The sequence below is a fragment of the Acanthochromis polyacanthus genome, chromosome 1 (genome assembly GCF_021347895.1).
Source record: "Acanthochromis polyacanthus isolate Apoly-LR-REF ecotype Palm Island chromosome 1, KAUST_Apoly_ChrSc, whole genome shotgun sequence".
NCBI classification, from domain to species: Eukaryota; Metazoa; Chordata; class Actinopteri; family Pomacentridae; genus Acanthochromis; species Acanthochromis polyacanthus.
Window position 1 is genome coordinate 21,213,946 of NC_067113.1, and position 58,808 is coordinate 21,272,753.

The 58,808-nt window shown below is 40.4% G+C and overlaps 3 protein-coding genes and 1 pseudogene across 5 annotated transcripts; 2 read left to right on the top strand and 2 right to left on the bottom strand.

The window, feature by feature from the left end:
• The first annotated feature begins 1,562 nt into the window (after positions 1-1,562).
• On the top strand, positions 1,563-11,407 carry LOC110952793 (peptidase M20 domain-containing protein 2-like; annotated as a pseudogene).
• A 1,954-nt stretch (positions 11,408-13,361) lies between these two features.
• Positions 13,362-29,533, bottom strand: LOC110953243 (gamma-aminobutyric acid receptor subunit rho-1-like). 3 transcript variants are annotated; one of them, XM_022197159.2, is made up of 11 exons: positions 29,312-29,533; positions 26,682-26,800; positions 21,874-21,924; positions 21,659-21,765; positions 21,365-21,432; positions 20,629-20,852; positions 19,779-19,861; positions 18,952-19,092; positions 18,343-18,495; positions 16,117-16,313; positions 13,362-15,000 (listed from the first exon to the last, which is right to left on the bottom strand). In XM_022197159.2, the coding sequence occupies exons 2-11, from the start codon at positions 26,786-26,788 to the stop codon at positions 14,698-14,700; spliced, it is 1,434 nt and encodes a 477-aa protein (XP_022052851.1). In that variant the 5' UTR covers positions 26,789-26,800; positions 29,312-29,533; the 3' UTR covers positions 13,362-14,697. The 3 variants fall into 3 exon arrangements, with proteins under 3 accessions (XP_022052851.1, XP_051804451.1, XP_022052842.2); XM_051948491.1 differs by having other exon boundaries at positions 26,682-28,036; XM_022197150.2 differs by having other exon boundaries at positions 26,682-29,533.
• Positions 29,534-29,688: 155 nt separating this feature from the next.
• Positions 29,689-45,469, top strand: tonsl (tonsoku-like, DNA repair protein). Its single transcript, XM_022197138.2, has 28 exons — positions 29,689-30,110; positions 30,198-30,293; positions 32,576-32,718; positions 32,870-33,053; positions 33,431-33,560; positions 33,689-33,860; positions 33,939-34,053; positions 34,167-34,318; positions 34,460-34,612; positions 35,281-35,406; positions 35,597-35,795; positions 35,897-35,952; positions 36,063-36,152; positions 36,361-36,433; positions 36,545-36,708; positions 38,989-39,112; positions 39,214-39,452; positions 39,593-40,079; positions 40,157-40,374; positions 40,983-41,062; positions 41,245-41,401; positions 41,510-41,588; positions 41,670-41,977; positions 42,742-42,913; positions 43,190-43,365; positions 43,455-43,528; positions 43,676-43,809; positions 44,928-45,469. Exons 1-28 carry the CDS (start codon positions 30,086-30,088, stop codon positions 45,125-45,127), a joined length of 4,326 nt encoding a protein of 1,441 aa, XP_022052830.1. The 5' UTR covers positions 29,689-30,085; the 3' UTR covers positions 45,128-45,469.
• A 2,148-nt stretch (positions 45,470-47,617) lies between these two features.
• Positions 47,618-50,386, bottom strand: nkl.4 (NK-lysin tandem duplicate 4). The gene is made up of 5 exons (XM_022196451.2): positions 50,281-50,386; positions 50,057-50,154; positions 48,924-49,001; positions 48,679-48,833; positions 47,618-48,401 (listed from the first exon to the last, which is right to left on the bottom strand). Exons 1-5 carry the CDS (start codon positions 50,327-50,329, stop codon positions 48,305-48,307), a joined length of 477 nt encoding a protein of 158 aa, XP_022052143.1. The 5' UTR covers positions 50,330-50,386; the 3' UTR covers positions 47,618-48,304.
• Positions 50,387-58,808: the final 8,422 nt, after the last annotated feature.

Below are 58,808 nucleotides of genomic sequence, written 5' to 3' on the forward strand. Positions count from 1 at the left end.
CAGTTACTTTTCACTTCCAGTTCAGGCAAAGGCATGGAGGTCATGGTGAGAAGCATTTCCTCTAAAACATGCTTCACACTGGTTGTGATCCAAATAGACAGCTGGTGTATGGGTTAAATTCAGTTATAATACACTGTCAGTGTAGGGAAACACTTTGCAGATAAGGAGAAATGATGCGACACACGAAGGGATGTCATTATTGCTCATAATTCAATTTTAAAGGCAAATGTCTGACACTGTTGAGATGGTGATTTTGAGCACATCTGCAGCCAGAGTTGTGCCTGGATATGATAACTGTCTGGCTTCAGCTGCTGAACAGTTCAATCTGTGGTGCCCTGGATATGTCAGTTTCTTCCTATTTCAAACTGTGGCTTCGATACAAATAGTAAAGCCATCACTGCACCCACTACTGTTGCATGTAGTGAGTATTACAGCCATTAAAATGCATTTGTCACAGCTGTAGTTGCGGCTGCAGCCACAGCTGAGGGTAACTCTGTCTGAAGTCACAACTATATGAACTGCACCATAACACAGTATCATGTAGACAGCTGCTGGTTATGACAACAGAGAGCATCAGTGCAACCTCAGCTATGACTGCTCATATACCAATCTGTACCGATGCATCAAGAAAGGAAGCTGGAGGAGCTGCAGCCCTTTTACTGACTGCTGCCGAAACAAACTGCATGACTGCAGCCTTATTTGGGAAATTATAGCTGCCACAGTGCATGTTACAACTATGGCTAAAATCCAAACACTGACTGTATATCCAGCCACAGCTTCACCATCACAACACAAACTGTTCATATGAAGCTGTAGGAATAAGGCACATATGAAACTAGAATACAGTTATGATTGGGAGGCCATTACCTAATGTAAGTCAATCCAAAAGTTTACAATAGAAATACTTTATTGATCCCCCACGGGAAAATTCTACCACCACCACAACAGAAAAATATAAAAGGAAAAATATGCTACGAAACAAAATGTGTACTTAATTGTAAAATATGCTATCAATGAAAAAAAATGTACTTGACTTAACTGAAATATACACTATAAAGTATCAAATGTGATAATAAAATATACAGTGAGTGAGGAAATCAAAGTCCTGTAATCAGCATTGAAACATGTACAAGTAATGCAATGAGTGCAATACTGTGTGGCAACTCAAAACTAGTCAAAAACTAAGTTAAGCCACAAAATCTAAACTTTTTGCATAGGTAAGTAATGAGAAGAAATGCATTGTGACCTGTGCAGGGCCTCATAGAAAGGAGAGATGATCTAACACCAGGCTAACAAGTCCAAAAAAACAAAACATCCACAGTCCCACAGGCAGGCAGGCCAGGCGGAGTGGGTGACTCCTGGGGCCGGGGCAAATGGTTCACACAATACTAGGGGGCCAAAAACATAATCAGCCTCTCCGCCAACCTATTGGTGAGCCTGCCAGCCCGTGCCAGCATGTCATGAGCCAACTCATAAATCTACCTGAGAAGCTCATCCTGGTGGCCTAACAGCGCCCCCTGGCTGGCAACAGGTGGGCTGCTCTGGCGGTTTATTTAAAGAATATGGCTGAACAGGTGAGTCAGGTGTGTCGATCTGCAGCTGTCCGGCATTCCAGCTAAAAATGGATGATTGGCTGCAGCTGGAAACAGTGCAGAGCATGGAGGAAACCAACAGCAGGAGGGGCAAGCAGGTACCCTGACAGTTTAGCCTTTGCGCTCCAGAACTTAATCTGCAACCAGGGCCACTTGGGGCCCGGTAGGAGTCGGTGGACAGGAGGGGGGACCCGTGTTGAACGTGGGGTTCCTGTGAGAGTACAGTGTGCCCTCAATTGAGTGGGGGTCTTCATGTAGAGGTCTAGTACAAGACTGAGGTGGAATGAGTCTGTGGAAACTAGCAGTTTTCCTGTAATATGAATCATAATTTTGCAATAATATACTATAGATATGAAGATTTTAAAGGCATTTTATTTTGAAATGGCACATCAGATTGACCCCAAATTGAGTGGGGGTCTTCCTGTGGAGGTCTAGTACAAGACTGAGGTGGAATGAGTCTGTGGAAACTAGCAGATTTCCTGTAATATTAATTATAATTTTGCAATAATATGCTATAGATATGTGGATTTTAGAGGGCTTTCATTTTGAAATGCCACATCAAATTGACCCCAAATTGAGTGGGGGTCTTCCTGGAGTGGTCTAGTACAAGACTGAGGTGGAATGAGTCTGTGGAAACTAGCAGATTTCCCGCAGTTCTATATTACCTTAATGTCAAGTATACACAGGCTCCCCTAAATACGAGCGCTTGCTCACTTCACGCCTTTCTCGGCGGTGCTGGATTGCTTCACACCAGTGCTCAAAGCTGCATTAGAAAACCAGACTGGTCTACCTGTACCAGTGAAAGCCCCATCACTTATTTATGGGTGAAACATGAAAAATCCTGCAGTGTGATAACCAAAACAAGCTGGTGAACTTTTTAAAAATCCCCTGTAAATGTGGCTCAAATTGTAGCTAGAATTATTCTTAATAATTTTATTTAAAATAAAGTGCTAAAATGACCTACACGTAATCTGAGTTAAAGCTGCTCCAAACAGTTGTAAGTTGGGAAAACGTGGTGCAGATATTGCAACATAAATTAGATTGGATTTGAGTTTATTTTTCCTGCTGTCTCAGAAACACTTGCATTCTCATAATTACACACGTGGACAAAATTGTTGGTACCCCTCAGTTAAAGAAGGAAAAACCCACAATTCTCACTGAAATCACTTGAAACTCACAAAAGTAACAATAAATAAAAATTTATTGAAAATTATATAATCAAAATCAGCCATCACTTTTGAATTGTTGATTAACATAATTATTTAAAAAAACAAACTAATGAAATAGGGCTGGACAAAAATGATGGTACCCATAACTTAATATTTTGTTGCACAACCTTTTGAGGCAATCACTGCTATTAAACGATTTCTGTATTTGTCAATGAGCGTTCTGCAGCTGTCAACAGGTATTTTGGCCCACTCCTCATGAGCAAACAGCTCCAGTTGTCTCAGGTTTGATGGGTGTCTTCTCCAAATGGCATGTTTCAGCTCCTTCCACATATGTTCAATGGGATTCAGATCTGGGCTCATAGAAGGCCACTTTAGAATAGTCCAACGCTTTTCTCTCAGCCATTCTTGGGTGTTTTTGGCTGTGTGTTTTGGATGGTTGTCCTGTTGGAAGACCCATGACCTGCGACTGAGACCAAGCTTTCTGACACTAGGCAGCACATTTCTCTCCAGAATGCCTTGATAGTCTTCAGATTTCATCGTACCTTGCACACTTTCAAGACACCCTGTGCCAGATGCAGCAAAGCAGCCCCAAAACATTACTGAGCCTCCTCCATGTTTCACCGTAGGGACAGTGTTCTTTTCTTCGTATGCTTGGTTTTTGAGTCTATGAACATAGAGTTGATGTGCCTTACCAAAAAGCTCCAGTTTGGTCTCATCTGTCCAAAGGACATTCTCCCAGAAGCTTTGTGGCTTGTCAACATGCATTTTTGCAAATTCCAGTCTGGCTTTTTTATGAGTTTTTTTCAGCAGTGGTGTCCTCCTTGGTCGTCTCCCATGAAGTCCACTTTGGCTCAAACAACGACGAATGGTGCGATCTGACACTGATGTACCTTGGCCTTGGAGTTCACCTTTAATTTCTTTGGAGGTTGCTCTGGGCTCTTTGGATACAATTCGAACGATCCGTCTCTTCAATTTGTCATCAATTTTCCTCTTGCGGCCACGTCCAGGGAGGTTGGCTACTGTCCCGTGGGTCTTGAACTTCTGAATAATATGAGCCACTGTTGTCACAGGAACTTCAAGCTGTTTAGAGATGGTCTTATAGCCTTTACCTTTAAGATGTTTGTCTATCATTTTTTCTCGGATGTCCTGGGACAATTCTCTCCTTCGCTTTCTGTTGTCCATGTTCAGTGTGGTACACACCTTTTCACCAAACAGCAGGGTGACTACTTGTCTCCCTTTAAATAGGCAGACTGACTGATTATGAGTTTGGAAACACCTGTGATGTCAATTAAATGACACACCTGAGTTAATCATGTCACTCTGGTCAAATAGTTTTCAATCTTTTATAGAGGTACCATCATTTTTGTCCAGGCCTGTTTCATTAGTTTGTTTTTTAAATAATTATGTTAATCAACAATTCAAAAGTAATGGCTGTTTTTGATTATTTAATTTTCAATAAATCTTAGTAAATATGTTTATCATCATAGTACTTTGAATTTGTGCTGAAATATGCTGATAATATTTTAAATCAGTGCAATATATTTTATTAGTTTACTTGCATATTAAAAATTAAAAGGAGAAAATGTGTGTTAAAGATTTTACAGATGAATGTGTATTATATATGTTAACCGGCATTTTTGCATTTTTATTTTTTCTATTTAACCAAGAAAAGAGGAGCAGGTCTTAATTCAAAATTGATTTCTGCAGCTTTTTACTGTATCTTGCCTTTTCTCTGTCAGTTGTCATGGAGATGGCTGAGTTGTTCCATACCTCAGTTCTGTGATGACAGGTGGTTAAATAGGAGTAAGAAATTTGTTCTTCTTATCTGCCTTGAAAAAAGGCTTTTACTGATTTTGCTTGTTCAAAACTCAATATATTAGAGAAGATACTGAAGCTGCAGCTAGTGGACCTTGTGCTGTGGTCATTATTGGCTGTCTTTCACTCACAGTCCATGATAAAGATTTGTTGCCAAAAATGTACTTTAACCTGTGATTATTACTTCTTTCAATAGTCAGGATGACTGAGATGATAATTATGTCAAAGGAATTCACTTTTCTTTTGTTTTCAACCAGATAACTGTTCTGGGAATTCCTGCAGAGGAGTCTTTTGGCGGAAAGGTCAAATTGATCAAGGCGGGGCTTTCGCTGACATCGATCTCGTCAGCAGGATGTGTTACTCCACCCCACTGTCACAGTCACTGTGTACGTTCCGTTTCATTGCTCATATGTATTCACAATTTCAGCCCCATGTCTTTTGTCGTTACTCTGTCTTAATGAAAACCTTCACAAATTAGCCTAGCAACGCTAGACCCATGTTTCTGAAGGCACAAGGGTCTAGGCACGCTCGACAGGGAGGGAGGCGGGCTAAAAGGTTGTCTTTCAAATCACTCTGCAGCAATTGGGTAGGTATACAACCAATCAGTGCAACGAATAGGCTCCTAGAGCGCCGGAAATCAGAGGATGCGGTAGTTCGGTGAAGCATTATTTATACAGTCAGTGGGTGAAGCTCAAGTATATTACAGACATGTTAACAGAAAGATTATTCAGAGTCGGTGCTAATGGAGCTCAACAACTGTTGTCGACCCTGGCAGAGAATTAAATTCGTTGCCGTGTGTTGTCTAACACGGCTCGGCTAGTTGTTTCCGGTTGTTTCTGTCAGAATAGTCGCGTCTCTGTCATCACTTAGTTACGCCCACCTTCTGACTCCACACTTCATGGTGATTGGTCCGGCCAGTTTTAGGAGAATCCAGCCTTGAGCCTTATGGAGGGTAACTAGACCCACCCTGGTAGAGAATTAAATTCGTTGCCGTGGGTTGTCTAGCACGGCTAGGCTATTCACAAATTGTATACCACCCCTAATGTACTGTGCTGATGTTGTACAGGGTTTCGGTGAAATACCATGGGAAAGCATCTCATCTCATGCGTCTGTGTACCCCTGAGAGGGAGTGAACGCCCTGGATCCTGCTGTGCTGGCCTACAACAACATCTCTGTACTCAGACAGCAGCTCAGACCAGAATGGAAGCTTCACAGTGAGGAACACAGAGAAGCAGAGATATCACAAGTTTGAGCTCAAAAGTTGTTGATCTTGGAAGAAACAGACAACAAAACAACCTCACTCAAGACATGTTTGTCTGTGTAGATTCTTCTGTTTCTGGCATTCAACTATCAGGTCTGCGTTCACTTTAATTTTTAAGTGTGTTTTACAGCTGCCTTTACAAAGTACGCACTGTTGCATGCCGTATGCACATAACTTGGACATACTACTTCATCATACACTGCATTGCATACATAATATTTGACCATTTTGCTCAAATTTTTATCATAGTTTGTATAAAATCACCTATCTACGTGTTCTCTGTAAGGTTACTTAAGAGAGACATACTGTATGTGACGCATCTTCTGCTGCACAAAGGATTGTGGGTCAGAATGGCCAGAGAAGCATGCTGGTTTATATACAAACTACATTTTATACACAATCTTTTTCTGGCATATTATACAGTATGATAGTATTGGCATGCACCCAAAACTTTCGCCCATGCTCGCTGCTCTGTGAGGCATTGCTTTGAGCTAAATGCTAAAATCAATATGCTGCGTTGTTGATGTTGAGTTTGTTTGCCAAATTATTAGGTTAGTTAAAGTCCACACAGGCAAGTATCACCAATCAGCAGCCATCTTGGTAACCCTGCTTCACTGCTAAATTGCTGTTTAAAGGTCTAAGAATTGTTTAAATAAACAAGAAGAGAGACATGCAGCTGCAGTGTTAATGGCCATTGTGATGTCAGAACTGCATGTTGAGAATCATCAGTGAAATCGGACAAAAATTTAAAAAAAAATTTCATGACTTTGCTCCAAAAATGTTTAAAAATATATATTTTTTTAAACCCTAGATACAGCTGGGGCTGTGAGCCTAGTGGGAATGTCAAACTATTTGGTCAAAAACCAGAGAACTGGATAATATAGTATAGTTTTGACAGGAATGAGACGCAAATGTCTGAAGATCGATGTTTCATGGTAATCCATCCAGTAGTTGTGACATTTAACTTGAATCCACAAATGGTGGCAAAAGAGGAAAAGGTCAGGAAAAGGTCTACAGTTTATGTTTATCTTCTGGGAGATATGAATGTCTGTGCAGAATTCCACGGCAGTTAATTCAGTTTGTATCAGACAAGTTCTACAAATATCTGTAGCAGTGTCAGTGTACTGAAAATGTGCTCAAATAGAATGATTAAATGATGATGCAGAACTATTACATAGCCTAACTTTACTGTTCAACTGCTGCAATTGTTGGGTGACATTATTGTAACACCAGTTCAGGTGATATTGAGGAGAATTTCAGAACTGACTTGAAGAACAAAGTTAATCATGACAAAGTTTAGTTTAGTAGCTTAGACTATTAATTGACCACCTACAGTAACTGAAATTTGAGGGTAATTGTGTACATGAGACTTTAATGGTTCTTAAATGTTAATCCAGTCAAGGAGAAATATAGAATTATGAACATTTCTTCAATTTAAACCCCCAAACCCTTATGAAGAGGCTATTTAGAGGAAGGCTGCTGTTAACAAACGTAACTAATAGGGTAACTTAACTATAAACGCTACTCGGTTAAGTTGACTATTAGAGTAGGAGGGATATGCGTCACTCTAGAAACCAGTAGCCCTGCTTCAAAGCATACCAGGGGAATTACTCCAGGTAGAAGGAATTTATAAATGTTAGGGCTCAAAATGTGAACAATGGCAGCTGAGGCAGAAGAGTTTTTTACACATTTGTCAATGAAAAATGAACAACAAAACAAAAACAACTAAGCGCACAAAGAAATCCACACACTGAAAAATGAAAGCAACACAAAAGAAACAATGCTGTAATAGTGGGTGAGAGTGACTGAAAGAAATAATCACGAGAAAACACAATATTCTTTGTCCTTTTTGTGATTGTTATCCTTGCAGCGGTTATGTGTGTATGTGTGTGTGTGTGTAACAATTGGTGTGTGTTTTACACTCTGAAAGGGGTCGCACATCTTTCACCCTGCCCAGACCAGATAACAGAGGTAAAAAAATGTCTGAAAAGGCTGATTAAGGAGCTGTAATGACATTTGCCTCTGTAGTCCAAGGTCTAAAAGAAATGAAGCAAATAAGCTGCTGACCCTTTTGTTTAAAGTTTGTCCTTACTTGTTGTTTACATGTTCAGTCCTCACTAAGCAACTTCCTTATCAAATGTTTCACAATGATGGCTGCTCTCCTTCTTGTCCTCCATCTTCCATGCTGTTTCCTTCACTACAAGCATGGAGGGCTGAAACCCAATATTATCCCTGACTACACTGAATTACTGTTCTATTTGCGCACCCCTCACGTTAAGGATATTTGTGACCTGAAGGCCAAAACTGAGGCCTGTCTCGGAGCTGCTGCTGTGGTGACCGGTTGCCTAGTAAGCTTGCTCTTTCTTTTGTTACCTTCGATGCTGGATGTAAAAAAAAAAAAAAAAAGCAGCAGTGGTCAAATCAAGCATTGCATATCTCTCCACCATGACATACAGAGCCTATAAAAGATATTCACTCCCCTTGGAAATGTTCTCCTTTAACTTATTGCTTTTCAACAAATTAACACGGTCATTTTAATTCAACTGTTTTGACAAGGATGTACAACACATACCATGTCAAAGTGAAAGCATATTTCTACAGAGTAATGCAAAGGAAAAAAGGTGATTGCATGAGTTTTCCCTCTCTTTAAAGTGACTCAGCTACTTTAACACAGGTGTAGCCAGTTGGTTCTGTAAGTCACACAATTAGTGAAATGGAGATCATCTGAATGCATCTCAAGTGGCTATAGTATAAAGACCCCTGCATCTGGCAGGTAAAGTCATTGATGAGCTCCTGGTTTTATCTGCAGCATGAAGATGAAAGAATACTCCAGGCAACTCTGTGCAAAGGTTGTTGAACAGCATAAGTCGGGGCATAGATATAAGAGAATTTCCAAGACACTGAGTATCCCTTGGAATACAATTAAATTCATCATTAAGGAATGGAAGGAGTATGACCCAAATCTGCCTTGAGCAGGCAATCCTCAAAAACTGAGGGACTATGCAAGAAAAAGACTAGTGAGGGAGGCCAACAAGACACCTATGATTCCTCTGTGGGAGTTACGAGCTTCAGTGTGCAGACAAAAACTGTTGCCCTGGCTCTTCACTAGTCAACCACTGTTGAAAAAAATATTTGATCTTGACTAGAGTTTGACAGCAGGCATGTGGGAAACTGAAGTCAACCAGACCAAGATTCCGTGTTCTGATAACCATCAGACTAGACGATATGTTTGGTAAACTTCATACTCTACACATTATCACAAACACATCATCCCCACTGTGAAGCACAGTGGTGGCAGCATCATGATTCATGGCAGCAGGCCTTAGGGAAGTGGTGTCAAACATAAGGCCCGTGGGCCAAAACCGACCCGTCAGAAGGTCCGTTTGCCCAGTGAGATGACTTTACAAAGTGTAAAAATTACAAAGGTGAAAATGAATATTTGCTTTGAAAATACTGAAAGACATTGAACACTGTGCAACATAATGTCAGTCAGCAGCTTTGGTATGACTGAGTTTGATTTGGCTGAACCCTATTGTTGATGCACTGCCATAACTTTAATGTATTTTTATGCATAAATTTTAAACATTTATGAGGCAGGGGGGCAACTTAATGAGGTGTGGTGTGTCAGGATTGTTACACAGATGTGTAAATGAATGGAAACTTTAAAGAATTTCTAGATCTTGACAAGTCTAAAATGCTATATTGTTCAGTTCCAGATAGCTGTGACTAAATGCTTTGTCTTTGTAGACGCTGTGATCTGTAAGTTCTTATACACAAATGATAAACTGAAGCATGATATTGTTGAAATTTCACTTAATTTGCTTAAATTTCAAGTTGTTCATACTGATTTGTAAAAAGATTGCTCATTAATTATGAACATTGTCAGAATGTACTTTTTTGCACTAAAGCAAAGGTAAGTATTTGGAGTTGCCATTAGTTTTAGGTTTTTATATTGTGGTGTTGTCCGGCCAACTTGAGACCATATTGGGCTGAATGTGGCCTCTGAACTAAAAGGAGTTTGACACCTCTGCCTTAGAGGGTTTGTAAAGGGAGAGGGTAAAATACTGCAGCAAAGCTTACGGAAATCACGGAAGACGATCTGATGCAGTCTGCCAGAGAACTGTGACTTGAAGGAAGATTTGTTTGACCCAAAGCACAGAGCTAAAACTACACAGAATAAGTGGTTGAATCACAGCCAAGGCCTTAATCTAGTTACAAATTGTGGCTGGACTTGAAAAGGGCTGTTCACTCACAATCCTGCAACATGATGGAGCTTTTCCAAAGAAGAGTGGGTTAAATTGCAGTGTCCAGAGGTACAGCGCTGACAGAGACCTATCGGCACAGACATGATACTGGAATTGTAGCCAAAGGTGCCTCAACTAAATCCTGATTTCAATACTTAAGCAGTCACTTATTTTCTGTTTTATATTTTCAGTTCCCTGACATAACGTTGTACAAATCTGTCGTCACTTTGTCATGAAAGGGTCTTTTTTTGTAAATTCTTGTCTAAAAAGCCAGATAAAGCTGACCATGAATTCATGTTAAAAAGCAATAAAAGGGGTGAACTTTCAAGAGGTTAATGCTTTTTATATGCACTATATGTAATGCAGCGGTGGATTTAACAACTGTTGCATAACATTGCCTTTTTTTTTTAACCTATTCCTGTAATTATGCTCCGAGTACTGTACTACTGTTACATAATTCATCGTTATCTTCGGGCTGCTTTTCTCCTTCGTCTGCACATGCCTCAAGTACTTTTAGCTCACGTTACAGAGCACGAGTGGCCGTGTGAACTGTTGCTACACGACATGTAACGCTGGCTATGCTGTGATCTTACTTGTACGTTTTATGAATGCAGGCATACTTGTGTTTCCTTTAGGTGGAGATAATCTACCCTTCCCCTCCCCGCTCTAACATTCTGCCCAATGCCACTGTACGAAAAAAACGGAGAAGCTTTGGGGATTCAGTTCGAAGAGGCCACAAACCACATCACCAGTGGGTAGAAACACGCATTTTATGAAAACAGACACCCCTGTCTGTCCCCGATCTGTGCAGAAGAAATGTATAAATTATGAAATGTGGAACAGCAGAACTGTGATCTATTTTTTGTTGTTGGTTGAGTCGACACAGAATTGTTATCACAGTGAATTTGTAATTATCTGGCAGCTTCTACAGATTTTGGCAACGTGTCATTCATAGTGCCTGGCATCCACCCTTTCTTCTACATCTGCACTGATGCATTCAGCCACACAAAGGAATACACCAAAGCAGCAGGTGTGGCAGCATGTGACTAATGGGAACAGATGTTTGTTGTAATGAAATTGAATTGCATGAGGATCGGATGATTTCAGCCATCATCTCTCTCCAGGTCACTTGGTTTCGCCTGTTTCCATTTACTCTGTGCTTTATTTCCCTCCACTGCTCTATTTCCTGTGCCAGGAGCTGAAAAGGCCCAGTTGTACACCCTGAGGGCAGCCAAGGCATTGGCTATGACAGCTGTGGATGTCGTGTGCAGCCCTGATCTGCTGAGGGAGGAATTCAGCCTGGCCAAACTGAAACAGGAGATGTGATTAGACGGCACTGATGCAGCTTTGAGAATCTTGCAAATACACTTTACTTGAACGATATTCCTATGACAACCGGTGTGAAAGATGTTTCGTATCTGACGAGTTTGTCAAGGTTGTGCTGAGTTTGAACTCTTTGTGAAAAGAAGTTCTTAGAGTTTTGATGGATAGATCTGAGAAACAACTCAGTACAGAACATAATATTCCATTTATAAGATCACCGTCACCATTTGTAGACTGTCACTGGCTCATGCTTGCCAAGGTTCACTACTGGCTTGGATACTTTTTCTTCTTTCTTGGTTTCTGTGGCCCTATTGAAACCTGTAACCTTGAAGCATTTATAGTCAGTGAATCTTTGATAAAAAACATATCAAATGATGCTATGAACACGTGAAAAGGGTTGCTTATAGAGGTGAACCAACAGAAGTTTTTTATGTCGATGCTTTGACAGTCTTGCCTTTTGAAACTGTCCGGCCAATGAAGCCTTTTTGAAGTGAAATGAATTACCTCCTTTGAGTTTTTCAGCTCTTTACGCTCTCATTCCATTGTTTTGATTCATTGCAGGCAATTATCAGGTAAAACAGACTGCATACTATCAGCTCGACACTGAACAGCATACAGATACAGTTCAGCAACTAAAGCGTCGCATATTTCCCTCAAAATTGGTAGACATCAAAAACAGAGCCACGTAAATCGGATGGCAGCCATTTGACCTCAAAAATGAATGATCGTGTTGTTCTCGTGGATGTAAATGGACTGTTTCTAAATTTGCTAGGTCACCTGATAAATGATAGTTAAAAGAATTAGATTTTAAGAAGCATTTATCATAGAACTGTGCCCAACTATGCCTGCAGCCTCACAGAGCTGCTACAGCCACTGTACTTTTCTTTTTAGATGTTTCACTGGAGTAAATTTCATTCTTTAAAAGCAACTGAATTATACCACGTATACAGAATATAATCTTCCCTCTAAGCTATATTTTCAATTCGGCCGTGAGTTGAGTTCTGCATTTTTTAACAGTCTCACTACTGCTCTCGCTTATTTAAATTTCAGAGTCTACTCTCAGCAGCACACAGGTTGATTTATAACCTTGGCTTCCCAAGAGTGTACACAGTTGTGAAGGAAATTCAGGATCTGGACATCTTTTTGATGCTTTATCCTTTTTCTGCTTCCCTTGATGCGCCAGTGCCTTTGACCCTGTTTTTTTTTTTCTTTTGTTAAAAAATGGTGCACAGAGTTTAAACTGACACCATACCCTTTGGGACATTGATTGGATAATAACAAAGAACAGGAACATTCTTCAATATAATCCGCATTTTTACCTATGAGAAATCAGAGAAATAGATTTTTAAGAAAGACTGTGCAATATATATATTACATTACATACATTACATTAAAAGACTTAATGTAGTACACACACACACACACACACACACACACACACACACACACACACACACACACACACACACACACACACACACACATATATATATATATAATATTTTTTCTTTTTTTACAGACATGTAAGCAGTTAATGGTATTAAAGAATATGCAGTTGATAGGATTCGTTATGAATGCTCATCAGCTTAGACCTGTGCCAAAGAAAAGACCTTAGAGCTGGTTGCAATCCAACGTCTAATAACTGTAAAAGCTTATCCTCTGGGCTTGTTTAAATACACTGTAGAAAAGAGCTGGAAAATGCAATAAAATATGGGACCAAGACTCGAAAGTACGTATGGAAAGATGTTGCCATCTGCTTCAACTGACATGAAATCTGTGGTCACGAATGCATCTGTTTTTGTTTGTGATTTTAATTAATGTCTCCAAAAAAAGCTATTTTCACCTAGGCATATTAATGTGTTCCTGTTTGCTTGATGCTTTCCATGTAGGAGTTTTAAATTATGCACTTCTGTAGATGTGTTGCTCAGCACCTGGGCACAGCTGGAATAATTTCACATTTTCATAAAACAGAACATTTATTCAACATTTTCCCACACATATGTTTTGTTTCATTTAATATCTGCATGTTCGGTGATGAAATTGTCATAAATCACTGACATATTTTTCAACATATCTTTTGCCTAACAAAGTATAAAGTTGTTTGAAGCTGAAAAAGACAAAAAAATATAAACAAACAAAAAAAAACTAGCAACTAACAGGTCACAATGAACCTCAAAGCCCCACAACACCAAACAGAGGAGATGAGCTTCAGTTGTATATAAAAAGAAGAAATAAGGACATTAAAAAAGTCAATATCATAATCTGTTTGAAACTTACTAAACATATTTTTTACATTTGTCACTTTAATATACTGCATTATTTTGCCTTGTTACTAAACTTTGTCAACTCACACAAATGCAACGCAGTAGCCTGACAGCAAAATAACTGCATTAATACAAAGTTCACAAGAATATGTACCATAAACTGAATCATACTAACATGCTGCAAAAGAAAAGTGCAACTTCCAGAACTAAAGAAGCCAAAGTAACATTTTTAAAGAAACAATTCCAATTCTTAATCTCATGAAGTTACTGATCCCAGGAGTTATATCATCCAGCACTCAACAAGCCTTTTAAACTAGTTTTTGTACAGATTAAATCAAAAGATTAAATAATTACTGAACAACAGGGGTGCTGGTATTTGAACTTTTAATCTGGACAAAGGCTGTTTTACTTTGTCTGTAAGCTAAGCTAACTAGCTGCTGGATGTAGCCTCATATTTAAATAAGTGGCAGCGACTTTCTCAGCTAACTCGACATCATGCAGTTAATAAACACATTTGTCAACTACTCCTCCTCTGAAGATTTTTACTTTGTGATTGTTTACCAGGTTTCGTTCTTATGCAGAGCAGTAGGATCTGTCCATACGCTGGCAGCGCTATCAGTGCAAACCTGTTTTCAGTTCACATTTTCAGCTTTGTGAATGTGCTTGGAGTCACTGCATTAAAAATGAGTCGCACTGCAGAGTTACAGAAGTTCATGTTTGGGCGTCTCTGTGTGCAGAGATGCGACGTTAAAGATACAACATGAAACCACGCTGATTCCAGAGTGAGACAAAAACAGTGACACTGACCGTCCTGCTTGTCAGTAGCTCATATTTAAACTCATCAGTTTTAAGTGGCTGGGTCAAGAAGGCAATGGTCACCCATCTATGGTCCCCATGCATCTAATGAGCAGTTTCTCTGTCTGAAAAGTTGCATCGAATGCAAAGTCATCTTTCCAGCTCTTGCACAAATGAGCCGAGCTCTTGCCATCCCATCGTGGATGGCTCTTCCAGCATTTCCTGTATCCCAGGTTATGAGTAGATGGACCAGTAGATAATGTTAAAAAGGATGTACGCTCCAGGAAAGACAACCCTCGAGTACTTGTCTATGGCGTGGGTGTCTATCCAGATGTTCACGTAGCCTCTGGATGGCTTCACCTGGCCTGTGATTTGTGGGTCATTCAGTGCCACCTGGGCCAAAATTCGCTCCTGGCGGCCGCCGTTTTCTGGCATCCCATAATTCCCTGTGGTGTTCACATCCATGGACCCGTAGCCAGTGATCTGGGGGTCGATCATCATCTCGTCCGGGTTTCCAATGCCACAAGTACACGGCAGCTGAGTGAAAACACAAAGAAGAAGACAAAAAAAACAAAGACAAAGTAATTTTGGTGTTTATGCCCGACTTCATTTGAATGCATAAAACTAACATGAGAATTTAAATTTATTAGTTTCTTCAATGTTTATCATTTTTCTGCACTCAGAGCCTTTAAATAACTTTGTTATGAAACATTTATAGACGGATGTTTGTGCTGGAAATGATCCTCGGGGTACGTGGGCAATTTGGCTCCATATGCTGCAGCAGTTGGCAGATGAAGAATAGCAAGACAGTCCACGAGCTGTAGTCCCAGAAATAATTTGCCATGGCCCTGAGTGCAGCTTAAAGTGAGCCAATTTAGAAAATATTTATCAGCTTATTGGAAATGCGTATAAGTTATTAACTCATGTTGCTACCAGTTTAGAAATATTTCAATGTATTAAATTTTTTTATCATAAAATTAGGTCAGCCTTATTCGAGTAGAGTTAAAGAGATGCATTAATTCTTCTCTTTATCTTTCTGGAAATGCCTCCTTTGCTACTTTAATATGTAAGTCTTTCTTATTTGTAATAAATGACATTCTATCCACAAGATAGATGAGATTAAAGCAGTTTAAATTGGTCAGGAGACCTTTAAATTTATGTGAGCTATCGTGGACTTCCACAGATTAGTAACACAATAAAAAGTGAAAAAGAACATATAATATAGGCTTTGACAACAGCTTTTGGCCACGCCCACTTAGGAAAATAATCCAGGTATGATGGGTACAACAAACCTGAAATCTATCCTTGAGGTGGATTCTACAGGATTTAGCTAAAACTGGAACTAGAAGTGAACTGACATTTTCAAACCAAAAACAAGTTTTTTTTAAAAAACAATTATCTTTCATTATTTATCCAAAATATCAGATTTTTGCATCATTATTCTTTACATCAAATTAGATGCTGATTTCCGTTAAAAATGTAAGAATAAAACAAAAACATTTTTGTTGTTTTTTAGCTAGTCTTGGGAACATTTTAGTTATTGAAGAACAGCCCCATCTCCCCATCTGGATACAAAAATTACTGCAAGAATGCCGGATTAACAACAGACAGTGGGCAACAGCTCAGAACAAAAAAAATGAAATAAACACTTACTCTCTCCCTCAGCTTCCTCTCTTTCCTCTCCTGCACGGTGGAGAGGTAGTTAACCGCTGCGTACTCTATCACCGACAGGAAGACAAAGACAAAACTGACCCAGAGGTAAATGTCCACTGCTTTAATGTAGGAGACCCGCGGCATGGAGGCGTTGACCCCGGTGATGATGGTGGACATGGTCAGCACTGTGGTGATGCCTGGAGGCGAGACACAAACAGTTTAGTCACAGCCGTGCTGTTATTTATTCTATGACGGCGTTGGGAGGTCAAATCTAAATTCTGAAGATCATAGAAAGGGCGGTACGTGAGATGCTAGTACTAGCAGTATGACATTAGAAGCTGCATTTTACCCTACAGTTCATTGCAGAAGAGGTCAAAATAACACAAACATACAGTATTTCTTCAACAAATTGTTTTTTTAAATTTAGATTTATAGGAATCCTAGCTGCATGTCCAAAGAGATTGCAAGGCAGGGTTGACTACTAGGCGGTTCACTGCTTTGGTCAAAATATCTCTATTAGACTGTCCATCAAGTGTTTGTGGCTATTATGGGATAAATTTGTGGGTTTGATACCTGCATTTTAACATTTTTGGAGAACTCAGACTTTCTACATGACGCCACTATGAGGACAGATATTCAGATTATGTGGTTTATGATGGAATACTCACAAAACAAATGACTTGCATACATTTCAGTTGTATAGTCCTTTAATTTAAGATCTGATTAGCGAGCCTTAGCATGCATCTGGTAAACATGGGAGCCGTCATACGGGTTAAACATCAGCAGGTGTTAGTAGGTTATTTGTGAGCTCTGTAGCATTCAGCCTCACAAATTTTTTACTGTGGTTGTAAACTCTTAGTTTTGCTCTGTGATCTTTGCTTAACTCTTGTTGATTGACTTCCGCTGTTTGGGAAACAAAAGGGCATTGTCACATAGTGGAGAAACAATAGAAAGCTCAGAGGAGAGAGACAAAGCAACAAAGATCCTCGGCTGTTCAAGGTCTACGTCTCATCAGTCACAAAATAAAAACCACTGACAGGTAAAATGAATAACATCGATCGTCTTGCTACAATGCCATGTTCAGCTGGGAAAAATTGCATCCTGGCATTCATGTGAATTTCGCGTGAATTTCACTTTTTTGCTTATTACTTTTGAGGACTTTACAAGAGCAGTTCTCCTCATCGATTGCAGTCCCCCCCCAGCAGAGTCATGCATCTTATCTCACCACAAAAACTGCTCAGGAGCAACTCAAGTAACACAAATACCCCAAAGGTTTCAGCTTGCCCTCCAAACTCCCCAGATCTCCCCAATCCGACAGACAGACAACCCAACAGGCCAGACCGCCAACATCCCGTGGCCAGAAAACACCAGACACCTTAGGCACCAGAAGGATCCATCATTGGTATATTTTCACATACAAGGCAATACTTGGACTACTGCCCACCTATATTTGCTCCTTAACGGCACAGAAAAGTTGTGATCTTCATTCGCGCCATTCACAAGATTATCTGTTGGTTTCAGTTCCATATTTTCGTACTGAACTAGGTAAAAGGGTTTTGTTTATTCTGCAACGTCTGCCTGGAATATGTTGCAAAAGGACTGGAAATTAACTGATTTAGTCTCATTGAGTGCCTTTAAATCTAAACTGTGAGTTCTTGTGGCCATTTCCACAACATGCAACTTATTTTTTATAACTTGCTTGTAAATTTAATTATTATCATTTTTTAATTTTTAATTTTTCGTATTTTAATTATGTTTTAACTGTGTAATTTTATGAAAATGTTATGTACTTTGTACTTGCTGCGGCCTATCTTGGCCAGGACTCCACTGAAAAAGAGGTTCTTGATCTCAACGGGATCTCTCCTGGTTAAATAAAGGGTAAATACAAATAAAAGACAATTAGAGTCCATGTTTCTGCAGGTCAGAGCTTTTCTGGCTTCTTGAGGGGATCTATACAACATTAAACAGGTGGTTCTAATGTGACTGATTAGTGTCAATGCGACAGGGTGTGCCAACCACTTCAGTAGAGCATTTTAATGCGTTACAGTCCAAAAAATAGACTGTCCTAGAAACCAAGAAGTAATCCGTTTTTTCTCTCATAGGACAAAGAAAGGCAACAGATTGTCTCATTGCTATTCTCGTCCTTCATTTCTTGAACAGAATCATAATTTAGTCATGCTAAATTCATCGCAAAGGTCATCCAACAAGTGGGAGAGCCTCTCCTACCGAGTGGAACCCTCGCGGGGACGGCTCTGCGGTCGATCCAGAAGGACACCCAGGAGAGCATGACCATCAGAGTGGCGGGGAAGTAAGTCTGCAGCAGGAAGAAGAAGATGTGGCGCCGCAGGGTGAAGTGAATGTACAAGCGATTGTACCAGCCTAGGAAGAAGAAATGTCACATTATACACATATTGTCATATGCTTGCTGTTGATACACTGTATCAATGCTTGAAGAGCAGGTTTCGCAGCTATTCTGGCAAAGAAAGATAGGACGCAAAATCCTTTTTATGCTGCAGGTTGCTCTTGCGAGCCAGGAAGTGACATGTGGTTGTAAGGAGGCTGAAAGGCTTCCACAGCAACATACAAGTGGTTGGCAGGGGTTTGACTCATTCCGTCCTGTAATAAGGATTAAATATCAGTACATTAAAGGGACACCTCATGTAGGGAAACATTTAGTTAGAAACGGTCAGCTAAGTAAAATGAGATTCACTGAAGTTGCAATTCATTTGTGATCTACTTTCACATGCATGAAGCACACATCTGGCTCATTTACATAATCAGTCTGCTGGAAATCAGTCTGTATTTCACAGATTGGCGTGTTGTGGATTGCAATACCTGTGCTGCTATAGAAAGCCAGCTTGGTGGTGGTGTGGAATTTCTGGATGAGGAACTGGGACAGAGATATTCTGTCATCTGTGTTCAGGGATTCGTTGCCTTTCTTCCAGTACAGCATCAGATCGTCATCTGTGTACGCATCTGCAGGGAAAATATTTGGAAGCAGGTACATCAAGTAACAAACCAAATCAGGACAGACTCAGAGCAAGACAATGCGGCATGTTAATGTGAACAAAATGAGCGACAAGGAAGATAAAGAAAAGTGACAAAACTTCAACACTAAATCCCAACGAGCAGTCTCTAGAGGCTGTGATGTTCACATGTACACCTCAGTCTTAGAGCTTTACCAGTGATGGAGTTGTAGGAAGGGTGCTGGGAGGGGGAGGAAGCCTCTTAAAAAAATAAGCAGTGCTCCCTTTGAAGCATGATTCAGCTCAAAAACTTTAATGGCGTGATGTATCTGAGATTTCATGAGATATCTGATGTGCAAAGTTGGCACTGTTGGCTCAGGAGGGTGCAAGAAGAAAGACTGTCTGAGATGGAAGTCAGAATCTTTTTGAGCAGCATTGGGATTGCACTTAAAGTTTCACTAAACACGCTAGAATTCATCCTCTGGGAACCATGAAGACACAGATAGCATTCTCTGTTATGATATATGTAGAGAATATTATGACAAAGTGTCAGTACACATTTTGGTATGTTTGAGAGAGAGTCAGTGTTCAGGTGGATGGACAGACTGACAATTTATGCTCACGGGGGGGGGGGGGGGGGGGGGGGGGAGTGTGTCTGGCCGACATATTTTACTGTATAATGATAAATCCACTCACAGCTTTCAATTTCCAGTGAGCAGGTTTGGGTGTCCAAAGGGAAGCGGCTGAGATCCATATTGCACATGGCGGTGACTGTGACTCTGCAGGGAGAACAGAAAGCAAACATTCACTGCAATTCAACATCTAAAAGGAAAATAGATTGAAGGTTAGGGGCTCAATTTTCTTTAGGGTATATAGGCTACTTTAGTTGAGCAACACCAACACAAATAGAGACTCAGGCTGGTGTGTTTTGTGTTTGATAGTGAGGCAAATCTGTCGGGAAGTCTTATTTTTTGTAACACTTGCCACCTCTGAGTGCTCAACCTGTGATTGTTCTACTCTAGCGCTCCTTTCGTCGTCTCCCTTTAGCACTTTTATCCATTTTCCCGCCTATTTTTCATCAGACGCCATGTTGTCGTTGCAAGTACAAATCGGTTACTTTCCTCATTCAAGTGAAGGCTAAAAAGTCCACACAGCCATTTGACATTTTCCACTTAAAAACTCTGCTGCACTGATTACAATTATTGAGTGTTGCTGAAAAATGCTGGTGGACCCGCTGAGAAACTCAACCCAGCAAATCAGCAGTGACCTTTCCACAACCGTGTAAATGACTTTGTGCTGCGTTTGTTTTCAGCTTTTCCTGTCTCTGTAGAATAGAACTTTTTTTTTGCTGGGATGTTTTGTGATTATTTTTTCATTACAAAATAAAAGAAACCCTTCCCTTTACTGCCGCATTAATATACAAAATGCTTGCAAGAGCATTTTGCAGGATTACGAAAGAAAGGCACTGGGTATCTCAGAGGAAGTTGTTTTTTCCTTTGTCTGAGCTTAAATGAGACAAAAAAAAAGCAGTTGTCGGTGTGTTCACCTGAGACTGTAGAGCACATTGCCGTCGGGATAAACCCTCAGCATGACGTTGTCCGTGGTGGTGTCGTGGATGAAAGAGCGTTTGGAGTGGACAAAGAACATGTCAGGAACCCAGATTTTCTTCACCAAGCGGCTGTCGAAGGTCATGCTCTGGTTGTTGGTGCTTTGAAACGACAGCCGCTCGTCCTTCCAGTAGTGACGCAGGTACAGTGTCATGGTGAAGTCCTGTAGGGAGTAAAGAAAAAAAACTAGTGTTGTGCCAAGTGGTGCCAATGGAGAAAAAAAAATGTATAAATACCCCATTACAAGGTAAATCTAGCATTCAAAGCTCCTTTTGTGCCCAATGTGATGGAAAAATGACATGTATGATGCTATTCGATTGTTAGAAATGATGCCTTATTGTAGTATTTTTGCTTTTGTAGCTGTTCAAAGAGGAGATAGTCTGAAACACTTAATATAGGAAATCTAGTCTGTGCATCAAAAATCTGGGAGTACAAAGTGCAAATATTGGTTAATTTGATGTCAGATCTGAGATATTTAGAGTACAAATATATATTTCTTTCTCCAACGTATGGACTAGAAAAAGAAAGCAACAAGAAAACAGAAAGAACAACTACCTCACAGTTTCTCTCAACTACAGCACCAGGTGAGCAATTTTCCACCATTCCGCACTGTGCCTTGAAACCTGTAATTTGAAGTTCTTATAAAAAAGGAAAAAAAAGCTATTTTATACTCACCATATCCACCTCGGAGATGGTGTCTAGGCTTTCAACCTGAACATCTACTCCAACAGGAATTGGAGGACCTAAAAGAAAAAAGACACATGTCAGATATGTGTGTGCATGGATGTTATTTTCCAGCATAGAAGCTGATTTTCTGTGTGGTCATGAATGCCACAGTGAGTAGAGCAGTCAGCTGGATCATTACAGAGACTGTTTGAGCCAAGCTAATGCAGATCTTTATCCAGTTACACTTTCCAGCTTGTACTGTCTGAGCTATAGTGTACAAATACTTGATTCAGACTTTCTCACCTCCAAATGCTGGTCTCATGGTAAAATCGTGGTCGTCTATTCTCAGGAGCTGCTCAGATTTTGTCATTGGGGACTTCGTCATGTCTGGACTTCGCTTGTAAATGGGGCTGTAGAACGGTAAAAGAACAACGCATGATTAAAACGAGTAACGCAAAGATTTCAGCGTCAGGTTTAATTAGGAAAGGGATTTCTGATTTAGGGCTTTTAAAACTTGCCTCCCAGATTTGTGGCCTCCACCCCCATCCATTCTGGTGTCTCTTCGTGACCTGTTAATTAAGATAATCTTAAGAACATCTGGCACAACACAGCAGATCACCATACAAGTACATTTGACTCCATTTTTTCTGTTCTACTTGGAATGCAGTCAGTTTAAATACTTTAATATCAATTAAACACTTTAAACTGAGTAGAGCTAAAATGATAAATCTTTTAACTGATCTACAAAAAACTCATTGTTAACTGAACAGGCAACTAATTTTTCCAGCCAAATATATTTTTCTTGCTACTTTTTAAATCGTTTGTTGTCCCTTTTTCCCCACTTTATTTCTATTCTTATTTCCCAGGTTTTTTCTTACCTTTTCTGGTCTTCACTTAAAGTATTTGTCCTGTGTATTACTATTTTAACGTATTACTTTTTAATTCTGTTTGTGTCTCCATTGACACACTTAGACACCCAGATTGCTCTTCTATTTAGGCATTGAAGTTAGCTTATTTTCCTTACAGACTTTATATTTACTAATCTTGATTTATTCTCATGTTGCTATTATTTTTCTTTGCAATATCTGGCACAAGAAATTTCTTCTAAACTTCCATCTTATCTTGTATTTTTACAGGGTAGGTATTTGCTGCAGGCTTTCAAACATTTGGAGTTATTGTTTTGTCTATGTGAACCGAAATATGTTGCTGTTTTCTCTGTGAAACTGAAATAGGCATCAACCCCTATTCCTGTCATTTTACAAATAAAACGACAAAAAGAACCAGCTTTTATTTTGAGATATCACTGATATTTATGTCATTTTAAAGCCTACATCTGCGTTGGTTTGAGTAGCAGCCAACCCTTTACAATAGAGGTAGTACATCTGGTTGCATCATACACATTTTTTTCCACACACTACACAGAGATCAAAAGGGCATTTCCTCATCACATTTAAATCCAAGCGAGCTGGCTCTTTTTCTAGTGTCACTTTTCAAAAGGGGGCTTCCTCTGTATACTTGTGTGTCTTCAGGCAGCATTTCCAGGCCACCAACAGAGAGAGAGAGAGAGAGAGAGAATGATGAATTCCAAAAACCCTAAAATGGATTAATAGAGTAGAGCATGCTGTGACAGACAGAGCCAAATCCCTGTGACAACCACCGACATGCATTAAGGAAACACCATAGAAGAAGACAGGTGAGATGAAGGGGCTGCATAAAAAAAATGAAGAAAAAAAGAACCCACGACGAGGGCAAAATGAAACAGTAAGAAGGGTTTTGCTGGGTGCCGGCTGCAGCGTTCGGAGGGGCAACGGGTGCTACTCGTCTGCGTCTATCCAGCAGCTGGTTCCTAATCCTCTTGGCAGAAATGGCTCTCCAATCCCCTTCCTGCCTGCCTACACCACACAGCAAACTGCCTGTCTGCTCTGCTCTGTGTGGCCCGACATTGTTTTCTGCAGCCGAGGGCCTGCATGCTTGCATCGCTGCAGGGGCCGCATCCGGGTTAATGGGCCACATTTCTGCCGAGGTCACTGTGAACACATTAATGTGCGCTGGCCGGGAGCATTAGGAAGAACTCAGCTGAGAAAAAGAGGTTTAAAGTCGACAGGCCGATATGAACCAACAGATGGATGCATGTAATGTGTTTTTTAGTCATATTATACTACAAGAATCACTGGCCTATTTACATTTGCATAAAATTATCAACAAAAACTGTGCTTCAGTTGCTTTTCCTTGAACATTTGGCAGTTCACGATTTGAAATGAATAGTTTCGTCAGGGTTAGCTGCTTCTAGCTTTGGGTGACAGTTTGATTTGGCGTTTTTGTTGTTGGTGTTTTTGTGGGATTTTCCTTGAAATTCCACGATTTAGAAACATTATCAAGCCACATTTTGCCCTTAGCTAAGTGTGATGTGAAGTAAACATACAGTTACTACGTTTTGAGATGATTCATTCTCTCTCATCAAAATGTGCCTTTCTGTCACCAAAACCATCCAGCCACCTCTCCACATTATCCTTTAAACCTCGTGAGGGTTTTCTCTCTCCTCAGATGTTTTCTTATGAGGGACTCCGCTGTCCTACACAAATCCTGCCCTCTCCGCTCTTCCTCCTCAAAGCAAGCGAGCGAAGAAGGGAAAAAACTCCCACAAACCCACGCCAGCAGCGCCCAGACGCTTCTGCAATTTCACAGTCAAGAGACGAAGACTTGCAGTGATGAGAAACACAGGGAGAGGAAGAGCTGGACTCCTCCATGAGTGTTTGAGATATTTCCCCCCTCTCTCTCTTTTGCTGGAAGAGGAATGAGAGATTTACATTTGATTTGTATTCACACACTGTGCATGTCAGCAGAGAGAAGACTGATGCGAGAGGACTTTTAACTAGTTGTGGGGGGGGAAAAAACAGCGAGATGCAGACTTGATAACAAGATGACACCGGCATTTAAAGATTACAGAGCGGCTTTGAGCCACTTGTGCTTACTGCCTTTTGCAGATTTGCCACAAATGATTACGATTGTGATCCTCGTGTACTTAATGGTCATCTTAATCACCTTGCAGCTTGCTAAATGACTGTAATTTCAGGGAGGATTGTTTAGATTTGAAAAGGCAGCTTTGACACTGCACTATTCAGCACAGCTGTTTGATAGTTGCTCGTGTTGCACATATGGACCGACGTGTTTATTAGGCTCAGACGGATGAGAGTGCTAATAGTGAGCAGATTGCTGTTCGACGTCGCCTGTGATCTATAAATAACAGCCGTTATAGCATGAAGAGTGATACTGTATCTAAAGGCAGGGGGATTATGATTTGACAGGGTTTGTTGAATATATTAAGTGGATGCAAATCATTCAACGCTGATAGCATTATGAGGCGTACAGTGCTGTACTTTGCCTGCTTGGGAAAAAAATAAAAAATCTTATCATCTTCACCAGAGACAGCTTCTCACTCGAGGCTGGAGGCTACGATTGGACGCCGTGCTAATGTTTCAACAAGAGAATTTTTGTATAAATACACGCTGGAAAAGAAGCCAATCTACACTGGTCATTTATGGTCATTTTTTTCTTACATTGTGGAGTGACACAAAGAGCAAATATGTCACAGTACATCTGGATTTTTCTCAGCCAGGCATTGATTTGTTGACGGTATTGAATCTCTTTGAAAAGTTCCTTTAACTTGAGGTGAAGCAACTACACTGGACTTTATTAATTAACGGACAGAATTAATCAGCAGCTGTTTTGATAATCTCAAAAACACTTAAGTACCTCCTCACATGTGTTGCTTTTTTCATTTTTTGTCTTAGCAAATTGAATATTCTTGGGTTTTGGACTCTTGTTTGGACAAAACAAGCATCCTGAACACTTTTAAAGGATGTTATTGGTATTTTTCTTTTAGAATTAGAGCTCAGTAGACTAAATAATAACTGAATGATTGTATAAATAAACTGTTGATTGCTCTCAACAGGTGTAAAACATTTTTGACTTGGAAACATGCTGTACAGTGATGACAAACTAACTCCAAAAATTCAAATTTATTGTGACAGTTTTGCTGTGAATGTGAACTACCATAAATTTGACAAATATATTTAGGTGATTTCACAGCTGCCACACATAATCAATTAATATTCGCTTCCACTGCAACTAAATCACAGAAAAACAATCCAATGTTGATGCTTTGCTTCCTATAAGTCATGTTTCCTCCAATTCAAGACTGCACCACCACATTCTGCAACCCGCATTTCACAGCAGTGATGAAATATTAAATATTCTCACTGGAGCTGAAATAATTGGGAACTTGGCACGATATTAAAAGAAAATAATATGCAACTATGTCCAGAATTCACCGTGTAAACAAAAATACCAAAGAACGTGGATTGCAGCTTCTAAAGATGAAAATATCTGCTGGTTTTGCTTTCATTACACGACAACAAACTGAATATAATTGGGTCTTTGTTGTTGGACACAAAGAAATAATCACCATATTAATCAAATGTGAAAATAATTGCTCCTTGCAGCAGTACTTTGTGCAAACCAGTATTGAGTACTGTGATAAAAAATTAATTAGTTTTGGCAATTTTGCACAATTTAAGTGCTCAGCTTTTTGAATACCTGACAGCAGTTTGACAAATATATAGTAAAGTGACCCTCAGTCTCATAAAATGTCTTCATTTTTTATGCTTAGTGGTGTGAATGTCACATTTCTTCCACTGCACGTATGTCGAATTCCAAACTAACAAATACAAACCTTTCTATTTAAAACACATCTGATGTCAAAGCCAGTTCAATCCATAATGTGCAGAAATGAGGATACTTTAATGAATCCCAGATCTGGTTCAGCCCCTGACTGAAAACATTTAATCCAATGGACGCATTAACGAGGCAGCAATTAGCCTAAATAATCACCTGAAAATGACATTGACTACAACTGCTGCCGGGAGGGAAAACGGTCATTAACTGGCCTGCAGCAGTTGTGGGGCAAGAGAACACAGCATTCACCAGTAGTACATAAATAGATGTGGGGATTTAGGTCTCCCTCTCTCTCTCTCTCTCTCTCTCTCTCTCTCTCTCTCTCTCTTTGGTCTCCAATCTGCTGTCTGAAAAAGTCTGTTTCCAGAGGGGGAGGGAGCAGCACAGGTGACACAGGAAACACTGGACAACACTGTGTGCACCTTAAAAAACCTCTAACTGAACATAATGAAGTTGTTAAGGGAACTTCACACCAGTTAATCTGCACATTCTTGCATTAAACGTCTAATTTACACCCTGCCAAAACAATAAAATCACGCACACTAGTGTTTCTATTCAACACACTGGACATTCAGGACTTTGTTGGTATTACCTGCTTTGTTTGTAGGTTTCCAGCTTGTGACCTCTCGACTGGACCATCTTCCCAGCTGCACCGGCGAGCCAAACACAGAAGAGCACAAGAACCGCATCCACCTGCATGGTTCACATTCCCTAGAGGACGGACCTCCGCTGTCAATCAGAATCGACTCCCCTCCAGGGTTTGGAGCACTCTGCCTTCCTGAGACATTCCCTTCTCCAGCGCCGGAGCCGGTAACAAGGAGGGGAAAAACGGCAACGGCAGCAGCTACACTGTGCTATTCTACGGCCTGAGTGGAAAACATCCTACGGTGCTTAATCTCCACAGTGGGAAAAGCAATTTTGACTAAACCCATAAATCCTTGAGCGTCAGATGGTACAGATTTGATCCCTCCAGCGGCGGATGTGCCTGCCTCTCTGTGCGCTGCTGTTCTCAGATATCCTGCACTCTGATGTGCTCTACTCCACTTTGCACCGCCCAGAAACACCAATTCTCACAATGATGCAGCATGCTCATTTGTAAGGTCAACGGTTTAGAGATGCAGACGTGCAGAGGCTGAGGCGAGGCACTGTGCCTGATCTCAAAAGGCTTCTCGGCTCCTTCTGATGCTGGAATTGCGTGTTGACATTTCACCAAAAACATAAAAGATGTACGAGGAGGCATTTCTGCTCGGTGATTGCAGGATTTCAGTTTTGCTTAAATTTAAACTCAGACAGGGTTTATATTTTGTGACTGCGCAGCGATTTTGTTTCTGCCTTCTGTGGTGTTTTTCACTGTTTTTTCTCAGGGGACTCACATTGGGGAATATATTTTTGGATGCCCCAAAAGCTAATTACACAGGTATATGTGTTGGCAGTAATAAGGCCAGCACAGCATTTTAATAAGAAACCTGCAAATACGCAGCATTCAGATGATACATGATATCTTGTGACATCAATAAAGCTCATGACTTTTAAATAATTGCCACATTTTTCAACACCGATTCGCTCCGAGAGTTTGCTGTCGGTGGCGACAAACGGCACTCAGCATGAGTCTGATCATCATTCACATATTATTCTGCTTCGAGAAACTGTGTTGATTCAATTTAGCAACAAACCAGAGGCTGCGTCACTATTTGTCTGTCAAACCGTGCTGCTGATCTGAATAAGCCAGTCACAAAAGGTCTCATCAGTGACGTCACCGCGCGCCTGACCATGTGTCCCCCTTTTTCTTTTTTCTTTTTCGTAGCAGGCTGAACAGTTGGATTATAAGATCATGAATTTGGGTTAGCTCCATCTATGTCAATCGAAAAAAAAACTGGTGTAAGTAATGTTAAGCATTGTTGCCGTTGCTGATTTCTTTACTGTAGCAGCTGAACGAGCATCTGGCAGCTGGAATACACATTAATTACACATTCACTTTAAGTTGCTGTGCTGAATTAAACTAGCCGAAAACACTTCGCACTGTCATTAAAAAAAGCTGTTTGAAAATGTACAAGTAAACTACAAAAGACAAGGAACATTCTACCTAATTATACGTTTAGGAGGATTCAAGTGAAGACATGACAAAATATTTTGAAAATATTGCAACATAATTTCATCCATGCATGCTTTTTTTCCCATCAAATATTAAAGAGAAATTAAATTTTAAAAACAGATCCTTGAGAAAAAACAAAAGGTCTTCCAAGTCTTGATTGTGAACTACTGGAGCTAAAGAACTTCATTTATTTATTATTATTATTATTATTATTTTTCACTTCATTGTTATTTCTGATTCTGTGGGATTTCTTTATTAATTTCTGTTGATTTAAGTGTAAATTTTTTTTCAGTTTAGTACTACATTGTGGTCTCATTTTTTCTCTTTGCTGTAGTAAACAGACATCAGTGTAATTAGTAGAGAACCCAATTTAACTTACTGCATCTTCCTTGTGATCAGAATTTTGAGTTATTAAGTCGTAGTTACAGCGTTGTCAGGGGTACATCCCTGATAAAATGAGGCAGCTTTGATGCTGCATTTAATTTTTGAATGCTAAAAATTTGCCACTAAATGGCAGTGAAGAACAGATTATCAGACATGCTGCAGTAAATCGTCAGTCAATATTTTCTTTTAAGATAAACACATAAAAAACTGAAAAGTATGCAGACTCTGAGTTCTGCAGGAAAAAATATGAAGAAAATCAGACTGACATTGCAAATCTCCTAACAAGTTTAAAGAATAAAGTTAGAACTTAGGACCCTACAATACTATATAATATCCAAATTTACCTAATTAAATTAAATGTTCCGATTAAGATCCTACAATGCTATTCATGGAAATTAGCCTAATTTGAATATTATGTTTAAAATCTAAAATATTATATAAAATACAAATTTACTTGACCAAATTAAATATTAAGCTTAAGAGCCTACACATTATGGATGCAAACTTTGTCTTATTTAAATATTAAACTTAAAATATTATACAAAACACAAAGTTGAGACCTTACAATATTATCTTTGCAATTTTGCATGACTTATTAAATGATTATTTAAAATACAAGTCAAAGAATAGCCTGCTACAGAATAGGATACATTTTTCTCAATAATAAGTTAATGTACAAATGTGACATAAGGTTTACATTTAATAATTCAGTTAAAAATTGCCCCAGGAATGAAACAGTGTCTTACCACTTCCACCTTTCTAGCAGACAGACTTGCACAGCTGGCCCACATAAAATGGGGTCAGAGCAGTACACAGGAACACGTTACTTCCTGTCATAAGCTGCTGCACTGCTTCTTACTCCACTATGATCTGTTTCGGACAATAAAATAATCTCAAGTGTTTCCAGTGCACCTCTGTCTTGCTGGATTTCAGAGCTCAGACAGATGCTGGTTGCTCTGTGCTGCAACCGCGTCACGGTCTAGCGTAGACCAATGAACGGCCGTCATTTCGGTATGTGTTTTTATACCCGGAACTCTGTCTGTCAGGCACACTCCGTTCTTAAACGCGGTTTTATCGGTGAAAAGATCAAACGTGCTGTGTTAAAGTGTGAGGTTGCAGCAGATGAACATGGTTAGAGGTAGGGTCAGAGATGTGACCCAATAATCTCAGTGATCGAGGCGGGATTTGTGCCTGACAGGGTCTAATCGGGGTTAAAAGAACGTGTCAAAAAGCAGCGACGTGATTGGCTGATGCGATCCTGGCGGGGCTTTGTAAAGTTCACTGTGGTTCTAAGCTAAAGCAACAGATACTGAAATTGTGACTCTGTCGCGATGTTTTCTGTGACAACGAGCACGATCGGACACACAGATAACATCTGATGGACGGAAAGAGATGCGTGTTTATGAAATTCATGTGTCGTTTTGTTCTTTTGTGAGTTAGCCAGCGCTAAGCTAACGAGTAGCGCCCTGTTTGTCATTCCCTACAGCTGTATGTTAGCTAGCTAGCAACTCTGAACCGACATGAGCTCTATACGGGAAATCAAACGTAAGTATTGCTTTATTTACTTACACGTCTTCTATAATTTAAAAGCCTTTTAATCCCCAATTGTTTTCGATTGCTTCCTCTCTGCAGAGCTGCAGAAAGCAAAAAACAAAGCCCAGAGCAACAGCAACTTAAAAGAGGAAGCCAATATCTGCAATCAGCTTGGAGAACTGCTGTCCAGGAGTGGTAAGAAGTTTACAAAAAATATGAACACTGCACTGCATAATGTAGCTGTTTATGATGACAGACTTACCCATGAAAGAGAAAGTTTTGTGTGTCATATCTAAATATCCAATAGATAATATTTACATGAGGGAGATTGGACTATGGAAATTACATATATGCATGTAAGACATCAATGTCTTATCAGGAAAACACTGTTAGATGGGCCACAGCATATAACCTGGGCAAAGCACACTTAAAGATGGAGCTTTAAATATGCCCCAGCAACACCTGAATCCAATAAATATAAGTGCAATAAACAAATAGGTTACATCATTGTCATAATTTCATCTAAACCATGCAAATGAGAGCTCTGCAGTACAGAATCCACAGGAGGCTGTTTATCTGCAGATAAAATGCGTTGGTGATGAACAGATGCATAAATTTCATTATATATATAACAAAAATATAAATGGGACATGCAAATAGTCATCTTCTTTTAATTTGAGCTGTTTAATTGGTTGCAAGTTCTGAACCAGTGAGTTCATCCACACCTTCAGGTGTGGCTTTAAATGACAGTGATCAGATAGTGTGGCCAGTACACAGACACTCCTTTGACCATTGACAATAAAAAGACACCTTAAAATGCAGCTTTATTCAAAACATGTGAAGGAGAAAAACAAGAACGGAATTTTAGTATCCACAGCTCAACTATTTGTCTTCTAAGAAATTGTGTCACTGCTCTAAATATATGCGTCAACAATGTAGTTCCATCGTTCAGAATGTCTCCCAAATTCTCCAAGCTCCTCAGCAGTAACGGGACAAAACAATCCATTATTGACAACCCCATTAACTAACAAGCCTGACAAATGTGTCACTTGTTCTGAGTTGTGACTTCCGGTCTATGACTGTTGTTTCGCTCTCGATCTGCCCGTTATCATTTTCAATGCTGTGGGTACTTGGTTTCAGAACATCTGTTCTGTTGGAGCAACAAATACTTATCCCCCTATGCTAATCAAAATGGATATAATACAATAAGATAGTACACTCTATGTTTCTCCTATATATTTTTAGTCTTTTGTAAAATATATAAATTGAGGCGATGATCTTCATCTGGCTGAGGTTTTCCTTCTTGTTCCTTTCTGTATTTATGTATGCTGATTGTAGAGTTACCGCTCCTTAAGACGAGCCGTCCTCGACCTTTCCTGCCACATCCTCCACCTAATGTATTTTTAACACCAGTCTTTAATATTCTGGATCTGCTAGTTCTGTCTCCCTGTCGCATATTTTACACCAAATGTTTCATGAATATCTCTGGATCTAATTTTTAAAAAAACAAACAAAAAAAAGCGGACAAATGATAAACAAAAATACACCCTCTGGATCTATTCATCTGTCATTCCAGTGTGCATTAAAGCCCTCCAAAATGATCTAATATAGTTGAAAAAAAAGAGAAAACATTTAGAATATTATCTGTTCATAAAAGTCTTACCTGTTTAAATCTAAACATTCTTCTGTCATGTCAGGTGTTTCAGTCTGTGGATTTTTCCATTTCAGTCTCACAGCGTTATATTTCACGTAGTGATAATCTTGTGTGTGGAAGATTCCCCACAACTATACTGGAATGTGATCTTTCTAATCCGTGAATTGCGTAACAAAATATGGCAATAGGAAGCTGAGTAGCAATGACACCACATTTTGTTGTTTATAAGCTGCTGTGGTTCAATAGGCTATCATTAGGTTATACATAGAATTTTAAGTGATTACAGTTAATTATTTATTTGAGGTGTTGCTTATTGGGTGTTTTATGGGTGAACTCATTTCCTGGACTATTTAAAAGCTTGATCACACAAATTACTACCAAATAAAATGTGTTAAAACAAATCTTCCCAAGAGAAACCTTTATTTATGATATTTTTAATTTTAATTATGACTCATTTCTCGGTGCACAGACCGATCTGGCTAACCTGCACTCACTGTGAATTTATGTGGAACATAGACTGAGCATAGATAGAAATAGGATGACCTTGCTTTGCACAGACTACAGTGTGTCATATTTTATTCATTTTACTCCCAAAAGCTTGAAAATGATAAAATTGTCAGGTTAAAGTCTGAAGACTGCTGGTCTGTGCTAAGCCAAAAAACTGTTGAGATCCTAACAAAAACTATGTTCTCATTCATCCTCTCCATAAATAAACATTCTATGATTCATTGTGAATCCCTTCTTTTGTTGCGTAATTGTTTGTGATTTTTTTTTTTGACTGCTCGTTTAGTCATTTCATCCTGTCTGTGGTTCCGTATTTCAGGTGATTATGAAGCTGCCATTAGGGAGCACCAGCAGGAGCTGGCTCTGTCCGAGGTGCTTAATGATGTGATTGGACGAGCTGTGGCCAATCGCAAGATAGGAGAGTGTTACGCAGAGATGGGAAACATCGAGGCTGCTCTGAAAGTGAGTGGACTTCATGTGCTCAAAACAGTTTTGTGGCAATTAAGCTACATTTTTAAGAGCTTTACTGTGGCTTTACCTAAGCACTGTACTTCTAATTCCACAGTGATGTTTAGGACTTACATAAGCAGTTGTGTGTTGTTGTGTTCTCCAGCACCAGCGTTGTCACCTGGACCTGGCTCGCTCCGTCAGAGATCATGCTGAAGAGCAACGAGCTCTGGCCACTATTGGTCGAACCTACCTCTTCCGTTATGAATCGGACCAATCCAGGAGCAGTTTAGAGCAAGCGGAGGACGCCTTCAGGAAGAGCTTGGCCATTGTGGATGACCGCCTGGAGGGTCGGTCTCTGTGCTTGTTTGTACTGTCAGGAATGTGTGGGGAATATTAAATTATCTTTTGACTATCTGGTAGAGCTCCATTAATAGTCACTTATCTGGCAACTTTTGAGTCAGTTTTTAAAGAGAAAAAAAATCTAAATTTTGATTCTAATTTCCTAAATGTGAATATTTTCTGGTGTCTTTACTCCTTTATAACCATTAACTGAAGCATTTAAGGACTTCATCTTGGGAAACATTGATCCTCATTTTTTTTGGACATTTTAAAGATCAAACAACTAATGAAGAACTGCAGTGCCAATAATTGTTGCTTGCAGTCCTGTTATCTTTGTTCTTTTATTACTTGATTGTTCCAACATTTTCTTTGTTCTCACTCGCAGGGACTGTGCCAGAGCGAGAGATCAGTGAGATGAAGGCACGTCTCTTCCTCAATCTTGGTCTTGTCTGTGACCACCTAGGAGAGACCAAACGCTGCAGCGAGTTCATCCGACGAAGTGTCTTCATTGCTGAGTAAGAACATCCCAAACTGTGCTCTACGTTTCTTCTCTATTAGCAGTGTTCAGTAGAGACCTACTGGCGGTGTACCATACAAAATGTATTTAAGTTAACTGAGCTTTCTCCATTCCCTTCCTGTAAAGGAGGAGCCAGCTGCTGGAGGATCTCTACCGCGCAAACTTTAACCTCGGCAACATCTACTTCCGTAACGGTCAACACTCCAACGCTGTCCGCTGCTTAGAGCAGGCCAAAGAGTGCGCCAGGAAAATCAAAGACAAGTTCAGCGAGAGCGAGTGCTTCCACTGCATCGGCAAGGTGTGAGCCCCACCAATTCGTCTGCTTCCTGTCGCTGTGAATCCACAGTTTTTAATGTGTGTTGCCATTTGTCAACAGGTGCAGCTCAGTCTGGGTGATTTTGTAGCAGCCAGACGATCTCTGAAGAAAGCTCTTTTACTGGGATGTCAGCAGCCGCTGGACAGACAGGCAGTGAAGAAAGTTTTCAAATATGGTGAAAGAACAAGTTTGAAGTTACTCAGTCTTGCTGTTTTAAAGGGATTTTAAAGTAATTTTCTCAGTTAGATAGCTACACTGATGACATCATTTGTTTTTCCAATCACCCAGCTGACCATGGCTGTAAACTGGAGGAGGAGCTGGGGGAAGATCAGGGCAGAAGACTCGGCTCACATCAGGCTGTGGAGCTGGCTGAGCAGCTGGGGGATCTCTATTGTAAGATCGGCTGTTTCAGCAAAGCTCTGGATGCCTATCAAGCTCAGGTGAGATGCACGGCAACATTCACAAATTAATTTTGACTTTAGCCCCCAATATCCACTGCATTTTGAGTCCTCTTTTAGCAGTTGTATAGTAGATAGTGAGAGCAGTGAATGACCCGAAGCTGTGTTGGCGTTGCTGTGCAGCTAAAGGGTGCTGAAGCTTTAGGGAAGCCTGCCAGGGAGCTGGCTGTCATCCACGTGTCCCTGGCTGCGACCTACACAGACCTGAGACAATACAGCAAGGCGGTGGAGCACTACAGAAAGGAGCTGACGTTACGACAGGGCAGTTCGACTGAGGTAATCATGGAAAACCTGCATCTTCACACAGCATTACCCTCTTTTAAAATCGGTTCTGTGGTTGTAGAGATTTATGGGATAGATCACAAAAACCAAAGCTTGATTGTGGTGATCATGAAGTGGTTCAGGTATAGGAAGTCACCCGTTAAACCTACAGTTGTCTTGAGTTTCCAATGATTCCTGTAACTCATTTTTTTATTGTGGACTCATTGAAACACTTGCATCTTTGTCGCAAAAAACAATCATGCATTTTGCTTTTTTCATAAATTTGTTATCAATCTTCTGGAAATTTTACAAAATCTGCTAGGCCATAAATAAACATACAACTTTATATGTGGTCTTTGCAAGTGTGTCTATGCTTTAATTATATATGTTTGTGGAAGAAATATTTGGTTGCTAAATTAGTCAACAACCTGATATAACTTATTACAGCTTGTGCATCTGCAGCTTTGCCTTAATTCTAGTCAAGGACCTGTGTCACATGTCAGAGCCTTCTCTCACATCATGTTCAGTGTCTTTCTTTTTATCACAAATCATCCAATAGACTTAAAAAATGCACTCAAAAATCCTTAAAGGTGCTGATAGGGAATTATAGTCAATACACGAACAATTTCTCCTGTTGTGTGAACCTATGCATGTGTCTTATCACCCTTTTTTGTCTGTGTTAGGAGTGCAGCACATGGCTGAACATTGCAACAGCTCAGGATGAGAGCGGCTGTGCCTTTGAGGACGTAGACAGCAGCTATAGAGCAGCGTTACGCTGCGCTCAGACGTCTGGGCAGGCAAGACTGCAGGTGACTTGAGAGCTCCAAAGAGAATTTCACTTTGAAAGTGCTTCTCATACATAATCAGCCTGCTCAGTTAAGCTAAAAATCCACACACTATTTTGAAAAAGTACTTTGAAAACTAAGCAAAGGCTGAAAGTGTCTGGGAATGGTTTTGAAATCAAATACCATGCATGACAGCTCGCTTTCACTCCCACAGAAACGTGTGCTGAGGCTCTGGCTGGCGTCCCAGAGACGAAGTGGCTCATCAAACGCTGATGACACCGAGGCGAGGCTGCGGGAGCTGTGTGCTTCAGAGGGCTGGAGTCCAGATGGGAGCGATGGTGAAGAGGATGAAGAGGAGGAGATGGAGAACAGTGAACCTCTGGATGATAGTGATGTCAATCTCTCAGACTCAGGTGCACAGTCCAGCTGGCATTCTGCCTCCCTGAATCCTCCAGACGAATGTGTTCTAATATTTACCCAAACTGGCTTATGTAAGTTTTCCTGTAATTTCTAGATGATGACTTGGAGGGTTATGACAAGATGGTGTCAGGAAGGAGGAAGGCGGGAAGGGTGAGTCATGCATTAGTTGGCACTTTGGACAAGCTGTCATGTCATCTCTATATTCCACCTCTCAGATTTTTATTGTTTCACCATCTGCCTGTCTGTCTTCCTGGTTTTAGTGGAACAAGAGGAATGAGAAGGGCGAGACGTCTCTGCACAGAGCATGTATAGATGGAAACCTGAAGCAGGTCCAGTATCTGGTAGAACAGGTGAGGAAAGACAAGATTTTGTTCAAAAAACACTTTTTTCATTGAGAATTTGACATCTCCTCTAATCTCAAGGAGACGGAAGGGCTCTGCTCAGCTATGAATCATTAATTGGCAGTGATGCTAATGCAAAACAATATATATCCAGACAAACTGTCACATGAGACGGCCAGGACTGTGTGATGATGAGTTTTTCTTGCCTCTGTGTCAGGGTCACCCAGTGAACCCGAGGGACTATTGCGGCTGGACTCCCCTTCATGAGGCCTCTAACCACGGTCACTATGGTAACTACTGTCACATTATCTTCATTAAACTTTGCTCCAGGGCTGTTTTTGTGACAATTTTTGAAATCTGTCTCCACTGACTCAGCCTTTGTTTTCCTTCGTCTCCTGCAGATATTGTAGCCGTGCTGCTGGAGCGCGGCGCTAACATCAATGACCCCGGTGGCCCCTTATGTGAGGGAATGACCCCTCTGCATGATGCCCTCGCTTGTGGCAATTTAAACGTTGCAAGACTCTTGGTGGAAAGAGGGGCTTCTGTTAAGCAGTGCAACTCCAAGGTGTTTGCATGTTTGTTAACACGATCATCATCTACAACCCCATGTGGGAATTAATATCAGTCAAATATCTACCCTCCTAAAAAAAAAAAGTAATATTCCAGATTTTATAATGAGAAACAAATAAGTCTCTCTAACACAATTAAAAGTGAATTAGGCGGCCAGATCAATATGCTTGTGGTCGAATTCATTGACGAGCTGTTATGTGTGTTCGTACAGAGACCTGGTTCTCTAAAATGGAAATAAAGTGATTTGGATCGATCGATACATTATTACATCATGTTCTGTGAGGGTTAAGATAAGATAAGATAAGATAGACTTTATTAATCTCACAAAGGAGAAATTTAACATTACAGGGCTCTTAGAAACAAAAAACAGAGGAGTGCAAAAGTCACGAAAGTGCAAGAACAAGATAATAAATATTGCACATAATAACAACTACACAGTAGTGTTATACAGTCTGATGGCAGTGGGGATGAAGGACCTGCGGTAGCGCTCCTTCTTGCACTGAGGGTGTCTGAGTCTTGTGCTAAAGGAGCTGCTCAGCTCCACTACAGTCCGGTGCAGTGGGTGGGAGCTGTTGTCCATGATGGATGAGAGCTTGGTCAACATCCTCCTCTCACCCACATCCATCACAGAGTCCAGTGAGCAGCCCAGGACAGAGCTGGCCCTCTTGGTCAGCTTGTTCAGTCTCTTCATGTCCGGGTTCATTCCAGTGCACAGGACAGGAGGGGAAATGAGGAAATATGCTAACTAGCTGGCTAAACCTGAACAATCCTCCTCCAGTATTGCAGACTGCATCTTTAAATACATGGAACTCACTGCACATAAAATCAGTCTTTGTGTGATGCAGACCAGCAAAGATCAAATCAGCTGCAACATATTACAGACACTTATGTGATGCACCTGCAGGGACTTGATCTCCTTAATTAGGTCCATTTTTTCCCCCTGATTTTTAGTCGTTAACTAAATCCTTTCCTGCTCCTGCAGTGGGTGGGAGCTGTTGTCCATGATGGATGAGAGCTTGGTCAACATCCTCCTCTCACCCACATCCATCACAGAGTCCAGTGAGCAGCCCAGGACAGAGCTGGCCCTCTTGGTCAGCTTGTTCAGTCTCTTCATGTCCGGGTTCATTCCAGTGCACAGGACAGGAGGGGAAATGAGGAAATATGCTAACTAGCTGGCTAAACCTGAACAATCCTCCTCCAGTATTGCAGACTGCATCTTTAAATACATGGAACTCACTGCACATAAAATCAGTCTTTGTGTGATGCAGACCAGCAAAGATCAAATCAGCTGCAACATATTACAGACACTTATGTGATGCACCTGCAGGGACTTGATCTCCTTAATTAGGTCCATTTTTTCCCCCTGATTTTTAGTCGTTAACTAAATCCTTTCCTGCTCCTTCATTTGTCATGTTATGTGCTGAGCTGATCCAACCTTGAACGCGGATCATCCATCCATCCATTCTCTATACAGCACTTTATCCTCAATAGGGTCGCGGGGGGTGCTGGAGCCTATCCCAGCTGACTCGGGCGAAGGCAGGGGACACCCTGGACAGGTTGCCAGTCTGTCGCAGGACTACATATACAGACAGACACTCACATTCACACCTACAGGCAATTTAGAGTCATCAATTAACCTCAGCATGTTTTTGGACTGTGGGAGGAAGCCGGAGTACCCGGAGAAAACCCACACATGCACAGAGAGAGCATGCAAACTCCATGCAGAAAGATCCCAGGCCCAGGCCGGGATTTGAACCAGCAATCTTCTTGCTGCAAGGTGAAAGTGCTAACCACTATACCACTGTGCAGCCCCTGAACACGGATCAGTGTATGAAAATTCATCCGCTTCAAATGCAAAGTTGTTCTGCAGGCTGTACTTAAATTATGCAAAGACTAGCAAGTTGTTCGCTAAACTTGACCTTTTTATTGTCATTTTGGAAAAAATGAACTCTAAATTGAAAACACAACATAAGCAGGATCAAGAACAACCTTTACTGAAACATAAATTTTAGGATAAGAAAGTCACAGTGTTATCCAAAATGTATGCATTCATTTGCAAATCAAAAACAACATGCACAGCTAAATGGATAACATTTATTTCCTTTGATAGCCAAAAAAAAGTCTTAAATGAAGAGAAAAAATTTTGTTTTCCTTTTGTCTTTAGTGATATTTAAACTTCCCTGGTAATGCTGAAGTTACCCCACATCTCTGAGACAAATCTCCATCCCAGTATTGCTTATTTGTGCATGAATCTCTTGCTTTTACTCTCTGACAGGGTGAAACTGCCTTGGACACCTTGCGTCAATGGCAGAGGATGTACAGCAGGGAACTGGACCAGGACACCAGGCAGGAGTGTATCATTACAGAGAGACTGCTGAGGAAGTCTTTCGCAGGGGGAGGTAAGGCTTTTTCATCATCATACCATGCTAGCCTCGGTTCACCTTTTCAAATATGCTTTCAAACACTTGTTTTTCCCCTCACTTATCTCCGCCGACCACAGTGCCTGCTGCTCCGGCCCCGGCCAAGCCTTTTGATGCTCTGCAGGACAGCCAGCTTTTTGATGCAGAGAACTCTGAGCCGCTGACGTCCACTGGAGGGGGCTCTTCCTCCAGCCAAGACTGGCCCCGAAACAGGAGCTCGGAGGTGAAGGCAGCAGCCGCCAGTCCCAAACGGGGGCAGAGCAGTGGCTCAACACAGCGCCACAGAGCCAGAGGGACAGAGGATGCTGTTCTGTATGGGGTAATGTCTGGCAAATGCTTTGAGTGTGCTTCAAAATACTGCATAATTACAAGTGTGTTGGATTCACCTTAAACTATACAGCCACAATACATCAGACTTTTAATTCTGCTGCATAATTTGTGTGTATATGTGTTCTTTAGATTAACAGCAGTTGCTCAGATGACAGTGACTCTGACTGCCCGGTCAGTCCTCTCCGTCCAGTCCGCCCGAGGAACACATTCCCAGCAGCCCAGAGTCAAAGAGAGGCTCCTTCAAACAAGGAACCTGCCTCAGTCCCCAGCGCAGGTCCAGAAAGTACCAGAGAGGCCCCTGCAGCTTCTGTCTTCGCACGAGAGGAGTACCACAGCGCCATCCGAGGCTTAGGAAGCGCCAAAAGTCGCCTCCAAGGCCTCTCGCAGCCTCCGTTCTCCAGCACACCCGATATTTCATCCAGCAGCAAATCGGCTCTGGTTCCCGAGGAAGAGTATCTGGCTGATGACTGGTTGGAGGACGATTTGGGCGAAGTCCAGCCGAAGAAGAAGAGGAGGCTTCGAATGGATCAGAACGGAACAAGAGGGGAGGAAACCGCTTCGATGTCGGCATCCAGAGGCCAAAACAAGCAGTTAAGCTCAGACTCAGCCTGCAGAGGTAAGAAAGCAGTGTTTGTCTATTTGTTTCTTTACTCCCATCTCTTTTCTTAATTCGTTCTGCTTTTCTACTGTCAGGTTCCGCAGTTCACTCTGGCTCCAGCAGGAGTCTCTCTCAGAAAAAGAGCAGCTCACAGAGGAATCACCAGGTGAAAATGACTCAGATGCCAGGGATGGTCAGGTTGGGCAGACGGGAGGTCAACAGGCCTCACAGTCCCACCATCATGGACGATGAAGACACGAGACCTGACACACCTCCACCGCCCCCACAGATACACAGCCAGCTCAGAAACCAGGTGATGTAACGTGACTGTGACACGTGTATACTGATTGTAAAATGAAGTCTGAAAGAGTGAGCATTCAGAGTGAGACTTCACATCACTTATTCAATGAAACATGGACTCGACGAGACACTTATTAATGTTTCAGCATCACTAGGGGCCGTGACTCGAACATGATTTGTCAGGAGTCTGTGTTCGTCTTTGATTAACTTTAGACAGTGATGAATGTGGCTGTAAATGAGCAGGCTGATGAAGACGGTAGTGTCATTTTGAGATTTCGTTCGAGGCTGGATACCATCAGCTTTATCGGGGGCTGAAATGACTTTATGTGAGAACTTTGCATGAGTCACACGGCTTAGTTTCCGCGAAAATCTGCAGAGTTTAGCCTTGATTTTAATTCAGCTGTATATTCACAAAGGATCATAGTACAACAAATTAATCTGATGTACGTAGGTTGCATTTTCAGTTTAATATTGGGTCCTTGGAGCACTTGTTATCTTCATTACGGTCATAGTGTTTTTGTTTAAACTTAAACTAAGAAAAATCACTTTGAAAGCTGTAATTCCACCAAGAGATTATCTTTCTTTAAGGATGTTTTGTTTGTTTATGATTTTATATTTTAGCCTCCGACTCAGTTGCCTCCACCAATCAGAATGAGGGTGAGGGTTCAGGAAGATGTGTTCCTCATTCCGGTTCCACAGAGGTTAGTGGATGGTTTCTGATCAACAAATCACACTCATAATTATTATCCAGAAAATAACAAAGCCGTTGAACCACTACTCTGATCGCTACATTTTAGGATGCTTCTAGTTAGAAACATCAACTAGACTAGTCCTTCTGTGCACGTTGGAGCTGTTGCTTACATCCTGTTGCGCTGTGTTCCAGTGAAGCCGACTCGTGCACTGTGTCGTGGCTGTGTGAGCAGGCAGCTCAGCGTTACTACCAGAAATGTGGCCTCCTGCCTCGTCTGTCGCTGCAGAAGGAGGGCGCTCTGCTCTCCCCACAGGACCTGCTGCTGGCCGTCCTTCACACCAATGAAGAGGTGAGTGGCACTACAGGTTGCCCTAAGATGCATCCTGATTGATGTTCCAGGAACATGCAGACTTTTGTTTAAGATCATGCAGGATCTTATTAGTGTTTTGTGTTGCAGGTCCTGGCTGAGGTTTGCTCCTGGGATCTCCCTCCTCTCCCTGAGCGCTACAAGAAGGCCTGTGACAGCCTGGCAGTGGGTGAGCATCCCGCACAAATGCGCTCAAATGTGTGTGTTTTTATATTCTGTCATAATGTGGTGTGTTTTTGTCTCCCTGCAGGCGAGAACAAGCGCGTCACCCGCCTGTGTGAGGTCCAGGATGGGAGTTCCTCCGTATCGGTGTGTGGCCTCAGTTTGGATTCCTCTTCACTCAGCCCTCTCCTCCGAGCCCTAAAACTTCAGGCCAGCCTCACCGAGCTGCGTATTTCTGGCAACCGTCTTCCCGACAACCTTCTCCCTGAGCTGGTTGCAACAACAGTCACGATGCCTCGGCTTCGCCTGCTGGACATTTCTGCCAACTGCATTACAGGGGAAGGGCTGGAGAAGGCCGTCAATGCTTTAAAGGCACATAGTCATCCTGCGTTTCCGGTAAAGGCCTCAGCCGGACACGTCTGGTTGTATTTCTCCTGCTGTCATCAGTTTTTCCTCTTGGATTTCACACTTTTTGCTCCATTTTTTTCCCCCAATTTGCTGCTGCTTTAAAGGAAGTTATGTTTAAAATTTACATTCTAGTTCTTTAGTTTAGTAGCTTCAAGGATAACTGCAACTTAAATCCCAAACAACACATTTTATTCCCTCGAAGTAAAGCATACTGCACTGAAAAATAGCATTTAAAACAACTTGAGTACAGCATGTGTAAAATTGTTGACAGACTTGTAAATTTTTCACAATAATCTAGAGGGAGTATTCAGAAGGACATGCTATTGGATTTTTCAAATGAGCCACAAATGCAATTCTAGTCAGCTTCAAAAGCTCTTACAAGAAATCTGAAAAGATTAAACTAAAGCCTCTCGTGAGTCTGAGATGAAAGATTGATGAGAAATGTTTTTGTTGTTGTTATTTGGAAGCGCTGAAATGTCTCACAGTAGATGTCATATGTCATATTGTGGTCAAACGTATCTGTTTAATATCTGCTTATCTGTGCTTCACACACTTACTTTTGACTTTAGGGAGAAGCTGTTATTGAAAAGGGTTTTTTATTGTCTTAGCTGTCATGAATGCGGTTGTACTTTCAAACAGTTGAGGGTTTGGGTTTTTTTTCACGAGTGTCAAACCACGGAGTCCAAACTAGCCGTCATCCTGAGCACTTTACACATTTTTCTCACGAAACTTTTGTTTGTTTCCACTCGTAGTGCCTGGAGGAGTTGGACCTCAGTATGAACCCGCTCGGTGACGGCGTGTCCGAGTCTCTGTCCTGTCTGCTGTCCTGCTGCCCCGTCTTAGCCAAGCTGTCTCTGCAGGCCTGTGGTCTCACTGCTCGCTTCCTTCAGCAGCATCGACTGCTGCTGGCAAACGCTCTGATGGGTAACTCTCTAGCAATCTGTATTTCCTTTTTGTTACAACTCAGGGTAGCTAAACTCCCACTGGATGTTCAGAGAGAAAATACTGTAAGGGATGGATGGAGTTGCAGTTGCGTCGGTTGGATTCAGTGGATTGTGAGTGTCAGTAAAACAGTAGCAGCATCTTAGAGGTCCAACTCCTAAATCGTGACACACATGCAGGCCAATGTTTAAGATTTCACATCCATTTAGAAGGTTTAAAATGAGTAAATTCCTAAATTTACATTGTTTGACCTTCCAGGCACGGGCCACCTGAAATCAGTGTGCCTATCCCACAATGCACTGGGCTCCACCGGCTTTGAGCTGGTGTTGAAGACTCTGCCCCTGCACTGTCTCACACACCTGGACCTGTCTGCTGTCCGTCGGGGTCCTGCTGACTCTCCAGCACTGGAACATCTCACCAAAGTCCTGTCGCAGGTGCACTCATCCGTCATGTTGTCATTAGAGAGGTTAATGTGAAACTGTAGCTGCAGCGAAGTCAAATTAAGACTTTTGCTTTCTTGTAGGACGACTGCTCTCTGACTCACCTGAGTCTGGCAGGAAACGGGTTGACAGACAGCACTGTAGCCGCCTTGGCCAGGTTCGTTTGTTTTTACTGCTGTGTTTTCTTCCATGAGAACAGGAGACCTCTGCCTGTTTTCTCTGCGATTTAATTTGGGGCAGCCTCAGTTCGATCTGTCAGGCTTCACTTGTCTCTGCAGCTGCTTCCCTGTTTATTTTCATCCAGGTGCCTGCCGTCGTGCCCGACCCTGGTGAGTCTGAACCTGTCAGGAAACCCGTCTGTTACGTCAGCAGGACTTCACAGCATCCTGGGGTCCATCAGAGAGGCTTGTCGACCGCTGACGCTTCTAAACCTCCAAGGTATGCATAATTTAAAATTGAGGAGATTTATTTTTCCTGTGTGTAGGGGGTTAAAGTTAGCTTTACACTCACTGATTCTCACACAGTGACCTCTTACTTCAGAGAATGATGATTGATGAAGATCAGGGGGATTGAATTGGATTAAAAAGAGAAACTTGAGGTCACTTTTGAAAGGCCTGATGTCACTTATTCACTTTTTTTGGCTGTTTTATTGGGGCGCATGTCAGATCAGAGAGTGTTTGCTTGTATTCTTGAGGACTATGTTCTTAATGTGTCAGTCTGTCAGCCCTACTCAGCTTGCACAATTTGTATTTTTGTAAATACTTTGTATTTGTTTTAGCCAATTTCTTTAAAATGGGTTAAAAATATGAGCAGAGCTGTTTTTAGAAAGAATTTGAAACTTACATTGTTCATTTCTTCCTGCTCAGTCTTCATCTTTGCCGTTGTTGACACATTTCTCTTACAAATATTAAAAATGTTTGCGTAAAAGTAAGATTTCACTGTGTGCCCAGAGCTGCTGCCACTATAAACTGAAATGTAGAATTTCCGTGAAACACTGTCAGTATTTTGTGAATTCTTTTTTCTTCTCAATTGTGATTTTTCACAATCGATTTAGATTGGTTACAACTGAGGATGGAGCTTTAATTTAATGTTTTTGTGATATTTTTCTGAATATATTTTTAAAAGACAACACAAAAGATACACAATGTTTAGCTGACATTAGTAATATCTCAATTTAAATTTAGTTTTCTTCAATTTTTGTGTTTTTATTCATGTTTAATAAAGCCCTGTGGAATATTTGTTCAGTTTCCATTGTTGACTATCTCCTGCTTTTGGATAAACATGTTGGACTAGTTTATGTCTTAATAATTTAAAAATAAAACAATACAATCCTTCACTCCTTTGTCACACCTCCTCATAAAATCATAGCTCCATAGCCTTACTAGTGATCTAAAACCCCACATGATACCATTAATGGAGCCATGGTTGTATAATGCACAATACACGGATGAGTCTAAACGTGTTAAAACTAAAGTTGGACGCCACGTCATCTTTAGCAAAAGAAGCATCAGTCAGACTGTCACGTAAACACTTTGTCCTTGTTGCTTCCCCCTCAGGTTGTCAGGTGTCTGGCCCCTGGGACAGTGAAGGTCTGGACGGTTTGTCAGAGCTGGTCCAGGATCTCCGTCTTTGCTCTCAGGCTCTGAACAAGCTGGACCGACAGGCGTTAAAGCAGAGCTGGGACAAGAGTCAGTCAGACGGAAACTTCCTGGACCGAAACGCCAAATGCCTGCTCTCTGCTGCTTCCTCCTCATGAAGACGGTGAGCTTCACATGATGACTGACGCAAACTTTTGAGCCAATTTCTATAATAATGTAGCCATTTTTATTTTTAAAAAAAAACTTTTGTTCTGTGAAAGCTTGAAGCTACACACAACAGAAATAACAGGCACTAAAGCACACAGTGACATGGTTCCATATATTCTGTGTAAATAGCTCATGTGTTTCATTTATTTTGTGCGTCCTATTTATGTGTACATGTAAAAGTCTTATGCGAAAAAAGATAGCCATGTGTTTGTGTTGTCATAGCTGTTTGTCCTGAGACCGATTAATTATTGTATGATTTGATTTGAGAAGACAAATTAAAGTGACTCACGGTACTTTCTGTTTGACCTGTTTTTTGTGAGGGGGTTTTGCTTCTGCGGTCGTGGGCAGAAGTGTTTGGATTGAAGTTTCTATCCGTGTGTGTCATGTCTCAACAATACCTGGAATGAATTTCTTTTTATTCAACACAAAGATCCACTTGGACTCAAAGACTTGGACCCTAAAAGTCAGCAGCAGAAGAAGGTAAAGAGTATATGTGTGAAGCAGTTTTTAATCTGTAGCTTCTTTGCAGTAACATCCACATTTGAAGCATCGTCTATTGTCATGACTGCTGTCAACTAATGGAAGGAATCTGACTCTTTGTTGCTTTGTCCTGACGAAATTACACACTTCAGTTTTCCCTACTATATATATATATATATATATATATAAAAATCCGGACTACAACTTCACTGGTTGGTGGAAGTGTTCAACTAGAAGACGGTAATTCTAGTTAATCCCCATTAAGGAATTCTTTCTGGGTCACAAATCCTGAACAAAATCTTTTACTCATCTGTTTTGACAGGCCACACGGAACACAGATTATATATAAAACGAGCTGTGTCTGTACACACCACTGCTTGGTGGATCAGCTTGTGTTTACTGTAAAGTTCAAAGATCAAACGTCGTGTAAGCTGTGGGTAATCTGCAGTTTGATGAGGTGCATGAGCCTTGATATTCTGAAAATCCTGCTTTGCCGACCAAAGCTTTGCAGAAACGACAATAGGAGGATTTTAGAATACGCTTGTTGTCTCTGCTGGGTATGGAAGTGTGTTTGTGACAATCATTTTTGAATTGTCACAAACCTTATTTGCAAAGTCTGCCCTAAGCAAGGAAGAGATACTTTGCTCTGACATTTAGGTCTGTTTCATTTGCTCTTAAAATTGATTTATCATAAAATGCAAACATTGAATTGTTCCGTTTTAATACTGCCAGCCCTGGATTGCCATATAATGTTTCATATATCTTCATATAGTAATATAAGCTCTAATTTTCAACAGTAAAGAGCTGCGGATGCTCGATATTTTTGTTACTTTTTGTTACTTTGTTACACTTCATTCTGCACATTCATCCCTACTTGCAACAGCAATGCTGACATTCTAGCATTTAGGTTTAATGTTAATGTCAGGTGCTAACAGCAGCTCTGAACATAAACTAGATGTTGATAAACATCTGTTTTGCAAAGGATTATATAGAGCCCAAATGATGGGACAAAGTATAATTCACTTAGTAAGTATTGTCAGGCTATTTATTGAAAGAAACAAAATCTCCCCATTAGGTAATCCACCAAGCTTTGTTTATTTGGGCTCTTATGCTTATTTAATGCAACAGTGCAGTTATTTCACTGCAATGGTTTTAGTGAGAGTGAGGACAGCGCCCAGCAACATCCTGCTGGGGTGTTACTTAGAAGCCACTTTTTGCTTGATCTTTTTTTGTCTCTTTTGCAGTTTGATCACACATTTTAAACAGTGGCTGACTGGGTTTAATGCAGCCCAACAAAAGCAAAACGAAAAACCTATCTGGTGGCGTCTCAATTTCTTTTTGCAGCTGCGATTGTTGGATGGTAAAATTCTATGCAAATACAAAGTAAAACCTCCATCACCACAAAACCCACAGCTTGACACAGCCAGAGCTTTGTTTCTGTCTGCGTTGCATTCGCACTCATAATGTTGTTTGAACTAGCATTCTTATGATAGAACAGACTGGCCATTCTGAACTTCATTATTATGAGATACGCAACCGTTCAAAAGTTTTGGGGTCACCCAGGCAATTTCACGAAAACTCACACTTTTATTCATGTGCTAACATAGCTGCACAAGGGTTTTCTAACCATCAGTTAGCCTTTTAACACCATTAGCTAACACAATGTAGCATTCGAACACAGGAGGGATGGTTGCTGGAAATGTTCCTCTGTACTCCTATGTAGATATTCCATTAAAAACCAGCCGTTACCAACTATAATATTCATTTACCACATTAACAATGTCTAGACTGTGTTTCTGATTCATTTAATGGTATCTTTATAGAAAAAATACTCCTTTTCTATCAAAACATTTCTAAGTGACCCCAAACCTTTGAATGGTAGTGTATTATTTTTATCAAGTTTGAGAAAAATATTTCAAAGTTCACTGTAAATTTTGTTCAGCAAAACACAGAGGTGCGAGTAATGCTTCAGCTGTTTATTGATGTCAGTTGGGCACAGATACAAAAATGAAATGTATCATTACAAGCATGGCAAATTAGGTAAAGGTAACAGAAAGTAAATGAAGTGGCAAATCCTCGATCATATATTGTTTGCCTTTATCGCAGGGACAGCTGTGGGGAGGCAGTAGAGGGATGGCATGCAGCAAAGGCTCAGCTTTATGTGTTAGCATGGTTTTCTCATGACGACAGGTTCACTTATCTTTTTATCTCCAGACATACTTCTGTCATTACACGTTAATTATTTAGTTTTGAACCACAAACGAATGGGTGTTGAATCTTTTGTCAAGGTCTAACTCAGACTTTGCATGGTGGCAACATTCAGATCAGTCCTTGTCATTTAAGGAGAAGACAAGCTGAAAGTTTACAGGTACGTCTGTGATGCTGCTGTAACTGCTGACAGTCACGACGTGTGACCAAATGAACCAGACACTCATTTTCAAATTTTTCGTCATTATTAGGATCAGTTGTCACGAAAAAAAAAACAAGAGGTCAGTTGTGTTATCTCCGGATATCTCAAATTAATAAAATAATCAACTTGTGGCAGTGAAAAAATAATTAAAAAATGACCGCTCTCAGCTATAAGCCACTTTACAAAACATGCATCTTCAATGACTTGTTTTCCTGGCAAATAAAATGCAGTTAGATTTTCATCCATGCATAGGATGTACAGGAAGTCCATTCACTTTGATGACTGGAACGACTTCATCATCTGCATCAAAGACCAGGTCCAGCAACTCCTTCGGCCTGAAGAAAGCACATCAGAAAAATAGAGGAATATTAACAATAATTGAAATGTAATAAACCATCAGTGATGGGATACAAAAAATGATTATTTATTAAATTTCATTTCTCAATTACAAATGAGTACAAGTAAAGCAAGAGTACACATTATGAGTAGAAGTTAGATTTGTTACAAAAGGAATAATGAATATTGAAGATTTTCTGTAGATATGCTGATCGAAACCTTGGATTCTCTTCATTTGTGTTTTTATGTCAGCTGAACATTAAAGCAGTTCCTCACTTGCAGGCTTTTGTGTTGACGCAGATCGTCCTCACATCATCAGTGGTTGTGAGTTCTTCGATCAGCTCTCCAATGTGCTCCTTGATAAACTTGCGGCACAGAGATTTAAGCAGTCCAATATCATTGCAGACAGCACTCAGTTTTGTTGTCAGGCTCTGTAAGAGAACAAATTACATTATTGCTCCTTTCAAGAAGTTCGGACCAGATCATGCGGCGCACTGCTGCCAGCTTTGTAGACATTTTACCTTTGCAGTGGCGTTTGGCCCTATGACCTTCTTCACTTTCTTTAAGGCCCACTTGCATGCCCAGCAAATCCCTGGAAGCTGCAAATAAAAGTGCCACCATCTACTTTTAATGCAGAACAAAGGGATGAGGCCTAAAATAATAATTAATATGAAAGAAAAACGTTAAACAAGCAGTATACACAACCAATAAATTGTACATAGCACTCTATAATGTAGTTGTGAACACATATTGGGATGTTTTTTTTTTTTTTCCATGCCTTTGACTTTTTTTTAGCTCCTATTAGAGGGCATAAAATGTTCTTATATCTGCATACAACTCTGTGGATTACAGAATATGACAAAAATAGTGTCTGTACAGAACTCCGTAATGCAATGCTGAGGATATGTAAAAATGAGGTGTTAATTTTATTTTAATAATAATGGAAGCATTCCCCTGAACATTCCTCTTTCTTCTCTTAAATAGTTCCACTCCTTCTGTCTTCTATTATGCTGTCTGCTGTATTACTTTAGTCAATGAATAATTATTAGAAGTCTTAAATGGTAACACTGTCCAATAAAACTGAATAAAAAGGAATTTTAAAAAATGAGCCCAAATTATGTGGCAGAAATATGTTTCCACTTTATTTCCTAATCTGTTAATTCATCTGTACTTTAGAGCCCCTTTGCAGGGTCCAACCACTGCTTGTAAGGCGGATCAAACTTTAAAAATATTTTGTCTGATTTAAACTCCTTACAATAACACTTCAAACTAAATACTTCCATTTATACTTAGCCACTTATTCCACAATTCCTCATTATTTTCATCAGGTTATGAAATGTCATGCATAGTTAAAGACAGAATCTTGTTAACCCTTATCAACCCCTGTTTGGGGTTCCTTTCAGATGTTTTAGTGTCTGAGTTTACGTAAATACAATACTGAATGCAGAGCTTTCAGTGTATTTTTACATTCATGTTGTGGTGCTTTTATTTGGTAAATGATCAAAATACTTCTTCCACCTCATCATAAGCCTGAATTTATTTTCAGCTGGGGTGGCTTAGTGATAAAGTCAAGGCTAAACATTACATTTTTAAATAAGTCTTAACAGTGGGTCACTTTCTCAACCAAACCTCTAACATTCGGCAGAAACGTTACCTTGCGTGCGTCCACGGTGACGTCCGTGTCCATCTCCATCTCCATCTCCTCCACATCACTGATGCTGACCTCTATGTTTCTCCCGTGGACAGCCCTGACTGTGGAGAGATGAATCAAAAGCATTTTAGTCTACTTTGCACCTTAAAGACAAGTGGAAGAAATTCTAGTTTAAATATATTCTGATGCAAGTCATGAAAACAGAATATGAAAGACCAGAGCCTCACCTGTACATGCTGCAAAAATGCACAGAAGCAGGATTGAAATTCTTTCCATTGCTGGCAGTGAGCGATCAATATGAATGTCTGTCTGACTGTCTGTCTGTGTGTCTGTCTGTGGTGATAACACTCAACTTTTATACACAACCAGAGGTGAGAGGGCTTCACAGTAACCCCCCTGGCAAGCCACCACAGATGGAAATTAAAATTAACAGCTGGCTATGGTGCAGAAACTCATACGTGGGTTTGCATCTTCTCGAAACTGCCCACCCCTTCACTCGCTGGATTGTGGTGTCTTGCTCACGAATATGAAAGGAAATGGTTAGTTTTTTTCTGTTGTGGTTTTCACAACTAAGATGAAAGGCAATTTTTTCCAGTAAAGATGGACATCTTTACCTGTATACTCAGCATTTCTAAAATCAGGTGTGTTTGGTGACCATTGAATAGATGCTTGTATGCACAGGAGACTCACTTCAGTTTAAAGCTAATTTAAATTTGAAAATTTGCTGAAACAAGGAGCTAAAATAATTTAATTGTGACAAGCTGAAGTATTTAGATTCTTCATTCTAAGAGTTAAAACACTCCTTTACACCCAGTGCATGATCATTTGACTATTTTATGTAGATGTCAGTTGTCAGTGTTTCAAAAATTGACATGTGGTACAAGATGTGGTGTACATTGGGGTGTGGCATAAATTTCAAGGTGGTGAGACTTAGCTGACCAATGTCCAGGATTATATCACAAAGTTTATTGCAACGGTATGTACAAATATAATGGCTACAACTTCCTGTTAATGATAGCTGGCACTATAACGATGACTATGACTCATTTTTGGAATGGGGACATCTTCAGACCAGGATTCTTGTCCAACATATCAAATTTGTCCCAGACTGGATCAGGTGGGCTGGTCTGGTCCAAAAAGTCCCGGGCCGAATTTGACTCCCAATCCCGGCCCTGGGACTTCGAAAACGGCAGTAAGTCTGTTTCTCTTTGTACATATTAGTATATAATATTTTTCCACACAGAACCTCGTAGCGTTAAAACCACTTTAGGCTTCATATTATGCTAATTTAGCAAACGTGCTAACGTTCTCTAAGCTAGCTAATGTAAGAGGGCTTTGACTCGTTTCTACAGACACATTTCCACTTACAGGAGGGATTTTTCATCAACTTAAATATTAATATTAGTATTCAATGTTATTTTTTAAATAACCCCTTTAAGCTGCAGTCAATTCCAGCCATTTTCAGTACAAAAAATGGCTAATATTCTATTTGTAAATAAAAATATGACGAGAAATACAGGGAATATTGGACATGCATCGCGAGGTGCATTTCCTCGAAAACGACCTATTCGTGGATCATATACCGTCTTCAAGACATGTTTTGGACAAAATATTTTACTGCCTTGTTTCGTCTGGATGTCCAAGGTTGGATTATGGCTATTTTTTGTGGAATATTTTCATCTGTGTGTAATAATGAACCCGGAAATATGAGTCGCGCTGTGTATGTTGAAGCCGTGTATGGAGAACGGATGGATGGATATTCGTTGTTTGTCGGACAAATGTGTTTATATTACCCGCTGTGGTAATCACATCTGAAAGTGGTTTATACTGGCGGATTCGTGAGAATCTAAGCTTTCCATTGGCGTATAGTGTTTGTATAATCGCGTTTGCAGTTTCAGACATTTAGCAAATTGCTTATGCAGATCTCAAAGTGTACCGCGGGCGGAACACTGAAGCGCAACTGAAGCGCAACAGGTTAAATAACTTAAATATTATTTCGCCACAACTTAGCCCCTCCAGAAAAAAACGCAGGTAAAAATCTTTGATTCTGCGGGCTAAATCCTTGATTATGCATTAGCTAGCTTAGTGAACGTTAGCACGTTTGCTAAATTAGCATAATATGAAGCCTAAAGTGGTTTTAACGCCACAAGGTTCTGTGTGGAAAAATATTATATACTAATACGTACAAAGAGAAACAGACTTACTGCCGTTTTCGAAGTCCCAGGTCCAGGTGAACTCTCATCCATGCTTGGTCAAACAGTCTTACTGGCGTTAGCCAGCACAGGGCAAATCTGTCCCCTTTCCTCAAAACCAAGAAGCGCGTTCTCGCGCTTTAAGCCCCGCCCCCCAGCTCCCGCCCCTCACGCGAAAACACTGCCAGTAAGATTGAAACTTCAATGTTTGTATTTTCGCTTTCAATTCAACATTTTTCAATGCCAAAACTTACTGTCAGCATTATGGCTCCGTGAAAACACTGCCAGTAAGATTGAAACTTCAATGTTTGTATTTTCACTTTCAATTTACTTTCAATTCAACATTTTTCAATGCCAAAACTTACTGTCAGCATTATAGCTCCATACATGTGCAGACATCAGTTGTCATGGTGAGACATCAAAATTACCCAAAACACCGCCGCAGATGCACCTTTTGATGAAAACTCACATTTCCCCATGAATCATCATCAACCGTATATCGAAGTGTAAAACATGTCATTTGTTGTTGCCACAAGGTGGCGCTATGACTGTGAATGGATATTGGCATGTGGATGTGATCAGGGCAGGACTCTGATCAATCATGTAAAGTTTGAGGCAGATGGGATCATGTACAGGGTAGTTAGACAGCACTCGTTCATGGTGAAGCATCAAAGTTCAGGGGGCTGCCATGGCCACGCCCTCTGACTTTTGCAGAAGATAAATCTTCATCATTAAGGCCTGTTGTATATACTGACAAAAACTGACAAAAACAAGCACTGAATCTTGACAGAAGAAGGTTGAGCCAGCTTAGGTGAGGGCAGCTGACGCGGGTCACACCCTCTGTTGATTGCCCAAGTGAAACCAGACAGGGGCGGTTTAGCCGGGCGCATTCCAGTGAAGTTGGAAACAGCTGTGACTCTGTCAGGTACTAAACGGCACAGACTGCGCTTGAGCGTCAGCGAAAGCGTCAGCCCACATAGTGCGAAGACCACATAGGGTTAAGGGTTAGGGTTATGGCATGCCGTTTAGGAAATTATATATTGAATGAAAGTCGATATATATATATTGAAAGTCGATATATATTGAATGAAACTTGATATATATTGAATGAAAGTCGATATATATATATATATATATATATATATATATATATATAATGAAAGTCGATATATATATAATGAAAGTCGATATATATTGAATGAAACTTGATATATATTGAATGAAAGTCGATATATATATATATATAATGAAAGTCGATATATATTGAATGAAAGTCGTTATATATATATATAATGAAAGTCGATATATATTGAATGAAAGTCGATATATATATATATATATAATGAAAGTTGATATATATATATATTATGAAAGTCGATATATATATATATAATGAAAGTTGATATATATTGAATGAAATTTGTTATATATTGAATGAAAGTTGGAATATATGGAATGAAAGTCGGAATATAGAATGTTCAGATTTTCATTCCATCTATTCAAAGTTTCATTCCATATATTCAGACTTTTTCCTACGGAGCCCCGGAAGGACATGGCAAACAAAAACAGGAACCTTATTGGACATTTGCTCTTCAGATGAGCTCTTCTGTGATTAGCTATCTGTCTTCATGGTTGTCACAGGGAACGTCGACTACGTTTGAGAAAACAGGTAATTTTTAGAGATGTTTTGATTCTGAACACTGAACGTGTTAGCATTAGCTTAGCTACTTAGCTTCGACTACATTTGCATCCCTACATAGCTTAAAGGTTAAACACATGCACCATATGTTGATGATAATGATAATATCTATGTTTATCTTTATAGCTGGTCTTAAGGCTAATTACGAGGCAGAGGTCAGCTGCTGCCTGGACACATCCATGATCACGCCACTGGTGGGACACAATTGTACTGGATTTCAGCTGAAGGCCCGTTCTAACTCCATCTGGTGAATTTCGGCTTCAGTATATTCGGGTTCATAAAGATATCCCCTTGGCTGAATGCTGAAGTCAATATATTCATCGTCGCTATCGTAGTCAGACATGTTGTTGTTAACTTTACGAGCAGTAAACAAAGTGAAACCTGCGCGGCTCCCAGCTGGAGGCAGCGCGGAGTGATATGAAGGGAGAGAAAATAGTGGCAAGCGTTTACGAGGCCTGACTTTTTCGTGGACAACGGTTTTGTAATGCAAATATATCACTCTTTTGAACACATATTGGTTTGAGAAGAAAATGCTTTATTTTCGTGACCCCAGCAAGCTTGCCGGACTACCTTCGTCTGGACCAAAACCGAACAGGATTTCTGCTCACTGGACGCTGTCGGCAGTAAGTCTGTGTGAATGAACAACACTGCTGACGGGGATGCCATACAGATTCATGTCAAAAATCCCGAACTATCCCTTTAAACCACTACGCCCAATTGGTAGGTAGAGTCCAAAGAGCAGTGCAGCAGAATTATTTACAATATATTACAATTTATGTACAAAATAGGCCTATTTATTGTTAGCAAAACACATTACAATTTACAAATTCATATTTACACTTTACACTACCCCTTTAAGTTACTTTATTTACCCACTACAATACATTTTCCCCAGCCCAACCTCCCCTCCCATGAGGCCACTTGGCTCAGGGGAGGTGAACAGCACCAGGACTGCACTCACATGGGCGCGCCTCCATGGAGTACCCCCAGCCTATCACCTCAAAGAAAGGAGAAACTCACGAATAAACTCACCAATAAACTTCTATGTGCAACTAACTAAATAAGGATCCAATCTTTAGCTGCTACACAAGAATAATGGGGAAAATAACGGTAATGTAATAATAATCAATATGGTAACTTGTGTGTGCAGTGGTGAAATACCAAACACTAAATATATACACAAATATACAAAATAGTGGGGGTAAGTGGGGAGCTTACATCTGATCAGTGAGGGAAGGTGGACAATCCCTCACAGGTTGAGGACCTTCTACGGTCCTGTCCAGCTCTAATTAACTGCCTGTCTCCTGGAATCTCCTCCACGCTGTTGAGACTGTGCTGGGAGACACAGCAAATCTTCTGGCAATGGCACACAATGATGTGCCATCCTGGAGGAGTTGGACTGCCTGTGCAACCTCTGTAGGGTCCAGGTATCGCCTCATGCTACCAGAAGTGACACTTACCCTAGCCAAATGCAAAACTAGTGAAAAACAGTCAGTAAACATTAGGAAGGAAAAAAATGTCAGTGGCCTTAACCTGTAAACTCATTCCTGTTTTAGGGGTTGTCTCATTGTTACCCCTCTAGTGCACCTGTTGTTAATTTCATGAACACCAAAGCAGCTGAAACTGACTAAAATCCTCCTCTGTTACTTACTTGACTAGATCAGTATTCCACATGTTTGACTGACTTAATGCAATACTTAGATTAAAAAGTTTTCCTTTAATTTTTCGAGCAGTGTATATATATATATATATATATATATATATGTGTGTGTGTGTGTGTGTGTTGAGGTATAAATTTAAAAGAATAATAAACCAGGGTTTAAAGGGTCAAACGCTGACTTTAAACACAGGTGAGCTTTACTGTGTTTTGGTACATTTTCGTACATGATCTTATAATTTCTCATCATACCATGATTCAATTTTCTCTTTAAACAAACTGTTGTCGTTGTTTCTCTCTCTGGTGTCCATGATGTGCAGGTGAAGGAGAAAATGTCCGTGACACTGACTTTCTTTAAAAGTATTTTATTAAAAGAAAGAGCAGCATCAGTACAGACAGAACCTGCCTGGAAGGAGTCGGCCAATTGAATCCCTGCCGACAGTGACCAGTAATCAGGTTTTATAGGTTTTAACATGTAAATGAGTACAACATATGGTTCTTTATTGTCTAACACATGGGAAACAAGTGAGGAGTATCCCCAAACAAACCCCCTGTGTCTACAACAGCTGAAGAATCCCTAAATCAGTATTTTGGACATAAGAACCCTCATTAAAAACACCTCCAACAGGGCTCTGTAAACAGGAGAACACATTCCCATGGCATGGGTTGAATATAATGCAGGTTCCATCTGTGGTCAGAGACACCAGACCAAACACTGCATCTCCTTTCAAATACTAGAACAAACAAAACAGATTCCAGTCTAGTAACTTATTAGGTAATACATGTAACAGATCAGGTACCACACTGTCAAGACAGTTTCTAAAAACAGCATCTTGCAACATCACAGCTCATGTTTTAATGACACTCAGTGGTCACAAGTTTTGACTCAGCATCATTTCCCCTCATCAACCTTCTGAACTCTTGCCAGTTGTGTGACCAGACAGAAAACTCCTACAGTCAGTTGCTCAAAGACATGTCAGGCTTTCCACTAGTATATGTTCAGAATCATTTACATCACTGCATGCCAAACTAAACAGCTTCAGAGGTTCATGTACAAAAGCAACATGCACAAAATCAGCTGAAACATGAGTGCTTCAGTCTGTCGTGTAACAACAAACTGTTTAATTTGTCAGTATTCTTCAGTATTGAGAGAATGCCAAATGTCTGCAAAGCACCAATGAAAGCAAAGGGTAGCTATTTTGAAGAATCTAAAATATAAAACATGTTCTGACTTATTTCACTTTTTTTTTTTGCTTACTACATAATTCCATATGTGTTCATTCATAGTTCTGATGCCTTCAGTGAGATTCTATAATGCAAATAGTCATGACAATAATGGAAAACATTAAATTAGAAGGTGTGTTCAAACTTTTGACTGGCAGTGTACATTATAGATGTTCAATGGAATCGCTGCTACCTCCTTTTCTATTATGGACACAACAGACACGCAGGCAGTGCAGGAACGTAGGAAAACTTCTGACAGGCAACTTTAATTTTAAGTTAGTTAAGCAGTCGCATGTTGACGCAACAGATCTAAAAGAAGAACATTTGTCAGGTTTTGACTTGTGTGTCACAGTTTCTCGCCTCCTCTTCATGGCTGTCTTCTCACCATCACTGGGATGGAAAATTCTCCTCCTCCTTCTCAGTTTGCTCTTCCAGAGGCTTCCACGACTCAACAGCTCCCAAACAGAAAGCATGATTTACAAAAGCACCTCACTTTTCAGAAAGGATCGGTTAAATATTTTCACTTGGCGTTTCATCTGAGCTGTTCTAAGCTTCTACTTCTGCGGTTTTTTTGTCTTCTTTGACAGTTGGCTTTTCAACCACATGCATCCACACTTCGTTTACCACAACCGATGCTTGCAGAAGTGAAGCACTACACTTCAAATGCTTTAAACCCCACTGTGTGAAATATTTTTAAAACTACAGTGAACTTTTAATATGTACAGGATATTACTCACATGGCATGTATTATTCCTCCTCAGTACAATATAGTATGGACTGGTTTGCTTAATATCTTTGTTAGTGGAGTTTTCTGAAGCAGAATTTTTGTTATTTACTCAGAAACTTACTGCAGTCTCCTTCAAACTACCACCCTCACCACTATATACGCCACATCTTACCAAATCATTGATATTTTTCCTGATATCTGCACAGTTATGCATGGGACTATAAACTGGAGGGACAAGGATGTTTTCTGATTCATGCTCAATTGCTAGAAACTGAAAATGACTTGGCTTCTGTTATCATTTTTGCTGGTGTGGATCACTTAACATCAGCAATAAGTCAACTGTTTACAACTGTTGAAGAGTTCAAACTACAGGGGAAGTGAGAAGTTTCCTTCTTTGAGTAAAGATGACTTCAGCTTTAAACTGTGGTCTAATCCACATCTGTCACCGTTTGATGGTTTTGTTGCCATTATTTTCACTCTGACTAAACTAAGAGGCAGAAGTGAAGGAACACATGATGACAGCATGGCTCTCTTTCTTGCCCTCGCAACACTTTTACTTTCAGTGCCTTTGTGGGTCCTCTGCATATGATGTGTACCGCAATTACAATGAAACTGTGCTGCTGGATGTTTTCTGATGTTGAGGTTAGCTGGTTTTGTTTGTAATTCATCAAATCATGCATTTTCTTCCCATTGAAGAAGATTTTCTTGAAGTGTTTTAGTCACTTTTCCCAAAAAAAAGAACAAATAGAGTATGCTGTACATACTTTATATACTTTATTCCACTGTCACAGGTATGCCATAGTGTGTTAGCTTTGGGGTTGGTGATGTTTTTTGGTGCAGCTTTCAGATAGTCGTCATTTTATGATTCATTATCCAATATTTTACTTTGTTTTTTTATTTTTTTTATTTTTTGGATTTCCTTTAAGTTACATTTTGCTTAAATGATGATCCAGCTGAAAATATTAAATAATGCTCTGTTCTGAAGCTCATTAAAATAAATGTAGCTGTTTTTCCACCATTCATTATCTATACACTGCTTAATCCTCATTGGGGTCACATCGGGGCTAAAGTCTATCCCAGCAGTGTGAAGGCAGGGGACAGCCTGGACAGGTTGCCCGTCTATCACAGGGCCACATATACTGACTAATAAACACACTTGCATTCACACCTATGTACAATTTAGAGTTACCAGTTGACCTGGGCATGTTTTTGGACTGTGGGAAGAAGTCAGAGTTCCCGCTGGAAACCCACACTGG

What these genes read in the sequence shown, in the direction of transcription:
- LOC110953243 (XM_022197159.2), bottom strand. Translation starts at nt 26,788, where the DNA reads ATGCAGGTGGATGCGGTTCTTGTGCTCTTCTGTGTTTGGCTCGCCGGT. An exon ending in CTCACTGGAAATTGAAAGCT is followed by an intron (nt 19,093 to 19,778) that starts GTGAGTGGATTT and finishes TTTTCCCTGCAG; the next exon opens with ATGCGTACACAGATGACGAT. An exon ending in CCCCGCGAGGGTTCCACTCG is followed by an intron (nt 16,314 to 18,342) that starts GTAGGAGAGGCT and finishes TCTCGCCTCCAG; the next exon opens with GCATCACCACAGTGCTGACC.
- tonsl (XM_022197138.2), top strand. Translation starts at nt 30,086, where the DNA reads ATGAGCTCTATACGGGAAATCAAAC. An exon ending in GCTTCCACTGCATCGGCAAG is followed by an intron (nt 33,861 to 33,938) that starts GTGTGAGCCCCA and finishes ATTTGTCAACAG; the next exon opens with GTGCAGCTCAGTCTGGGTGA. An exon ending in CTCTAACCACGGTCACTATG is followed by an intron (nt 36,434 to 36,544) that starts GTAACTACTGTC and finishes CGTCTCCTGCAG; the next exon opens with ATATTGTAGCCGTGCTGCTG.
- nkl.4 (XM_022196451.2), bottom strand. Translation starts at nt 50,329, where the DNA reads ATGGAAAGAATTTCAATCCTGCTTCTGTGCATTTTTGCAGCATGTACA. An exon ending in CATTTTTGCAGCATGTACAG is followed by an intron (nt 50,155 to 50,280) that starts GTGAGGCTCTGG and finishes ATCTCTCCACAG; the next exon opens with TCAGGGCTGTCCACGGGAGA. An exon ending in GTCAACACAAAAGCCTGCAA is followed by an intron (nt 48,402 to 48,678) that starts GTGAGGAACTGC and finishes TGCTTTCTTCAG; the next exon opens with GCCGAAGGAGTTGCTGGACC.